We start from the raw sequence: 60,834 nt of genomic DNA on the forward strand, positions 1-60,834 counted from the left end.
CAACTGATTTAAATGAACTCTACCCATGATGAATCTATGTAAACTTGTGACCACAACTGGATATAATTGAAATTTCCCCATTGTGGGACAAATAAAGGGATTTCTATTCTATTCTAATCTCTCCAGCAGGTTCTGCCAGGGCCTCCTCTCAGTTGGGAGACACCCAGGAAGCAGCCTAACTAGAAGCCTGAACCACCTCAACTAGCTCCTGCTGACATGCAGGAACAGCAGTTCTACTACTATATATCCATATCTCTCTATATATACACATACACATATATATACACACACAACAAGTTTATTTTGATATTAATAGTTACAAAAAAAGCAACATCATATTGATCCTTGGATGTTATTACTCTTTAGATTATTCAAGTGTTAAAATGATAAATGTTTATAAGATGTTGCCGGGTGTTTCTTGTTTTCTGGCTTGGCAACATGAAGTCAAAAGCAAAATTACAGTTAAATGACAAAGTTCCAACTGAATTTGTGGCACAAAAATGACAGCGAGAGGCAGCTTCAGTCCAAACCATACATTATATGTAACAATCTATGGTTACATCGTTTGAAACCTAAGCCGTGGCACACAGGCAGGTGAGGCGGTGGTCCGAACACATCAGCATCACACTGTGAAAATCATCAAAGCACCATCACTGAGCTTTCAGGGATCATTTCCCAGCAACTACAGACAGCTGGTCTCTAATGCGTCCAAGTCCATCCAGTATAGTGTCCAGAGACTCCCTGCTCAGCTCCACAGTCACAGAGGAGACAGACTCACTGCCTGCTGATGAACACAGATCCACCATCTGAAAATACATACGGTATATGAGATTATTAAACGATCAGATAAAGTTTTCACTTTCAAAGCAGTGATCTGCAGCCATCAGTTATTCAGTTATCTCATACTCTCAGGTTCAAAAACTGGGAATCAGCTGCCTACACCCCCTCTGAACACAGCATAACGAACCAATCTACACTGGTGTTTGGAGGCTTGTGAATGCTGAGAATTTTATGAACATACCATCTTTGACCTTTGACCCATATGAAACATTATGTGGAAACTATCATTGTTATTTACTCAAAAATCATCATTAAATTAATCAGTGTTCTCAGTTATACCAAAGCAAAACACTGGAATATTTATATTAGCCCTGGAAGACACTTTATTTTTATCCTTATTTAATGCCTCATATGTTCTAGGAGTGTTAACATAACATATGGTGATTTGAGCAAGAGTGACCAATATATTAAGGTTTGAGTATCTACCTAAGCTGAATATTACGTATGATGTACATTATCATCGAAGGTTTCCAAAAGGTTTTCTTGACCCCCACTGACAGAGCAGACGTAGGCCTTAAGCATTTATGAGCCAGAACTAAAACGGGAAAAACAAGTAAATTTTGCTAAATATCAATGAACACACATTCCAGTGAACTAGTCAGCCATAAGCACAAAATAAGCCACTAATAAAAGTTACTAGAAATTAGTCACAAATTAGACATTACTGAGCACGCTTTAAAGTGGACATTGTTAGACACTGGTGCTTGTAATGGTAGATAAAACGGGAGGTTTAACTATTGTTGCTGCATTTTTTTAAAGATTGAGACAGGGGGCCATAGAGGCCTGATTACTGAATCAGTAATCAAAGGATAGTAAATAGTAATCAGAAAAATAACAGTTGGAAGCTCCAAGTATTTAAAGATGTAGTATAAGATAAAATTGATAAACAAATTTATGAATAACAAACAAATAATAAAAATAATTCAAATACAACTGAATAGAGTGATAAAGCAAGTGAAATAAAAGAGAACTGAATGAATAAAGTATAAACGTTAGCACTCAGGTGAAATAAATAAAATAGAATATAAATCAAATAGAATAATAAAGTAGTAAGTAGTAAGGGAGAAACAAAATTAAATTAACTAGGTGTTAAGATAAATTAAAGTAAGGTTACGAGATGATAATAATTGAAGGTTGAAATAACAACTCGTAATATAAAACAGACAAACTAAACAACACAACTTAACGGTAAAACTGATCAGACGATATCTATGAGGGAGAAAGGAAGACCAGTGAAGATGAAATAATCCCACCTGAACGCTACAGTGAAGAAGGTAGAAGTATTTTTGGTTAGAAAGAACATATAAGAACAAACAGGGCACTGAAAAGCAGCAGGACTCTGCCTTCTCTGACATTAATATGGCTCATAATGATGTTGGCCCATTGGTTTTGTCCTTTATCAGTGTGACTATTTTAAAACGTACCCATCCAGAGCTGACGTCACAGCTCCGGTTTTAAATGTTCAGCATTGCAGTGATGCTGCCGTGGAAGGAAAGCTCTGCTCTGCACAGTCTGCATTCAGCTTTATTTTTGTTCTCTGTCAAATGCTCCCACACCTTTGACAGTCCGTCTCCATTTTCTTTCATTTTCTCCACCCTCCTCTCTGTTCCACCATCGTTATATTGTTCACATTACTTTCTTCTTCATTGTTATTGTTGTTATTGGCAGACAATGGAGGCAATACTGCTCCCATATCTTCCTGTAGTGTATTGCAGTTTCAAAATCAAGTACGTGGTTTTAGAATATGATGCATCGATATTAAAATTCCATTCCATATTCCAGATACGCTGTATCCATACACTAAGGTCACTAAGGTCTGGATCCAAATCACTTTTTACCACCCCATGGTTGAAGCTTATTTCAAAAACTCTTGAAGACATACCAGGGTAACTTCTAATCTGCTACAGACCTCTCTCACTTTGGCTCATGTTCATGTGTCCACAATCTGGAGAATATTGAACTACAATGGTCTGCATGGGAGGGCTGTGAGGACGAGCACTGCTTCCCCTTTGCATTTTGTTAAAGACAAAACATTGAAAGGTTTTTTTTGCAGATAGGTAAGACCAAAATAGAACTTTCTGATTTAAATAAGAAATGTTATCTTTGGACAAAGGAAACCATTTCAGCAAGAGAACCTTGTCCTAACCGAGAAACATGTTTTGACATGACCAGGTGAAAGCCCTAAACCTAATCCAGCAGAAATGTTGAAGAGAGCCCATCAACGTTCTAATGTTGAAACTGAATAAATGGCCAGAAATTCCTCTAAGCATATGTGCAAGACTGATCAACAATCGCCAAAAATGTTCAGCAGTTCCTGCTGCACACGGAGGTCATTCCAGATATTGAAAGCAAAGGACTGCACATTTTTGCCCCTCATAGATGGTTAATATTGTATCATTTTCTTCAGTAAATAAACATTACTGGGTCCACTAGGGTCAATTCATCTACTTTTAGAACTTTTGTAAAAAGCTGTTGATGCTTCGGCTCACATGTGTCAAACTCAAGCATATAATTATATTTGGCCTGCAAGATAATTTAATATGGTTATTCAATTCAATTCAATTCAATTTTATTTATATAGCGCCAAATCACAACAAACTGTCGCCTCAAGGCGCTTTGTATTGTGGGTAAAGACCCTACAATAATACAGAGAAAACCCAACAGTCAAAACGACCCCCTATGAGCAAGCACTTGGCGACAGTGGGAAGGAAAAACTCCCTTTTAACAGGAAGAAACCTCCAGCAGAACCAGGCTCAGGGAGGGGCAGTCATCTGCCGCGACCGGTTGGGCTGAGGGGAGAGAAAGACATGCTGTGGAAGAGAGCCAGAGATTAATATCAATTAATGATTAAATGCAGAGTGGAGTATAAACAAAGTAAATAAGGTGAATGAGAAGAAACAGTGCATTATGTGAACCCCCCAGCAGACTAGGCCTATAGCAGCATACCTAAGGGATGGTTCAGGGTCACCTGATCCAGCCCTAACTATAAGCTTTATCATAAAGGAAAGTTTTAAGCCTATTCTTAAAAATAGAGAGGGTGTCTGTCTCCCGAATCCAAGCTGGAAGCTGGTTCCACAGAAGAGGGGCCTGAAAGCTGAAGGCTCTGCCTCCCATTCTACTCTTAAGTATCCTAGGAACCACAAGTAAGCCAGCAGTCTGAGAACGAAGTGCTCTATTGGGGTGATATGGTACTATGAGGTCTTTGAGATAAGATGGTGCCTGATTATTCAAGACCTTGTATGTGAGGAGAAGAATTTTAAATTCTATTCTAGATTTAACAGGGAGCCAATGAAGAGAAGCCAATATGGGAGAAATCTGCTCTCTCTTTCTAGTCCCTGTCAGTACTCTAGCTGCAGCATTTTGGATCAGCTGAAGGCTTTTCAGGGAGCTTTTAGGACAGCCTGATAATAATGAATTACAATAGTCCACCCTATTATTAATGCAACTTATTATTAATGGTCTGCCAATAAATAGCGCTCCCACCACTTATATTACAAATCCCACTACGCACTGCAACAGCTGCCACGCAGCTTTTTACAGCAACATTTAAGCCTGACCCTCAAAAATGGCCAAACAAAAAGTGGGCTTTGAAGACAGGAGTCAAAGGACCTGTTCGCTGACATCAGAGGTAAACACCGTCCCCGCCTGCGATCTGCAGGGAAACGAGTTAATTTATGGGACGGATGCAGGAGAATATGCAGAGGAAGACCTGCACAGGTGAGCTGACAGTGCATCACACACCAGGATACGCTGCTCAGCAAAGTCCTGAACACAGAATGCATCATAAGCATCATAAACACAGACGGTGAACTTTATGGTAAATGGACTAGTTCTTTTATAGCACTTTTCTACTCTAATTGAGCACTCAAAGTGCTTATACAACACATTTGCATTCAAACACACAAACACTTCCATATGAATCTAAGCTAAGTGTTTATTGTCTAACATTCACACACATTCATACTCCAACGCTTCCGTCGGAGAGCAACTTGTGGTTCAGTATCTTGCCCAAGGATACTTTGGCATGCAGCCAGGAATCAAACCGCCAACCTTCTGATTGGTAGGTGACCTGTTCTACCTCCTGAGCCACAGCCACCCCTATATAAGAGGCAAAGGTTTCAATCACTGGCAGTTTCGGTCTTTTCTAGAGGAACTAGCTTCTGAATTTAGTGATGTGACTTATCACAGAGCTGCCTGAGGAAACATGTCAGTTCATGGAAAGAAAGAGAGAAATGGAATAAGAGAGAAACTAAATAACTTGTTGCTTCGTGTTTATGGACTTTTTGCTGATATCACATGACAGTTTTTATCTGAAAAATTTGCTAATTTTTATCAGTTTGAAACATTCTCATTTTCCCTGATGTTATTTTTGAAGAAAAATATAATTTTAGATTTTATTTAATGTGTTGAGGAAAAAGTGGCTGTATAATGGCCATTCAAATTCATATTGCAAAGATTAAAATATTTCCAGTTTTAGACTCTTCAACTGGTCAATCTTTAGACTTTAGACCAGGGCTCTTCAACTCCAGGCCTCGAGAGCCCCTGTCCTGCAGGTTTTAGACGTATACCTGATCCAACACACCTGAATCAAATGGCTGAATTACCTCCTCAGTATGCAGTCAAGTTCTCCAGAGTCCTGCTAATGACTTCTATATTTGACTCAGGTGTGTTGAAGCAGAGACACATCTAAAACCTGCAGGACAGGGGCTCTTGAGGCCTGGAGCCCTGCTTTAGACTCTTTAGACTGGTGGCACAGTGGCATGGTGGTTAGCACTACTGCCTCACAGCTAGAATGACATCTAGAAGGTCTGGGTTAGATTCTGCCTTGGCCCGGATCTCTCTCTGTGTGGAGTTTGCATGTTCTCCCCATGTCTGCGTGGGTTTCCTCCGGGTACTCCGGTTTCCTCCCACAGTCCAAAGACATTCAGTTACTGGGATTAGGTTAATTAGTCACTCTAAATTGCTCATAGGTGTGACTGGTTGTCTGTCTCTCTGTGTTGCCCTTGCGACAGACTGGCGACTTGTTCAGGGTGTACCTTGCCTCTCATCCTATGACAGCTGGGATAGGCTCCAGCCCCCCCGCGACCCTGAGCAGGGTAAGTGGAAGAGAATGGATGGATGGATGGACGAATAAAGGTTTGTCCTGTTTGGCCCCCACCTAGACTGTGTTTGCAATTTTGGCTTGTTCTGTGATTGAGTTTGAAACGCCTGCTTTAGCTTATATTTTTACAAAAACATTTTCTAGCAGACATCACATGGTCTCATACTGACCTGGAGTTGAACCAGGCAGGATGGCACTGACATCCGACTGACAGAGTCTGAGCTGGTCACCATGTGAACTCTCCAATCCAAGTCCTTCAGTTGAGGGAGAGAGACTGCGCACACACACACACACACACACACACACACACACACACACACACACACACACACACACACACACACAGAGGACATTATATTGACACAAAGTGCTCAAAAAAATTAACAGAACACTTTGACAACACATCAGCTCTCAATAGGAAAAAAAACACGCTGGATATCAATAGTGATTATGTTCTGGGCAATGTGTTCAGAGAGCTGAGTTCAAAGACAACCCAAAAATCAAAGTAAAAAAATTGATGAGGCAGGTTAGTCCATTTTGCCAACATTTCATTGCAGCAACTCAAAAATGGTACTGAGAAGTTTGTATGGCCCCCACATGCACGTAGGCATGCCTGACAACACTGAGGCATGATCCTAATGAGATGACAGATGATGGGTGATCTCCTAGATCTGGACCAGGGAATCACTGAGCTCCTGGAGAGTCTGAGGTCCAACCTGACAGTATGGGATGGATGAAACATAATGTCCCAGAGGTGTTCTATTCTATTCTATTTAGGTCAAGTGAGTGTAAGGGCAAGTCACTGGTATCAATTTCTTCATCTTCAAGAAACTGCCTACATACTCTGGCCACACGAGGCCAGACATCGTTGTGCACCAGGAGGAACCCAGAACTCACTGCACCAGCATAGGCTCTGACAAAGGATTTCATTCCAATACCTAATGGCAGTCAGGGTGCTGTTGCCTAGCCTGTAGAGAACTGTGCATAATAAACGATGTTACAGGCAGCATAACAATCTCTGCAACTTCTACAGACCCTTTCAGATGTGTCACATGTGCTCAGGTTGAACCTGCTCTCATCTGTGAAAAGCACAGGGCACCAGTGGTGGACCTGCCATTTGGCTATCATGGACCAAGCAGCCAAGAACATATAGTCACAGGTATAATTTCCAAACTGTGGGTTTTATTGTACCCAAAAAAGGACAAAAACAATATAAACAAATACAAACTCGTGAAAATAAGCTATTTTAAGAAATCAGTGGGCCCATAAAAGACTAAACAAAACTTTACACAAAAGATATGTTTAACAAAATAACAGAACTCAACCAACTGACCTGCCCAAATGAGAGACAGCTCAACCTATATAGCGAGTAAACCATTTTAAACCCCACAGGGGAAGCCAGAGCAACAATAACTATATTTAAAACACAAAAGCACCATGTGACATAATCAGGTCAAGGCTGTAACCATCAATATGTGTTGGGCCAGTCTCATGTTGAATAAAATTAAGAAAGTCGGTAGCAAAAGTGCAAGAACTGTCATCAAGATGAAAATTAAAATCACCCAGCAGCAGGAACCTAATGAAGAAACTCTCAGCTGATTCCAGTGATCAGCAGATTAAAACGGAGTAGAAAGGACTGATCTGACCAATCTTCATCTTGGAGTATAAAAACAAAAAAAGTGTATTCACCAACTGACAGGAGAAAGTATTTTTAAAAATGACAAAAGTCGACCTCCACATCCTGAAGGCCTTAAGGCCTTAAACACACACATATGTGCATAACTATAAATAATGAGTACAGAATCTACTCACTCTGATTACTGAGGGCTTCTGTTTTCCATGTTGCACTGCAAAACAGCAGAGACATTAATTACATTAATGAAATAGCTTCCAGTTACATCATCCTGCTTCAGCAAATAGTAAGGTGGTAAGAATACTAAGAAAGAACAACATAATGTTGCTCTCTACCTGTCAAACACATTCACCATCCTTTACCATGCCCCCTAGAGGCCACGTTACCTTCTTTTCGTGATTAAATGTTTTTTTTCCAGTTTATTTATTTATTTTTTTTGGTGATCAATATTTTTATTGAGTCCTGTAGGCCCACCAAAAGGAGGAGTTTAAGTATCCTGGGGTCTTGTTCACGAGTGAGGGGAGAGGGGAGCAGGACATTGACAGATGGATCGGGGCTGCGGCTGCAGTGATGCGGATGCTGCACCGGTCCATCGTGGTGAAGAGAGAGATGAGCATAAATGTGAATCGATTTACCGGTTGATCTACGTCCCTACCCTAACCTATGGTCATATGCTTTTGGTAGTGACCAAAAGAATGAGGTTACGGATGGAAATGAGCTTCCTCCAAAGGGTGGCTGGCCTCTCCCCTAGGATAGGATAGTGCAGCCAATATTCTTCCACACTGAAAGGAACCAATTGAGGTGGTTCAGGCATCTGACTAGGATTCCTCCTGGGGGTCTCTTGGGGGACATGTTTTGGGCATGTCCCCGGGGTAGAACTAGGACACCCTGGAGAGATTATATCTCTCAGCTGGCCTGTGAATGTCTGTGGTCTCCCAGATAAGCTGGGGAGAAGGAGGTCTAGGTTTCTCTGTTTAAGCTGCTTCCCCCACGACCTGGCCCCAGATAAGCAGAGATGGCTAGCTGGCATTTTTTTGAAGGGAATAACAAAAATACTTTGTTCCTGTAAAAGGAATGAAAGGTGTGTAATGGTCAAGGTGTTTCTGGACTGACCTGTTCTCCAGCAGAATTTTGGTGATCAGGTTCTTCAGACTGGAGTGGAAGGACTCAGGGAATACAGCGAGGATCTGCTCTGGAGAGGTGAGGTTGTAGAAGAGGATATGATGGGAGAGGACATGGAGGGACTGAACCAGCTAAAGGACAGAAAAATAGATTCACACTTTTTTTATAGCCATCTGGAACCAATGCCAGCAATAAGTGAATATTTTGATGTTTACAACCTGGTACAAAAAAAAAAATAAAACTTTTGGCCTCTATGGACAGTTTCCCCCTTCATAACAACTATAAGAAGACTGCTGATTTGTCACACCGATAAGCTTATAGAGAGATAAAATTAATGCTGAGCAGAATTGGGTTAGCTCAGTTCTGCTCATTTTAAGTCCACATCAGGACTCACACAGAAGCATAGGCGTAGGAACTGGGGGGGATGGAGGGGACGTGTCCCCCCCCCAATATTGGAGACAGGCGCATTTGTCCCAACCAAAAATTACACAGTGGAGGAGAAAAATACTTGATTTTGAAATCTTTAACTCGTATGCTTTTATTTTGAAACTTTATGCTAGTGCACTGGTAACATTTATCTGTGCACTGGTAACAGTTATCTGTGCCCTGGTAACATTTATCTGTGCACTGGTAACAATTATCTGTGCCCTGGTAACATTTATCTGTGCACTGGTAACTATGCATTGATAACATTTATGTGTGCACTGGTAACAATTATCTATACATTTGTAACAATTATCTATGCACTGGTAGTATTTGTTTATGCACTGATAACATTTATCTGTGCATTGGTAACATTTATCTGTGCACTGGTAACATTTATCTGTGCACTGGTAACATTTATCTGTGCATTGGTAACATTTATTTGTGCACTGGTAACATTTATTTGTGCACTGGTAACATTTATCTGTGAATTGGTAACATTTATCTGTGCACTGGTAACATTTATCTGTGCACTGGTAACATTTATCTGTGAATTGGTAACATTTATCTGTGCACTGGTAACATTTCGTCCCCTTAGAATTATAAGGTTCTATCTACGTTCTGACCAGTTTTGAGATATTGAGCTTTAAAGTTTTTGCACTCTGTATAGCAAAAATTACACATGGAATAAGTCTTGTTCACACATGATTATGAAACACACCCTATATGTATTCTAAATCAGTAATATCAAAATGCTATTAAATGTGCAAATGAGTTTTTTGGGGGTTTTTTTTTTTTTTGAACAAGTAAAATGCAGATAGAACCTTCTAATTCTAAAAACTCATTTTTTGTTTGGAATTATAAGGTTCTATCTGCAAAATGTGATAACTACTACTGATTTTCAAGGAATGAAAAATAGTTAACTTACAGTAAGTTTTAAACCATAAAATTATAGATATAATAGAGTGTCCACAAGTATGGTTAACTCAAATTTAATGAATTCTGTGACATTTTTTAAGTTTCTTCTTTCATGGCAAACTGTTTTTACGGACACCTATGGGCAATTTAGAGTGACCAATTAACCTAACCCCAGTAACTGCATGTCTTTGGACTGTGGGAGGAAACCCACACAGACACGGGGAAAACATGCAAACTCCACACAGAGAGAGACCCGGGCCAAGGTGGAATCGAACCCAGACCTAGATGTCAATCTAGCTGTGAGGCAGTAGTGTTAACCACCATGCCGCCTTGCTGCACAACATCTATTACACAATTTTAAAATTGTACAATTAAAAAAAAAAAAAAAAAATCCAACTTTTCATTAAACTCATGTTGGCAGACTGAGCCCTCTTTTTTCCCATCCTTTATTTTTCCAAAGTTTTCTTAAGATAACATATAATTATGTATATAATTATGTGAAAACCAACAAGTAAAAATAAAATTTATAATAAATAAATAGAACAAAATAAACATTTGATATAAATTTAAGAGGCGTATACTTTGACATATAAATAAACTCAAATTTCAATAAAATTTGTACAGAGTCAAACAAATTCTGGATAATTTACCACAGTGTTTTTTTCCCCATTTAGCCTAGATCTTTTAAAATTTTACAAGCTGCAGTCTACCTGAAAAAGCATTCTTTAAAATTCTGAATAAACATTTAGATTCTGAGTCCATGTCCACTGAGTACAAAAATCCAAATAAAAACTCATCCCACTTAAAAGGTGGATTTTTTAAACTTGGATCTTTAATTAAAATCATTCTGCTATAAAAATGTCACTGACAATGACCCGTTTTCTTTCGGTTGTATTTATTCAGGAACAATGTAACAATTTCTTTGCCGTCCCTTTTCTGGTGTTTTTTCTTTTATTTGCTCTTCTGGAGTTTGATGACAGAAATAAAAATAGACAGAGCTCATTAGCATGGTATTATTTTGAAACTTTATGCTAGTGCACTGGTAACATTTATCTGTGCATTGGTAACAATTATCTGTGCCCTGGTAACATTTATCTGTGCACTGGTAACATTTATCTGTGCACTGGTAACATTTATCTGTGCACTGGTAACGTTTATCTGTGCATTGGTAACAATTATCTGTGCACTGGTAACGTTTATCTGTGCACTGGTAACGTTTATCTGTGTACCGGTAACGTTTAACTGTGCATTGGTAACATTTATCTGTGCACTGGTAACATTTATCTGTGCACTGGTAACATTTATCTGTGCACTGGTATCATTTATCTGTGCACTGGTATCATTTATCTGTGCACTGGTATCATTTATCTGTGCACTGGTAACATTTATCTGTGCACTGGTAACGTTTATCTGTGCACTGGTAACGTTTATCTGTGCATTGGTAACAATTATCTGTGCACTGGTAACGTTTATCTGTGCACTGGTAACGTTTATCTGTGTACCGGTAACGTTTAACTGTGCATTGGTAACATTTATCTGTGCACTGGTAACATTTATCTGTGCATTGGTAACATTTATCTGTGTACTGGTAACGTTTATCTGTGCACTGGTAACATTTATCTGTGCACTGGTAACATATATCTGTGCACTGGTAACATATATCTGTGCACTGTTAACGTTTATCTGTGCACTGTTAACGTTTATCTGTGCACTGGTAACATATATCTGTGCACTGTTAACGTTTATCTGTGCACTGTTAACGTTTATCTGTGCACTGTGCACTGGTAACATTTCTCTGTGCACTGGTAACATTTCTCTGTGCACTGGTAACATTTCTCTGTGCACTGGTAACAATTATCTGTGCACTGGTAACATTTGGGCATTGGTAAGTATGCACTGGTAACATTTATCTGTGCATTCGTAACAATTATCTGTGCACAGGTAACATTTATCTGTGTACTGGTAACATTTATCTGTGTACTGGTAACATTTATCTGTGCACTGGTAACATTTATCTGTGCACTGGTAACATTTATCTGTGCTCAAGCCAGTTTGCCCACGTCCTATGATTATAAAACATATACATATGTAAATTATACATGCAATCATATAAGTGTACACAACACTATTTTTCCAAGAAACATTTGAAAAATAATAAAGTAAAGGATCAAACAGCATTTTTTTAATGCTTTTCTCAGAGTATTTATGGATCTGTCAGGTTTCCGATATGTCCCCCCCCAATAGGAAACTCATTACTACGCCCCTGCACAGAAGTAAAGGCAGTTGAGGCAGAAAGCAAAACAATTTGTTTGTTTGTTTTTTTCCAAAACTACTGGACACATAAAAGTAGGATGCAGCTAAGGATGCCATAATGCACTCTCAAAATCACTGTGTTCTATTTATGAAAGAAACAATAATAAAACAGTTGGGTGCATGTGTACTGCATGTAGTATAGTAGTTTAAAGTAGTGAACTGGTAGATGTGCTATCAGCATGAGTCTGCACACACAGGACACACTTAAGCAGGCTTGTATGTTACCTGTGCAGCCTGGGCTGCAGAGATGCCGAGTGTTGCTGCAGTGCTCTCAGTCAGCTGGTGACTCAGACCTTTCTGACTCTGCACACAGACCTCTCTCACTGCATCTTTCGAAGGAGCCTCCAGAGACAAAAATCAACTCACAGTGAACACTTACAAACAGCGTGAGTACACAAAGAGTTTCTGAATAAGAAACTCAAAGGAGCTAGCAGACTAATTATAGCTTTCAGATATAGTCTGAAAACTGACTGTTTTACAAAATATTCAATAGAAGTACCTTCAGAAGAAGCTGTAAGTTGACGAAATCTTCGTTGGATATAGTGGCAGCCATGTTGGCATGTGACTGTGACTAGTCACGTGACAGAAGAATGCCGCATGGGAAATGAAGTACAAACATTTAAGAAAAATTGTGGTCTGCTGTTTTGCTAAACACGTTTGCTTTGCCAAGAAGAGCTCTATATTGCCTCCTCTTGCTAGTGTTTTCTTTCTTTCTTTAATAAATTAATGACACTAATGTATGATATAGCTCTACTATGCCAGAGCTGACAGACAGGGAGGGGAAGATCAGTAAAAGGAAAGACGACAAAGAAGAAGAAGAGGGAAAAAGAGAACAAGTTAACGGGTCACCAACTGCTGCATCTGTAACAAAGCATATTAAAAATGCACGTGAAAAAGCACTTGGAATATAATGTTTTTGTTGTGTGTGCTTATGTGATTTCTGCAAACCTATTAGTGGAAGAAAACAGTGCTCTGGGACACATGAATGCATGTAAGTGTAATTCTTCTGGCTCACTATCTATCTATCTATCTATCTATCTATCTATCTATCTATCTCTCTATCTCTCTATCTATCTATCTATCTATCTATCTATCTATCTATCTATCTATCTATCTATCTATCTATCTATCTATCTATCTATCTATCTATCTATCTATCACCAAAATTAGCTAGCAGGTGTGGTGTGACATTTATTTCTGCCTAGAACCCTGATATTAGACTTCTCTGTAAAAAAACAAACAAACAATTTTTCCAGATTGAGTATCCAAAACTAGCTGCATCCCACCAGTGAGTTAGTCAGATCCAGGGGTATCAGTTTGGTACAGTTTCATTATTGAAGAGCTGATGATTAACACAGACATGCAGGTAGCTATCCTTCCTCACTCATATGACTGGAGCATCATAGGGTGACTGAGACTTAACTATCCATCCTAACAACACTTCTTTTACCTCCCTGTAGAGCAGTTTCGGGATACATGCATAGGCCTTATGCACTGACCCATCATCCTTTGCCTCTTTTCCACTAGTACTTTACTTGACTCAACTGATTTTTTTAGGGTTTTCTATTAGGTGGTAGTACCTGGTACCAAGTACTTTTAGTACCTACTCAGACTACCCAGACTACAGTTGACCACCCCCACCAAGTAATGGAATTGATCAGTAGGGCCAGAGAGAATCAAATTCATCCAATTGGTTTGTAGAGAAGGCAGACTAATGTAATCTAGAAGTAAATTCCTATACTGAATTACACAGAAACCATGTTTTGCGTTCCAAATTATGAGGATAGTTTTCTCAGCGATGTATAAGGAGGTAAGAACTACGTGTGATGTATTTACTTCCAAAAGTAATTCACTTAACTCACCTAAAATCCACAGTGTGGGTGAGGCTGGGATGCAACAACTAAATCATGTGGATAGTTCTTCACATAACCTTTGCCAGAACTTCTGAACAGAAATAGAAGACCATATAGCATGCATGTACAGGGTTCTAGCTAGTGCCTGTGCCCTGTTACTGTTTTGTTTTGGTTATTTTGTTTCATGTATGTATTCTTAGTTAGTTCTAATTGCTTTACACCTTAGTTCTCCCTGTGTTCCATCCCGAAGTGTTTCCCCGTTGTGTGGAGTTGCTTTTGTTTATTTTCACAGTGTCTGTCTCCCGGTGTTGTATCTAGTCTGTCCTCTTTATGTGGTCTCATGTTTGCATTTGTGTATCAGTTTTCTCACTTCCTGTTTTATTTTGACATCTCCTGTCTCTTGTGCTTTGTGTTTTGTTTTACTTCCCTGAGTCTCCTTAGTGTCATTCTCTTCACCTGTTGCTCCAGCTGTTTCCACTCACCCCTCGTTCCCTCTGTGTATTTATTGTCTCAGTTTTCCCCTTGTCAGACGTCAGAGTCTTGTTGTCTTCATGGCAGTGTGTTTGGGCCTGCCTTCACCCAGTGTCTTGTGGTCCCTAGTTTCCTTCCAGTTTAGGTTTTTCTTTAGTTTTATCTTTTTTTGGGTCTTGTATTTACTTGCGTTTAGCCACAATAAAGGCTCATATTGGTTCACCTACTCCTGCGTCCTGCTTTTGGGTCCTCTCCACCTTCACACGGCCTGCGCCCACGCACCGTGACGGTGCTGTGCCTTGCTGAGGTACAGATCTCCTCCATTACAGTTAGCTAGTTGCGTGGCCATTAGTGTGTTCTATGAAGACTTTTGTATTGTGTGAGTTGTAAGTTTTAGTCATTTTGGTGTTTAACATACTTGTGTTGATTTAACAACTTTTAACAATAGCTTATACATTTTTGATAATTTAGGGGTTCATAGCTTTACAAAATTGTTACCCATATGGGCATTTCTAAGTTCAGTTGATTGGGATTAAATCTCTCTTTTATAAAGGACTTCAATTGCAATATTCAAGATTATTGCTGATTCTATATTTTAATGTAAGTCCTTGGAATTAAATGAAGGTTCTCTCTTGAACATGTTCTAGATTTTTATCCCTCTCTCATGCCATGGTGAAAAATTCTGTATTTTCTTTTTCTGACAGGTATTTGTATTATTCCAAATGGGTCTTCATTTACATGTGATAAGTGAAGACTATTTTTTTTTTATTTCTACCAGACTCAGACATTGTATTGTCAGATGCAGGCACTTTTGATTATTTGGATGTAGCAAGACGACATCCTTTTGGTCTCTTGGCTTTGCTTTATATATAACCTTATTGGATCTGCCCTGTCTTTGAGCGCATCTTCTATTACTTTATAATTCACCTGTACTAGATGCCTCCTTTTTCTGTGTTATACTATTTGCCTTCGTGTATCATACTCCCTCTCACAATCTCTTCCCACTTACTCTCTCTTCTCATAAAATCCAGTAGTGCAGCTGTCATTTCTCCTTTGTCAGAATAAATTTCCATACTAATGAAAACTATTAATCCCACGAGTCCAAGTAGGTAAACCAAGAACAAAAAGTGGTGTAGCAAGATACAACTCAAATCTTATTTCATGACAATGCCAACTCTCACAGACCATTTGGGTCACAGAGCAAAAATACATGTTGGTGCCATATTTACTGAATGCATCTTCAGCAGTATCAGTTTGTATATCCATTCTTCATTTACACACTTCCTGAGCTGGAATCTTGGTCTCTTCCACCTGGAGAAAAGAGCTGAGGGCACCTCCTTGCTTAATAACTGTTGCAATAAACAGTTTTCAACAGTTTTATACTTCTAATTTAATTCATAAGGTGACAACACAGAAGAATTCCACAAGGGATGCAGCCGTATGTTCATCTTCAATCCTCAGGATCCTTTGTAGAAACGGAGACATCCTTCGAGATGGCATATATTCAGACACATTTCTGACTCACGAGCAGCAGGACGAAAGAGCGAGTAGAGGAGACAGTAACACAAAAGGAAAATGGTTTGAGGTAGCGTGCATGTTCGGGGTTGTTGTTTAGCTTAAGGTCGGAGGGGGTCGCTGTAGGGACAGCTCGTTTCTGTTCTGTACTTCCGCCTGCTGGTTTAAACTTCCACCGGAAGTCTGCTTGTCCTCTTCTACCAGGCCGATCCAACATGGTGGGTGATTCATATATGACTACCTGGGCGATCTATCCTAATCCTGTCGATTTAACGTTTTATATTCAATTTTAACCATATAAACGGGTAGCGGGTCCTTAACCTTGCCTTGTGGCTGTAGTATTGACGTTAGATAACAAAGTTTTAGCGGCGTTTTTACAGCGCTGCTGCTAACGGAGCAGCCGACGGAGTGAGCTTGTACAGGTTTGAAACGGATCATGTGGACATGAATGAAAGAATAACACCAGTGTTATTCGTGTTTGTACACGAACGATTAAAAGCGGTTACATTACCCTTAAGTATCGCTCCCCTTTTCCTGAAAGCTAGCCCGGTGCGCAAGCAAAGAACGCCCCTCCCCGTTTCATATGAAATATAAAGCCAGACTGATGTAAAAAGACGCATTATTAAAAGTTACCAAGACAAAAACCTAAAGACTAAATTAGCACAGGCTCACAGAAAAGAGTGTAAGAAAGAAATGGGGGGGCGGGGGGCTGCTAACTCAAATTAGCTTAGATTAAATGAGCAGGATTACTGGCGCTCTTTAATCTGAGTTAAATGTTTGAAGTAGATCATACCTCTTATCTATTTTTTGGTAGACTCCTTTTTTGAATCTGAATTATTCTTTCACATTTGTGATTACATGATTAGTGCTGCATGTCTGGATACAAAAATTGTGATGCCAGTTTAAAGCTTAACCAAACTCACATCTTTGAGATCTGTTTGAGCTCTGCCCTGGGAAGTGATTCACAAACCTCTGCCAGTTTGACACTTCTTTATGATGGGGGAATGTTTGCCTGTGATTCTCCATCCTGTTTACAAATGATGTTGTTAGTATCTTGGGTGTGCTGGTCCCAAAAGCCATTCAGCTGCCTTTTCACTCAGCCTGTCATCTCCAAGTCAGATGGACTTTAACTCTGCCGTGTTGGACTGCAGCTCATGGCTTTAGTCCTTGTTCTGCTCTGCAGGTGATCTACTGTGAACTGGAGGAAAACTGGTTATTGTGCTTCTACACTGAGCTCACTGGCTTTGCAGAGCAGAACAAGGACTAGCATTGCCTGGTACAGTCCAAGATGATGTGCTGGAGGCTCTGTGAAAAATCAGCCTAATGACATCAAGGACAGCTACAGCTTTGACCTGGTCAGACAGCAGGTAGGGAGATGCCTGCAAATTGGCCAGGCCTAAAATAGGATTTATGGTCAGCTTGCGGTGGCAAACTGATAGTGATGTTTTTCAGAACAACAGTGTCAGAACATGACTGTTCCCAACGATTTACCCAAATGCTGTTAAAACTAACAAGTACACACTTCTGGCATTTTTTGCAGGGACGAGTCAGGACCAAGACAGTGAAGAAGGCTGCCAGGGTCATCATCGAGAAGTACTACACCCGGCTGGGAAATGACTTCCACACCAACAAGAGAGTATGTGAGGAGATAGCCATCATCCCCAGCAAGAAGCTCCGCAACAAGATTGCTGGGTGAGTAGAGCAGAGTAGAGCCCACCAACATTTGTCTTGGTTATCTGGCACCCTGTATCGAAAGGTGATCATGGCGTCTCGGTTGCCTGGTCATTAAAATTACAGGAAGATGAACCTGTGAGCCTTTCCCGTGTTTGAAGGACTGCCAGTTCCTATCAGACCCTGGTGCTCTCAGACACTCATAGTTCCTGCGATGGTAAACATTAATGAAGTGTGGAGAACGGATCTCAGCATGGGAGGTCTGTGTAGTATGGAAGCTGTGGAATTTGTAGTTCTCTGCATGGTTATCCTTTATTAAATATAAATCTATAGATCTTGTACTCTGTGTTAACTCAGAACAACCTGTGCACAGCAGCAAGTAAATGAAGTGCATTTTCCATCCTTCTTCTCCAGTGAGCAGCTGTCATTTATGACACTTCCTAATTTGAAGTGTGAATCGACTGAAACAAGATGGCAGCAGCAGCATTACAGTGCAATAGTAGTGATACAGCATCATATCCAGTGACATATCATCAGTCAAATATGAGCACAAAAGTAGCCTAGGTAGTGTCAGCCCAGCTGCTAGCGCCTACTCCTTTGTAGCTTGGTTGTACTCAATGGTGTGTTTTTTGCCTCAAGTGGTGAAAAGCTGTTTGTTTCCACTTTAGTGCAGATGGTTTTTTGCATATTTTGCAGAGTACTGTGCTTTCCTGGAGGTTGTTGAAGTAGCTCCCTGTTTAAGTACCAAGTCGTCATCAGAGACTGGCAGGTGGTGCTTGCTCTCAGCCAAACCCTGGCTTGTCTCCTTGTTGCATGTACTAGGGAATGTTAATGCATGGCGTTGCTATAGCAATGACATCGCAACATTTTTAAAGCAAGTAAAAATTCATACCGGTATTACTGTGATCGATTAATGCACAGCCCTACTGCAGCTTTCTGTGTAATGACAGCTTTGTGTGTGTGTTGCTGCACTTGCAGGTATGTAACACATCTGATGAAGAGGATCCAGAGGGGTCCAGTCAGAGGAATCTCCATCAAGCTGCAGGAGGAGGAGAGAGAGAGGAGGGACAACTATGTACCAGAGGTCAGTGAAGGCATCACTAAGCTAGTTATTACAAACTGCCATCACCTTTTCAGGATAAAAGCATTCAGAAATCCTAAGATGATTCTGCTCGTGTAAAACTGGTTTATTCTGGTAGCATGTTGAACCTGCAGATGATGAGTCCAGTGGTATCGTTTCCTTTGGCGGTGTAATGCATTGAGCTGTTGTTGCTGTAGATGCGTTTGTAAATGTTGACATTGGGGTGGGAAGCGCTGAACGACCTGGTTACGGTTCACTGTAGCTTGTGGCTGCTGCAGAGCTGGTCAGATAAATAAACTCATATGGCACAGCAGAGTAGCAGTGTTCATGTGCCTCACGAGTCCTTGACAACCATACAGTGTTACTGCAGTAAACAACTGCACAAAAATTGATGAGTGGCTAATTTGCTGTAGCAATAGTTTTCATTTTTCATATTGAGGCAAAATCTATAGCTCCTTAGCACATTATACTCCTATGACTATCAGCAGAGTTGATCACTGAGTGGCTCAAATATTTTTTTCACTCCTAATGCATTGAAATGCTGCAGTGTGCAGCCTTTTGGGCACCATTCAGACAGACAGCGATTCAAGGAGAACATGCGGCTAAACGTGTCGCTCCTGATCTGATTGGGGAGGGGCCCAGAGAAAACTACAGAGTCCGACATTGTTTTTTTTTTGTTGTTGTTGTTGGTTGTTTGTTTTGTTTTTTTGTTTTTTTTAACATAGACACGGATTCATTATTAACTTTAGTGACCTCTGATTGGGGAGTAAAGACTGTGGGGGCAGATCTGGTCTTTGCTTTCTGAGTACAGTTGCGACAGATAAATGGTGGCCAGAGTGTTTGAGGTGTTCAAATATGTTAAAATGTAGTATGCACAAATTTAATTTTTTATTTACACAAACAGTAGTAGACACACACACACAGCAGCTGATTGCTCGGTGCTATGAAGGGCTGACATCCTCTTAGGCTGGGCTGAGACCTGTTCAGTGCCTGTCCAATCAACTTGTCTAGTGTACTTTTTCATTCACCCTGGGAGGTTTGGCCAGTGGACACATCAAGTCAGTTCATGCCTGTGGTGTGTTTTGTGTCATGGTAGTCTGCCTGAACTGAACAGCTTCCTTTCTCACTGGCGTGTCCTGTATTGAAGTGATTATGCTGCGTCTGTTTCCAGGTCATTGATAATGCAGAAAAATCAACATGAATTTTTTCTTGTATTGGGAGGACTTTGTGTTCTTTTCAAACGCCGGTGCTCTGAGACAAAACTTTTCAACACATCAGATGGACGAGAGCAAACGAAGTTCTATGTTGATACTTTGTAGCTGCTGAAATAACAGAGGTGTAAAGTAGTGGCTGATGTGATTCTTGTTTACCTGTCCAGGTGTCCGCTTTGGATCAGGAGCTGATTGAAGTTGATCCCGACACCAAGGAGATGCTGAAGCTGCTGGTAAGTCTCTCTGTAACAGGACAAGTACAGTTTTTGTTTTTTACTGTCCACTCTTACTCTGCCGGGGTAAGAGTGGAAATTTCTTTCCTTGTCCTGCATCTCATTGATCTTATAGTTGCTAAATTTTTATTAACCAGTTAAAAAAAACAAAAAAAAACAAGGTTCAGTTATATAGTGAACTAATCCTCCCAAACACCCCCAAAACTAAATCCTCTATCTGCTGAGTTTAAGACAAAAGCAAACTGCAGTGAAAATTGTGAACAGACATAAATCAAAGAATTAAAGGGGTCTTCCAACTACAAATGAAAGTGAAAATATCTGAAGGAAACAGGCTCACAAAGGTGATGACAGCAATAAGAAGCTCATTTGTTAGATGTTTGATGGAAAAGTGACTCTTTGAGATCAGAGCTCGTTAATGATATCGAGCTGAGCTGAGGACTAAAAACAGTTGAAGGGAGGTGGGCGCTCTGCTGTGAGGAACCCTGGAGGGGGAGTGTTGAACATTATCCAGACAGTGCAGCTCTTCAGAAAACTTGTGTAATTCTAGAGAGCAGTTATAGGAAGGCAACAACACAGGTAAGTCACTGAGGTCCGTGTACTTTTTGGTACAAAATGGATATTCAAAAACTGATTGTTTTTATTTTCATTTTATACCCCAAATCCATACAGTGTAAAACAAATTATATATCTTTTTTTCCCTTTGAAATCAAAACATAAATTTGCAAAGAATAGAAACAGAAAAACAGTCCGTCTGTAAGTTTTATCATAAAGGAAAGTTTTAAGCCTAATCTTAAAAATAGAGGGGGGGGGGGGGCCTGATGAAGCCAACAGGACTGCGTCATATGCAAAAGGCAGAGATGAGATTGAAATCTTCCATCAGTCGGCGATGCTTAGAAATTCTGTCTATAAAACACTCACTGCTTTTGCATTTCTGCAGACTGTGTTAAATATGTCGTGTTCTTCTTCTGAGGTTGTATTTACCTGATTCTAAGACCTGCTAATGATCGGCCTTTTTGATTCTTTTTATTATGACTATAGTTAAAGTGGTCGCAGCAACCTTAAAATCACCTGTTAGTTTCTGGACTCTGCATTTTGAAATGTCAACATTAGTGTTTTGGCTGCTGCAGCAACAATTCCTTCTAATGAGTTCTAATTAATAGAAATTAATTCACCAAAGCTGAAGTACAAACTTCTTGGATGCTCTTTACTAAAGAGCAGGTCGAATTATTTGTAAGGTAATTCCATTAAAAGACACAAGCAGGTGAGCAGTGTGACTGTGCGGTTAGTTTTGTGTTTGTATTTCCCTTCAGCCTGTATCGAAAGGTGATCATGGTGCCCTGGTTGCCAGGTCATTTAAAAATTACAGGTATATGAATATGTGAGCCTTCCCTGTGTTTGCAGGACTGTCTGTGCCTGTCAGACCCTGGCGCTCTCAGACATACTGTTGACTGGCAGTTATTCGTTTCACATCTGTTCTTACACCGGTCTTTGTTTTTGTCCCTCAGGACTTTGGCAGTCTGTCCAACCTGCAGGTCACCCAGCCCACCGTCGGCATGAACTTCAAGCAGCCTCGAGGAGTCTAAGCGTCTGTACAGCATCTTGCCAATAAAAAGCCTTCGGGACAAAAACTCTGGACTGTTGATTTGTGGACACCTCTGTTTTAGGTGTTTTACCTTTAAATTATGTGTTTCTCATAAATGTAGGGTAAAAGTTGGCTGTGAGCCATGTTTGAAATAGACAAATAAAAAATGAACCACCCCATCAGTTATTGGCTGAAGACGCATGTTTGCAGTTTTGGTGTTTTCATCTCAGTGGAGGGACAAGAGTCCACACAAGGCTGCTGCTTTAATGTGGGACGAGCTCCTCTTTCCTGCCACATTTGTCATTACCGTTTTTATCATTTTATTTCATATTTTTTTGACAAAATTTAAAGTAAGTTTTAAGAAACAACACCTTTTACATTTCCTGACAAAGAATGGTTTTAGGTGATCAGTGCTGCTTTCTAACAAATTTTGGTGGATCAGCCACTTTTTTTAAAAGTATAACTGATTTGATGATGTTTCACATCATTTAATGTGCCCTTTTTAAGTTGTGATATCTTTGAATTTTTTGATAGTTTTAAAGGTAGGTTTCCATACTTTTAGTTTGATTGTAAGTGCTTTTGAAAACAAGTGCTCTTTGTGCACATTTCATTTAGGGCTGCGGTGCTGCCACATTCTGGGGGGGGGGTGCGGGCACCTATCCACATCTGTTGGGTCACAAACATGGTCTACTGGCAGAAGAGCAGCTTTAAATTTTAAATACAGAAATAGAAACTTCAGGCTGAGAACACGGCTTTATAAAATGCATAAGTGTGGCTGGTTGTCTCATACCTTAACTGTGACGTAACCACAGCCCCTCACTGTTGGAAGCTGAATCTCAGAGGACCTGTACAAGTCAAAATTTATATCACAAATACACGGTGAAAAGAGAAACTGATCAAGTGGAAAATTAATAGATGGAAATTACATAACCTGAAGGTGAAGAATTTCAGGAAGAGGTTTACCAGCAGACAGACTGGGTGCTCACAGCTCCCGAAAGGCTCCATTGATTCTACATTAAGAAGTAAAGGAATGCCTTTATCTTGGTGTCTGTAATGCTACATTTTGATTGTGCAGTCCTGCGTGTGTATATATTATATATGTTTCCTTGATCACTCAGGATTTTTGTGAGAATGATACATATCCTACAATGTATGTAAATTTATGCAAACTGTATTTTGCAGAGTGGTCGCTGTTTGGACAAAGAGTCGTTAAAAGCGAGCTTAAAACACTTTTAATGGTGCAAATGACAAAAAGGTCGTCTTCACACAAAGGTTCACAAAGGATTTATTCCATTCCATTCTAAAGGTTATTTCACGTAGTTCAGATTTATTTTGAAAATATACAATTTAAAATAGACTCTTGTGGCGGGATCTGATTTGCTCATAAGCACTTGAGCAGGAAGAAGTTGCACAAAGCTCCTCGGGGGCAGTCGCACATCTTCCCAATGCGAGATCCTTTTCTGATGGCGCAGTATTCCCCGAGATCACACTGTGAACACACAATCATTAGCACTCAGTCAAAATCAGCTACAGGTTTGTTGGAAATTAATGAAGTAACTACAAGTGCATATAAAAATGATGTACGCTATTATTGACATTTTAAAATACTACAAACATTTAACTTAAATTTTAAGTTTTATTCGTTTTATTCATTTGTTGTAGGAAGATAACTAAAGTACATCTTAATAATTTAGACCATAATGATAGGAGAATATGGCCCAAGTTTTCTTAATAAGATGTGAACTCAACATTAAAGTATTGGAAGTTGTGCTCAACTGTGCATATTACTAAGCTTGTATAAGAACTATAAAGTATACAGAAGTTTCAGATATAGATATTGGATATAATACAGTATATATTTGCATGTTTTATTGCAGTACAAAGTGCATAAAAAGTACTGTGTGGGGGGGGGGGGTCACAAAAGCAGGGGTGCAAATAAAGTTCTGCACAAATAAAAGCACTGTACAATCACATTCATGTATGTAAAAAACAAAAAAACAAAAAGGATATGCCCAAAATATAGAATTAGGCAAAATATGTCTCCTACAAATAGAAACTGTACAGTGCAGTGTAACCTATCTAACTATGTACATACATACAATAATAGGCAATGCTAAAATTAATTGAGTGATAGATTCAATTAAATAGAATGTGCTTTAAAATGTCAAAAAGGAGGAAAAGTTACGGCTAATTTTGTGGTCAATGTTAAAGTTTTAGTTGAATTTCCAGGTCAAAAAAGAAGGATAAATAAGTAAAACTGCATGACAGAGTTATGGCCCTTGGTCAGCATGTGTCCCTTATGATAGTGAACAATTATATAAAGTTTGAGTGAAGTAATAGCCAACTTTAAATTTAATGTGGAACAGACACCAAGGCTTTGACAACAGCTCGACTTGTTCTTTGAAACAGCAGAGCTAAAAGTGGATCATGACTGTGGGTACCTGGAAATGTTTAAGGCTGTGAAATTGTCTGATAATTATTAAACAAAAGCAAAGACAGGCCAGAGTAAAAATTCAAATAATTTGTGTCAAATAACTTGTTTACTTTTCCTCTCCCAACAAACACGACTCCCGAGGAGCCCTCGTAGTTATCTGATGAGCACTAGAAAGGCCCTGACCCCTAGGCTGGACAAATGTAGGTATATTCACTATTTAAGTATCAGTCAATATTCTATCATTTGGCTTTGACTATTGTCATTATTGCAGTTTATTTTTTCAGTTGATCAGCTGATAAATAAATAGTCCAGGAGTTTCAGCTCTGCAGGTATTGATGTAAATGTTTTAGGGCTGCAGTTAGCTGGTGTCCATAAAATGCCTAAACACTAACGTATAGATTGCAGAAGTTATTTTCGATATTTTCTTTCCTCTTCAATAATCATTTATCAGCTGTTACCCCAGACATTTATCCTATGAATGAAATATATATATATATATATATATATATATATATATATATATATATATATATATATATATATATATATATATATATATATATATATATATATATATATATATATATATATATATATATATATATTTCATTCATAGGATAAATGAATACATGGATGTGCACAAACATAATCACATTCACTCCCTGATGATCTCTGATGTTTTTCCCCACAGAGAATGATACATGAACTTAAATAGAAAATAGAAAAATGCTGCTTGAGCTTTGGTGCAGTTACTGTTTCTGATATGTTCACTACATTTAGCATTTTTGCTATATTTCTATGCTCAAATATTTCTTTGAATACAGGACTTTATGATTTTCTGCATTTTTGGAGAAGTGTTAAATCAGTGTGTGACACTGTCAATGACTCACAGAGGGGACCTGTCCATACTTTTTCTCCCAGGGATTAATCCTCTTGGTCTGCAGTCTCTCTAGCACTTCATGCAGTGCGCCGAGCTGAGAAAAACAAAAATACAACAGATGTGAATGTGACACGTGAGTGCTCAAAATTACACCTGTAAAAATGTGAGTAGACTTTGATCCAGCCATTCAGTCACCTTCTGTCCAACAGCATCACTGCAGCTATCACAGACTAAAGCTGTGACAATCGATTTGCCAACAATAATAATAATGATAATACTAATAATATACAATTGTATTTAATTTTTTAACCGAGCAAATAATCACCTGATTAAAAAAAAAATGGTAAATGGACTAGTTCTTATAGAGGACCTTTCAACTCTACTTGAGCACTCAAAGAGCTTTATAAAATAAAAATAAGTACATGTAACAGTGACTATTTTATAAAAAAAAGAACCGGGTAAGAGTCATCTGTTATCAGTATTTCTTTAAAAAAAAAAAATTCCATCTATTTCCCATTATTGACTTATGTTTGTATAATTGTGCTCTGTACTGACCTTCAGACTGCAGTTAGAATCATCACAAGGAACTAAATGAGTGTTTTAGTATATTCAGAGGACTAAAAATGACAGCTGAATATATAGGATTGTATTTTTCTGTTTGATATGACATCAGAAAATGGTTGCTTGTATTTAAACTGTTGTAAATGACTTGCTGACCTATAACCCGTGAAACATACGTTAAAATGTCTCATCAATTATATCAAGTCGGTTTGAGCAAGAAACAACATTTCTGCTACAAGGTAGACACTGCGATCACTTTTTGGCAAAGTGACTTTTATATATTCCTTATTTATCAGGGTAAAAATGTCTTTTTTTTAAAAAGAAAAAAAGAGCAGCAGAAATCACACCAAAATAATATCACAGTTCTATAAAGATATTCTATAAAGATATTATAATGTAGGTACAATAACACACAGTCATAAAGATACTTGAAAAACAGGTAATTTCTTCATTTTATATAGAAGTCCTTCATAAATCCTGTTTTTACTAATATGGCAAAAACATTACATATAAACGCGCAAAGAAACATCGGAAATCACTTTATGGAAGACGATCACTGTTTGGCACAGCACCGGCTCAGAGAGGCGCGCAGACTCCACAGAGATGTGAACCGGAGCCAGAGCACCGCGCTGCGTCTCTGGACCACAGCCAGACAACTTCCATCAGTTCGGCGCCAAATTGCTAAACGAGATGTTTCGGGCTTATTTTCGTTATCGACTAATCTGACGTTTATTTATTGTTTAATTAATTGCATGTGTAATAGCAAAAAAAAACCCAAACAAATAAACAAATAAAAACAATCATTGTCCCTCGCAATGAAAATTTTCTCTTTCATCTGAGCTATCAAATCAGTCAAACATGAAACTTTAGCGAGAAAACATTATTTATTAATTAATATTCATGCTTTATTCATTTAATATATGTACAAAATGCTCATGAATTAGACACAGAAGAGATTCAGACGATATACAAACTCATAAAAAGGCAAAACGGTATTTTTACTTTTATTAAATTAAAGCATGTGAACCCCTTTTCAACACATATATACTATTATTTTTTTGCCTTAAAATATTGTATATTCTAATCAAATTATTATTATTATTAATATTATTATAGTCTTGTTTGCTCACGCAGACTCGGATTTACCAGTCTGTTGGAGTTGTGGTAGTCCTGCACTTCTCTCTCGTCCCTCTCGTCTTCCGTCTTCTCCGCCGGACACAGCCCAGACAGCAGAACCGCGCACAGCACAGCTCGTGCCCACATTTTGAAGATACAACAACAAACCGGTGTGTTAATGTTTTCCAGCGTCGCGTTTGCCTCCCCCAGGCGTTTCTCATGCACTCTCTGAATGTTCGGCACAGCGTGGGATCTTTGGAAAAACAGTCCTGCCCCCTCCTATAGCTTGTGAAGGCGTCACAGGTATGACGTGAACATCTCCTAAGGCTAAATGCCATGACTGGTTACCTTCTGTTACTTTCAGCAATGTTGCGTGTGTGTGTGTGTGTGTGTGTGTGTGTGTGTGTGTGTGTGTGTGTGTGTTTAGAATATTAACACAGCAGCACTGAAATAGGTAGGTATAAGTTCTACACATAACTGATGACATAAACACTTTTGTTGTTTTCTTTTAGATTCCCAGAAAATATGAACCCACCCATCCAAGTCATTTAATTAACGCGTTCCAATCACTTCCACAGCCACAGGCGTATTAACTTGCACCTGGGCATGCACACTGCTTCCAAAAACATTTGTGAAAGAATGGGTCGCTCTCGGGAGCTCAGTGAATGTGAGCATGGTACCGTGATAGGATGCCACCGGTGCAACAAGTCCAGTTGTGAAATTTCCTCACTGTTAAATATTCCACAGTCAACTGTTGAACAAAAGCAACTCCGCCACAAAGTGGTAGGCCACATAAAATCCTCAGCAGATGCTGGGGCGCACAGTGTGCAGAGCAACTTTTTGCAGAGTCACTCGCTACAGACCTCCAAACTTCATGTGGTCTTCAGATTAGCTCAAGAATCTGCTTCATGGAATGGGTTTCCATGGCTGAGCAGCTACATCCAAGCATTACATCACCAAGCGCAATACAAAGCATCAATGCAGCACACCAGCATTGGACTTGAGTGTCACCCTTCTCGTCTATCGGATTGCCACATCCGATAGACGAGTCTGGGTTTGACAGTTGTCAGGAGAAAGTTATTTGTCTGACTGCACTGTGCTAAGTGTAAAGTTTGGTGGAGGGAGGATTATGTTGTGGGCTTCAGAAGGTGGGTTCAGTCCCTTTGTTGCAGTGAACAGAACTCTTAATGCTTCAGCATACCAATTTCATGCTCCCAACTTTGTGGGAACAGTCTGGGGATGGCCCCTTCCTGTTTCAACATGACTGCACATTCTATTCCATTCAATTCAATTCAATTGCCAAATCACAACAGCAGTATGAGCAAGCACTTGGTGACAGTGGGAAGGAAAAACATCCTTTTAACAGGAAGAAACCCCCGGGAGATCCAGGCTCAGAGAGGGGCAGTCATCTGCCACGACCGGCTGGGTGAGGGGAGGGAGACAGGACAAAAGACACACTGTGGAAGAGAGCCAGAGATTAATAACTAATGATTAAATGCAGAGAGGTGAGTGAATAAGGAGTACTTACTGCATCATGGGAAGCCACCAGCAGCCTAGGTCCATAACTAAGGGAGGGTTCAGGGTCACCTGATCCAGCACTAACTAAAAGCTTGATCATAAAGGAAAGTTTTAAGCCTAATCTTAAAAATAGAGAGGGTGTCTGTCTCCCAAATCCAAGCTGGGAGCTGGTTCCACAGAAGAGGGGCCTGAAAGCTGAAGGCTCTGCCTCCCATTTTACATTTAAGTATCCTAGGAACCACAAGTAAGCCAGCAGTCTGAGAGTGAAGTGCTCTACTGGGGTAATGTTGTGCTATAAGGTCTTTAAAATAAGATGGGGCCTGATTATTAATGACCTTGTATGCAAAGGAGGATTTTAAATTCTGTTCTGGATTTAACAGGGAGCCAATAAAGAGAAGCCAATATGGGAGAAATATGCTCTCTCTTTCTAGTCCCTGTCAGTACTCTAGCTGCAGCATTTTGGATCAGCTGAAGGCTTTTCAGGGAGTTTTTGGGACAGCCTGATAATAATGAATTACAACCTAGAAGTAATAAATGCATGAACTAGCTTTTCCGCATCACTCTGAGAAAGGATGTTTCTATTTTTAAAGATATCGTGCAAATGCAAAAAAGCAGTCCTACATATTTGTTTAATATGTGCAGTAAGACCTATAATAGAACAAGTCCACCAGTCCATATCTTTACAGTTATACATGCTGTAGTACCATCTTGTGGAATATTTCAACTCACTATACATCAATAGAATCTTCTTAATTATAATAATATGTATGAATATAATCCATAGTAACTACATATGGCAGCTAAGAGTGCACTAACCCACAAAGAAATTGAAAAATGTTTTCTGTATCTACATATTATGCTAGATACAGAAATGCCATAGCTGTACATGCTAATGCACACGATAAAGCGCATGGAATACGTTTTGTTGTTAGTGCTTTCTACGCGATGTTTGTGAACCTGTTAGAGGAAGGATACAGACATGTTGCAACACATTGAATGAATTATATGTAAGTGTTAATCCTCTGGTTTTATATGCAAAATGACTTATTGGTTGCGTATGTGGTTGCAGTTCTACCAGCATTTAAAAGTGATCAGTAGTTGGGAGTGCCGGCGCTCCGGTTGGTTACAAGGGTTTTTAAAGGACATATCCTGGTCAAAAGACATGAATGAGTGAGTTTGGTGTGGAAGAACTTGACTGTCCTACACAAAAGTGCCTTTAAACCTGTATTCTTTTTAATAACTAGCTAGCTTGTGTAGTTAAAAAAAGATTTATTTATTATTATGCAATAAAGACTTATTGAATGCAACACAACGTTCCTTTTGTCCCTGGTAGAGTCAAAAAGAAGGATAAAGCAGGATGGCTCTGTGACTGACTGGTCACTAGCCAGTGACATGCACCATTATGCACCATTCCCCACACTGGAGATGTCTGTTTTGTAAAAGCTAATGCCATGGCTTAGGGATAGAGAGGACCCAAGCTGCAGACTTGTCTGGATCACTTATAGTGAGTTTATTTACAGAGCAGAAAGTAAACAAAGGGTAATAGGAGGGACTGGTTGGGGACTCTCTGTGACTGCTCCATAAAGGGCTCCTGGGACCAATATCCAAAGGGGTACAACAAGCCTTCCTCCTTAGTTCCTCCTTTTTCTCCCTTGCTGTCAGGTGCTCACTCAGAAGACTCGGGTTCTGGGAAGTAAGTAACAATCCAGCGTCGAGTGCACGTCGTCCTCCAACTTACCCAGACGTCCTCACCCAGACCACCACCAGCTGCGAAACTTGGCCCAGGTGCTAAGTGGCTGGAAAGCTGGAGGAAGACCACCTCTACAACACAGATTGGTTGATTGAACAGGAACAACAGAGTGAGAGAGGCCAGCCCAGGCCATGACAGCTAAGATGGCAACAGTGAAAACACTCAACTACCACTGGGTGAAGTCATGGTGGCTACAGTGGGGGAAATAATTATTTTATCCTCTGCTCAATTTATAAGTTTGCTCACAACAAAATGAATAGTCTCTCATTTTTATGGTAGTTACATTTTAATAGAGACAGACAGAATATCACCCAGAAATCAAGAAGAAAACATATCACATAAATTATAAATTGATTTGCATGTCAATCAATTAATCAATCAATTATAGATATTTCTGATCTCAACTCGTTATGTTCATAAAGCACACCTGTACACAGAATCAATTTCCTCCAGTCCAACCTCCCCACCATCATGGGCAAGACCAACGACCCATCAAAAGATGTCAGGGACAAGATTGACCTGCATCTGCTGGAATGGGCTACAAGAACATCAGCAAGGCACTTGCTGAGAAGGTGACAACTGTCTGTGCGATTATTCAGAAATGGAAAAAATATAAAATGAACATCAGTCGCCCTCAGTCTGGAGCTCTATGCAAGGTCTTGCCTCATGGGGTGAGGATGATTATAAGACAGGCGGTGGATCATCCCAAGACTACACGGGTCGAGCCTGTTAATGATCTGAAGGCAGTTGGGACCACTGTCACCAAGAGCACCATAATGGATTAAAATCTTGGAAGCGTGCAAGTTTCCCCTGTTCAAGAAGGCACATGTACAGGCTCATCTTAAGTTTGCCATTGAACATCTAAATGATTCAGAGAAGGCTTGGGAGAACATGCTGTGGTCAGATGAAACCAAAATTGAGCTCTTTGGCATTAACTTAACCTGCTGTGTTTGGAGGAAGAGAAATGCTGAGTATGACCCAAAGAATACCATCCCCACACTGAAGCATGGAGGTGGAAACATTATGGTTTGGGGCTGTTTTTCTTCCAAGGGTACAGGACCACTTCACCACACTGAGGGGCCAATGGACAGGGCCATCTACCGTAAAATCTCGGACAAGAACTTTCTTCCTTCAGCCAGAACACTGAAGATGGGTCGTGGATGGGTCTTCCAGTATGAGAGGGACCTAAAACATCTGATTCAATTCAGTTTTTTTATATAGCTCCAAATCACAACAATAGATGTTGTCAAGATGCTTTTTACTGTAAGGCAGGGGTGTCAAAACTTTTTCCAGGAGAGCCAGATTTGATAACGTGAAAGTGCCCGAGGGCCAACAGTGACATTATTTTAAACAATAAAAGATGCATATAAATATTCTGTTATTTAATATTTTAATTTACATGCAGCAAGCAAACATTAAGTAACCAAATGTAAGCATTCAGAGGAACGCATCAGAGCATAAAAGTTATCTGAATTTCCAGCATAAATTTAAAACATACAAAAACTCTGTATAACTGTAATTCTGATAACAGCGCAACAGGAAAGTTAGTGACACTTTTGTGAAGAGTGAAACTGAGATCTGATCTCAGTACACAGGGGAGGTCAGGGTTGAGAGCAGGGATAGACATGCGAAAAATGTCACGTAGGTGGGAATCAATTAGTCTTGATCACAAGCAGTTCGAGGGATGCGATGACTGCTGCATATCGCTTTGTTTGCACTCCCGCGAAGCCTTCTGTGTTAAAAAAAAAAAAGCTTGCCATGTTAGCTATCACCATAGTCACTTTATAGCTTGCTTTGGCGATGTTTTCATTTGAGTCATGGGCCTGTTAAGTGTCAAATCTGCAGCTCGGGCCATGTTTGGCCCGCGGGCCAGACTTCGGAAATGCCTGCTGTGAGGTAAAGAACCTACAATAATACAGAGAAACACACCGCCAAGGTGACAAAGGAGTGGCTAAAGAAGAAGCACATTCAGGTCATGGAGTGGCCTAGTCAGTCTCCAGACCTCAATCCAACAGAAAATCTGTGAAGGGAGCTGAAGCGTCCAAGCAGCAGCCAAGAATCTTAAAGGATTTAGAGAATTTCTGTAGAGGAGAGGGCCAAAATCCCTCTGAAGATGTGTACAAACCTGGTGTCCAACTACAAGAAACATCCTACTGCTGTGCTTGCCAACAAGGGTTTCTCCATGCTAAGTCATATTTTGGACTTATTTGATGCAATGGCATGCAAATCCATTTATAACTTTTATGTAATTTTTTTTTCTTAATTTTTGGTTGCTATTCTGTATCTCTCCATTAAAAGAAAACCACCATATAAATTAGAGACTGTTCATTTCTTTGGAAGTGAGCAAACTTAAAAATTCAGCAGGGAATCAAGTAATTGTTTGCCACACTGTATCTGCACCTTTTATATAAAGCCTATGAGCTGAGCACGCAGTGTGGTTACATTTGGGCTGGGAAAAGGTGTGAAACTGATACCATTTTACTACCTGCAGTCATAACTGCACAGAGGAACGTGCAGAGCCCATGGCACAAAAATGTCACGTCACGATAACAATATGAACAATAAGTGATTCAGGGATATCGTCCACCTTGTTTTAAAAATTACCAAAATGCCTCCCACTTAAAGCTCATTTGGCTTCTCCATTCTTAGTCTTGTAAATGCTTGCATCCATCAAATTCCCAGGCTTCATGCATGTAAGGCCCTTTGTTATTTTCAGTTATTTCCTCAGATTTCTCTTTCAGAACCAAAGAAAACATGAATTGACTGTTTTCAGCAGTGGAATGTTCTAAAGCAGGAGCTCCACTTTAAACTACTGTAAACAACAAACCCACTTCAGCAAGGTAAGGGAAAGATTATAGTATGATTAAATAAGCCAGTGCTGAAGGCATTCTGTGACAGCCACTGGACAGTTTTCCCTGCTCATGAACAAAATAACTGCTAAGTCCCACTTGTTTTGATTTTCCTTCATTCACCAGAGCTTTCTTAAGACTGATAGCTTGATAGCAAGTGTTGTTTAAACCCAGATTCCCAGACTTTTGATTCCCATCCACAAAGTGATTGGATTGTTGTCTGCTGAGTCCAAGCAGCAGCGTCAAATCCTTCTGTTGTCAGCAAGGCTTTAGTGTCAGACTAAGAGCATTGGGAGTCAGTGCTGGGCATGCACAAAATAGACAGTTAAAAAGTAAATAGTTGTGGCATTAAAGTGGCGTGTTATGTCAGCTGCTTCAGAGTGGTTTTGGATGCTTGAGGAGGCAGATGACTATAAATAAACCTGCAGAGAGGAATGAGGTAAGAGGTTTAAAACCTGCCGTGTTGTCCCAATCACTCCGGGCTATGATTTGGTCTGTGATTGTCTCCTTATGAGATCATCATAAAGACATAAACACCATGTCAGCAGCACAGAAATCCTGCTGACTGGTAGTGAAAGTGAGGATGAAAGCTGCTGGGTTTACTGCAGACAGAAGAGAAACTGTAGCAGGAGGCAGATCTTCTGTGGGTGTTTGATCCCTTTTAGGGCTCATTGCCATTCTTCCTTCTGGCTCTTCTTCTACAACTTTGTTCTGTGTATCATCCACCCAGTCCTGCTTCCACTTTATCCTTCAGGATCATGGGGTTGGAGCCTAAAAAATAAATCAATTCAAACAGTTGGTCTCCTCAGTTGCCAAATGCTTACACAGTCCATCCCTCCCTTCTCTTCCACTTTTCAGAGACAGACAACCATTCACACTCACACTCGCCCAAGATGGAATCGAACCCAGGATCTCCTTACTATGAGGCAACAGTGCTAACCGCGACACCACTGTGCTGAAAGAAAAGGTGATGCAACACAGTGTCCTTGTGGGGTAACACTGCTGATATCAAATTAAAAATAAGCACATTTCTCAGTTTCAGCATTTGATTTGTTGTACGTGTACTACTTCAATTAAATATAGTGTTTATGTAGTTCCAAGTAAATGGTAAATGGACAAGTTCTTACATAGTGCTTTTCTACTCTAGCCAAGCATTCAAAGTGCTTTATAGAAGTCACTGGTGTATTTATTTATTAAGAAACCTGGTTGTATTAGAACCACATCAAGCCTCCAACTTTAAATTCTTTTGTATAAAGAATCACATCCATTTTATTTTTCAGGTAGATATTACTGTTTGGACAGTTTGACTGTAATAAGGGAAACAACAGAATTTTATTGTCAACCCAAGTTGCCAGAAATAGATTTATTAATCATGGAAAGGAGGTAAAAGCTATGTCAGTAGAGACCTACCACTGAATGTTGTCCAAATGGGCAGATTATAACTGGCCCCTCATTTACACCCACCTACCTATTTGAACCACGGTGCTTTTAAGGTTTCATTAAGTAGTAAGTACATTGTCTGAGTCCATTGTGTAAATTACTCACTTGTAATGAAGCTCAGGCTGCAAGAGCTATCTGGAACAAAATGAAGAGTAACACATGAGGCTGAGCTGAACAAAACCATGTTGAACTGCTTAATCTCCAAAATCCCACAGACTACGTCTGAGCTCGGCACCATTTCATCCCTCCATCTTCTCAGTTTTCCTTTAATCTTCTCGAGAAACAGCAGTCCAGCTCTATCATCCCTAGTCAAGCCAAATAACCCTCATCTTTGTCTGTGCAGAGCGCTATCTTTTAATTGCTGTTCATGACTGACCAGCAGCCACAATTAAGGCTTTGATGATGAGATTGTCATTCACTAAAACTTGGAGGGACATTTACAGTTACTGAACAGCTTCAATTATTAGATCCAGAAATTAAAAAGAAAGTACAAGATTTTATATATCAGGACAGAAGGAGTGTGTGAAAAACCTGCACCCTGTACAACCACCTTTAGCAGCAATAACCTGAAGTACAGGGAAGGCTGGTGGTTCAATTCCTGGCTGCTCCAGTCTGTGTGCCAAAGTATCCATGGGCAAGATACTGAACCCCAGGTTGCTCTCTGATACAACTGTCAGGGTGTGAATGTGAGACAGTAAGTACTTAGCTGTTGAAGGAAGTGCTTGTGTGAATGGGTAAATGCAAAAACATGTTTAAAGTGCTTTGAGTGCTCAGCTAGAGCAGAAAAGTGGTAAATAGAACCAGTCCATTTACAGCAACTAAATATGGTTTTCTGTATGACTTTTTCAGTCTCTCATATTGTTGTGGAGTAATTTTGGCCCACTCTTGTTAAAAATGTTGCTTCAGTTCATTTAGGTTTGCAGGTTTTAGATTATGCACAGTTCTCTTAACAGCATTTCAGTGGAGTTGAGGTTTGCACTTTGAGCACCTTGTTACTTTTCCTTTTAGGCCTGGGCTCCTTACACTGAGTCGACCATGACCTGCTCTGTACACCAAAGTATTCAAGTGTGCAGCCACTTGTCTGACTTTGCAACAGGACAATGACCGCAAGCACAGTAACAACTTTACAACAGACTGGCTGCAAAACAAGCCGAATTCATCATCCATCCACTAATGTGTTGTATGAGGTGTTTTTATGTGATAGGCTGTGTTTGTTTGTATGACAAACATTGCAGGGTCTGACCTTGAGGGGAAGTTGCTGGGACATCCACTTCTGGGAAGACTGGCAACCCTTGGTTACCGATAAGCGGACAGGAGGCGGGATCCAGACTCAGATGCTGTTCTTTACACATCCAGACCTATTATTAGATTTTGACTGATCCTTTCTATTTTACTCTGCAGAACTTTATTCACAGTATGGTTATTTTAGTCTGTGCAGCCTTTTTGATTGTCTTTACAGTAGTCAATATTTGTACACAAGAAACACACAGACTCCCTTGTAACTCATCCCACATGATGCTACTCAGCCAATCAAATCATTTACTCATGGGAAAACAGAAAACTCCAGGAGGAGAGCAGGGGTGCATTCCAATAGTCTATTTTGCTCAGGAAGGTTCCTAACTGAGTGACCCAGATGTATCTGCATGGTGGCCATAACAAGAGCTGCTCCAATTTATAAATACTAAGAAAAGGAGCTGCAGTACTTCCTTTATTGCCTCCTTTAGCATAGGATACATGAGGACCATACTTTAAAGTGAAAGGAGATGAGAGTTGTTTGGTTCCCTGTTTAGTTTAGTGTCAGGTTAATATTGTCTCCCCATTCAGGCGTCTCTCCTCCTGTTCCTGTGCCTTTAGTTTCCTGCAAGCTCCAGTTGTTTAGTTGTTGTTCCCTTGGTATTCCCATTTTGTCCTCCCAACTGTACTGTGCATCTTCTATATGTGTCAAGTTTGTGTGTCTTAGTCCAGGCCTCAGTATTAGTATTTCTTGTCTTATTTTGATAGCCTCTTGTCTCTTGTGTTTGTATTTAGTTTTCTTTCCATTTTGTGATTCCTGATTTGTTCCCACTGTGTTTCCCACCTGTATGGTTGGTGGTTTGATTCCTGGCTGCTCTGGTCTGCGTGCCAAAGTATCCTTGAGCAAGCTACTGGACCCCATGTTGCTCTCCGATGCAGCCTTTGGCATATAAATGTGTGTGAATGTAAGATAGTGCTTGTATGAATGAATGAATGTCCAAATCCAAATTTATTTATAAAGCACATTTAAAATAACAGAGTTAACCAAAGTGCTGTACATAGGAAAAAATAAAATAGATACACCAAGCACACACACACACACACAAGTGTGTTTTGCTATCTTTGTGGGGAATTTCCATTGACTTCCATTCATTTCTACAGCCTAAACCTTACCTTTACCCTTTTCCTAACCCTAACCATCACATACCTAACCCTAACCCTAACCTAAACTCAATTCATACCTTAGCCCTAACTCTGACCCCTGACCCAAAAACAGGGTTTCCCCTTGTGGGGACAAGGTTCCAGTCCCCACAAGGAGCAATTGGTCCCCACAACGTAGTATATGTCAGGAAAATTGTCCCCACAAGGTATTATAAACATACGCACACACACACACACACACACACACACACACACACACACACACACACACACACACACACACACACACACACACACACACACACACACACACACACATCTATAAAATATATATATATAAAAATAAAAAAACCAACAGCTCAGAGAGATAGCTCTCACTCCGATTTAAAGGCCAAGGAATAAAAATAAGTTTTAAGATGCACTTTAAAAGCATGCAGAGTAGAAGCTGACCTAACATAAAGGGGCAACTCGTTCCATAGTTTAGGGGCTATGGCTGAGAAAGCTCAGTCCCCCCTGCTCTTAAGCCTAGTTTTAGGAACACTGAGAAGTAGCTGGTCTGCAGATCTCAGTGACCTAGAGGGAACATAAGGGGTTAGGAGTTTGGTGAGGTATGATGGAGCCAGCCCATTTAGAGATTTAAAAACAAACAATAAGATCTTAAAATCAATCCTAAAATGTACCAGAAGCCAGTGAATGGAGGCCAGCACAAGGGAGTTTTAGGAGTTCTAGTAAGAAGGCGAGCGGCTGCATTCTGGACCAACTGAAGGCGTGAAAGAGAGGAAAGAGAGGCGTTACAGTAGTCAAGCCGAGTAGAAACAAAAGCTTGTATAACTCTAAAAGATAAGAAGGGCTTGACCTTAGAAAGGAGCCTGAGTTGGTAAAAGCCTGATCTCACCACAGAGTTTATCTGTTTCTCCAGCTTTAGATCACAGTCTATTTTCACACCAAGGTTATTTACCACAGGCCTTACATAAAGATCAAGTGGGCCCAGGTCCAATTTCGCAGTACTACTCGAACTACTGGGTCTAAGGATCGTGACATCAGTCTTACTTTTGTTAAAATGTAAAAAATTTAAAGCCATCCAGGCTTTAATGTCATTAAGACATTCGGTTAATATTTTCAGAGAGCAGTGTTAGTAAATCTGGTCCTATGTGTTCGTTTTTCTTTAAAATTCCAACCTTATTTTTCATGTGCTGTCGTCATAGAACAAGTCCGCCAGACCATATCTTTACAGTTATACATGCTGTAGTACCATCATGTGTAATATTTCAACTCACTATACATTAATAGAACCTTCAGAACACTAATTATAATATGTATGAAGGAAATCCATAGTAACTACATAAGGTAGCTAAAAAGTGCACTAACCCACAAAATTAAAAAAATATTTTCTGTATCTAGTATAATATACTAGATACTAGAAACGCCATAGCTGTACATGCTAATGCACACGATAAAGCGCATGGACTACTTTTTGTTGTTAGCGCTTTTTGCTAACTCTGGGACATGTTGAATGCATTATATGTAAGTGTAAACCCTCTTAAAGACTTATTGCTCTATCGTATGTGGTTGCAATTTTACCGGCATTTAAAAGCAGTTGGCAGTCGAAAGCGCCGGCGCTCTGAAAGGTCACAACGGTTTTTAAATGACCTGCATAAAACAACAAGGTTAGAAAATTAAGATTAACATTTTGTAGTCCATCTCCACACAAAGAAGGGAAAACTCAAATTACAACTTTTCTTTTCTTTTTTAATTAAGTACTTCATTTGAAGACAACTTTTTCTTTTTTTTAATGTAAACCTTATTTTACTCAAAATGAGAAAATAACATTTTATTATTAGAGTAGCCTCCAATTCATTGTGAAAATTAATAGTAAAGGTTGAAATACAACTGAATTGTACTTTCATTCGAGAGCCTATGCTGACTATGTACAGACACTGTTACAAATGTTAGGCTACTTCAAAATATATTGCACTGAATTATAATGCATCTGGAACTTTGTTTGTGGAAATCTTAATTGAATACCTCTGTTCTGGAGTCTGTTGTGATCAGCGGTATTGAATGCTGTACTGAGGTCTAGCCGGATAAGCACAGGGACGAGTCCACTGTCAGAGGCTGTAGAAACATTAAGAGCAACCTTCACTAGGGCCATTTTTGTGCTACAATGGACTCCAAATCCTGACTGAAACTCTTCAAATAAACCATTCCTCTGAAAATGATCACATGGCTGTGATCTCTTTTGAGAATTTTTGAAACCAAAGGAAGTTTGGACATCGGTCTATAGTTAGCTAAGAAAGCTAAATTAAGCAAAAGATTTTTAAGTAATGGTTCAATTACTGCTAACACAGCCTGTGTTACATAACCTGTTAATAAACATAAAGTTACAATATTTAAAACTGAAGCATGAATTAAACAGTCTTGTAGGGATGGGCTCTAATAGACATGTTGATGGTTTGGAGGAAGTAATTATTAAAGCTTACTCAGAGAGAATAGTAGGAGAAAAGCAGTCTAAATAAGTGGTTACTGAAGGTGCAGTACTTAACAGTACATCCAGAACTTTGAGTGATATTCTGAGGACTGTGTGTTTGCCTACATTAATTTGATTTGATTTTACAGAATGCAACCTGTAACTGAGTTTAAACTGACAGTCTGTAATCTTCACAAATTGACCACAGAGATTTTCCAGCGCCCAGTGTGAAGGAAAGGAGGAATTAAGTTTATGAATCTCTTAAATTTAGGAAGGAAAATGTCCCCCCAGTCAGCAGAGGCTTAATGCAGTGTCTGAAACCTCCATCAGGCTGACATGAGCTTCAGTGGTACTCATCAGCAGACATAAAGCTGCTGATCCAGGCTCAGCAGAGGAGACACACCATGCAAAATTACTTCAGTTAGCAAAAAACAGCATGAAACTGAAGTGTGATTTGGTCCAGCTTTTAGCCCTGCCCAAGGTATTACATAATGCTCTCAGTGCCTGTGTAGAAAAACTTGACTCTTAATAGTCCTCAGGAAGCAGAAACTTTGCTTGCGGAGCTGGCATATTAAATAAGTCGGCTGTTTGAGGATGAAGCTTCATAAGAGCTGTGATGTTTGATACAAAATCGTTATCTTGCCATGCTTTGATGTCAGCTCAGATCTAGCAGTGGTGCTATCCCTTTGAAGCATTTTAACTGTAAGAAAGCAAGGCTCATTACCGCACTGCTAATTCACTGTACTGCTCTGATTCTGTGTCTGACAGCTGATGCTAATGAGAATTTTTTTTTCTTGTTTCTGCAGAGACTTTAGACACGTGGACGTGCAAGAGGGACTGTTCCCACTCTGAAAACATGGTGGCTCACATGGGGCAATAGGACAGCCTAAAAGGAGAAAAAAAAAAGAAAACTTTTTAAAAGAGAGTATAGAGTATAGCATCAAGTCAATTAAACTTCTGGGATATTGATCTAGTCAATTAAGTAGCAGAGGGGGTTGTTCCAGTTCCAGCTGCTTTGGTTTTTAATTAAATTAACAAGAGCACTAAAGGGGCAACAATGACACAACCCAAAAACAGGAATGGTTTTACAGGTGGAGGCCAGACATTTATTTTACCCTCCCCATCTTTTCTGTTAGGGTCAGTGTCACTACTGGTAGCATGAGGCCATACCTGGACCTTACAGAGGTTGCACAGGTAGTCCAACGCCTCCAGGATGGCACATCTATACATGTCACTTCCAGAAGTGTTGCTGTGTCTCCCAGCACAGTTTCACGAGCTTGAAGGAGATTCCAGGAGACAGGCAGTTACTCTAGGACAGCTAGACAGGGCCGTAGAAGGTCCTTAACCGATCAGCAAGAGTGGCATCTGCTCCTTTGTGCAAGAAAGAAAAGGAAAAGGTGCCCTGTGCTTTCACACAAGTTAACCCTGAGTAAGTGACAGATGTGAAAAGGTCTTGAGAAGCTGTGGAGTCAGTGATGGTCTGGGGAGGCCTAATCATGGAGGGATGCACAGACCTCTACAGGCTAGGCAACAGCACCCTGTCTGCCATTAGGTATCAGGATGAAATCTTTGGACCCATTGTCAGACCCACTGCACCCTGGGCACCCTCCTGGTGCATGACAATGCGTGGTCTCATGTAGTGAGAGTATGCAGGCAGTTCCTGGAGGATGAAGGAATTAATACCATTGACTGGCCCCCCATGCTCGCCTGAACTAAATCCAGTAGAACACCACTGGGACATTATATTTCCATCCATCTGACACCACCAGGTTGCACCTCAGACTGTTCAGGAGCTCAGTTCCACATCCTCCCTGTTCCACATCTAGGAAAATATACCCCAAGACACAATCTGTTGTCAGGCATGCAGGCACGTGGGGGTTATACAAACTCTCCATCCATCCAGTTCAGGGTCACCAGGGGGGTGGAGCCTATCCCAGATGTCATAGGGCGCTGTCACTTGGTGTTGGCTCTCACTGCGGTATTGTATCACTTCCTGTTCCTGTTTCGGAGCACAGTGTTTTGCTGTCTGTTAGCTGTTATATCTGTATAACTCGATTTATCTGGATAATAACATATTTTAGTGTAATCTTCACCTACTTTAAATAGCATACTCTTTGCTGAATCACCTGTATTCACATTACTCACTTTATTTGTTTTTAGAAATTCGCTAGCTTAGCTTAGCTAGTAGCTTAGCCCTTAGCCGACTCACTACCAGCATGACTTCTTCTCCTGTCTCTCCTGCACTTTCCTGCTCTGGGTGTCACATGTTTAGTTACTCCTCGGCCTCCTTTAGCAGTAACGGTACTTGTAATAAATGTAGTCTGTTTGTAGCTCTGGAGGCCAGGCTTTCTGAACTGGAGACTCGGCTCCGCACCCTGGAAAATCCTACATCTAGCCAGGCCCCTGTAGCGGGTGCGGACCATGGTAGCTTAGCCGCCGTTAGCTCCCCCCCAGCAGATCCCGAGCAGCAGGGAAAACAGGCCAGCTGGGTGACGGTGAGGAGGAAGCGTAGTCCTAAGCAGAAGCCCCGGGTACACCACCAACCTATTCACGTCTCTAACCGTTTTTCTCCACTCGGCGACACACCCGCCGAGGAACAAACTCTGGTTATTGGTGACTCTGTTTTGAGAAACGTGAAGCTAGAGACACCGGCGACCATAGTCAAATGTCTTCCAGGGGCCAGAGCAGGCGACATTCATGGAAACTTGAAACTGCTGGCTAAGGCTAATCATAGATTTGGTAAGATCGTTATTCACGTCGGCAGTAATGACACCCGGTTACGCCAATCGGAGGTCACTAAAATTAATATTGACTCGGTGTGTAACTTTGCAAAAACGATGTCGGACTCTGTAGTTTTCTCTGGGCCCCTCCCCAATCAGACCAGGAGCGACATGTTTAGCTGCATGTTCTCCTTGAATCGCTGGCTGTCTGAGTGGTGTCCAAAAAATGACGTGGGCTTCATAGATAACTGGCAAAGTTTCTGGGGAAAACCTGGTCTTGTTAAGAGAGACGGCATCCATCCCACTTTGGATGGAGCAGCTCTCATTTCTAGAAATCTGGCCAAATTTATTAACCCTCCTAAAAACTGACTACCCAGGGTTGAGACCAGGAAGCAGAGTTGCAGTCTTACATGCCTCTCTGCAGCTTCTCTCCTCCTGCCATCCCCCCAAAACCCCATCCCCATAGAGTCGGTGCCTGCTCCCAGACCACCAAAAACCAAAGCTAAAATCAGCAAAAAACTATTTAAGCATAAAAATTCAAAAACAATAAATAATACAGCTTCATCAACTGCACCAAAAAATAAAACAATTAAATGTGGATTGTTAAACATTAGGTCTCTCTCTTCCAAGTCCCTATTAGTAAATGATTTAATAATTGATCAACGTATTGATTTATTCTGCCTTACAGAAACCTGGTTACAGCAGGATGAATATGTTAGTTTAAATGAATCAACACCCCCGAGTCACAGTAACTGTCAGAATGCTCGAAGCACAGGTCGAGGAGGAGGATTAGCTGCAATCTTCAATTCCAGCTTATTAATTAATCAGAGACCCAGACAAAGTTTTCATTCTTTTGAAAGCCTGACTCTTAGTCTTGTCCATCCTAATTGGGAAAATCAAAAACCTGTTTTATTTGTTATTATCTATCGTCCACCTGGTCCCTACTCAGAGTTTCTGTCTGATTTCTCAGACTTTTTATCTGATTTAGTGCTCAGTTCAGATAAAATAATTATAGTGGGTGATTTCAACATCCATGTAGATGCTGAGAATGACAGCCTCAACACTGCATTTAATCTATTGTTAGATTCAATTGGCTTCTCTCAAAATGTAAAGGAGCCCACCCACCACTTTAATCATACTCTGGATCTTGTCCTAACATATGGCATAGAAACTGAAGACTTAACAGTATTTCCTGAAAGCCCCCTCCTGTCTGATCATTTCTTAGTAACATTTACATTTACTTTAATGGATTACACAGCAGTGGGGAATAAGTTTAATTACAGTAGAAGTCTTTCTGAAAGTGCTGTAACTAAGTTTAAGGATCTAATTCCTTCATTGTTATGCTCTTCAGTGCCATGTGCCAACACAGTGCAGAGCAGCTACCTAAACTCTGCTCCCAGTGAGGTTGATTATCTCGTCAATAGTTTTACATCCTCACTGCGTATAACTTTGGATACTGTGGCTCCTCTGAAAAGGAAAGCTTCAAATCAGAAGTGCCTGACTCCGTGGTATAATTCACAAACGCACAGCTTAAAGCAGATAACCCGAAAGCTGGAGAGGGAATGGCGTCTCACTAAATTAGAAGATGCTCATTTAGCCTGGAAAAAGAGTTTGTTGCTCTATAAAAAAGCCCTCCGTAAAGCTCGGACATCTTACTATTCATCATTAATTGAAGAAAATAAGAACAACCCCAGGTTTCTTTTCAGCACTGTAGCCAGGCTGACAAAGAGTCAGAGCTCTGTAGAGCCGAGTATTCCTTTCACGTTAACTAGTAGTGACTTCATGGATTTCTTTACAAATAAAATTTTAGACATTCGAGAAAAAATTATTCATAACCATCTCAAAGATTATTCTTCATGTTCGGCTGCTTTCAGCACTGCTGGTATTTGTTTAGACTCTTTTGCTCCAGTTGATCTTTCAGAGTTAACTTCAATAGTTACTTCCTCCAAACCAGCAACATGTTTATTAGATCCCATTCCTACTAGACTGTTCAAAGAAGTCTTTCCAATTATTGATGCTTCAATCTTAAAAATGATCAATCAGTCTTTATTAGTTGGCTATGTACCACAGACCTTCAAGGTGGCTGTAATTAAACCTCTGCTTAAAAAGCCATCACTTGACCCAGCTGTCTTAGCTAATTATAGGCCAATCTCCAACCTTCCTTTTCTCTCAAAGATTCTTGAAAGAGTAGTTGTAAAACAGCTAACTGATCATCTGCAGAGGAACGGTTTATTTGAAGAGTTTCAGTCAGGTTTCAGAATTCATCACAGTACAGAAACAGCATTAGTGAAGGTTACAAATGATCTTCTTAGAGCCTCTGACAGTGGACTCATCTCTGTTCTTGTCCTGTTGGACCTCAGTGCAGCTTTTGATACTGTTGACCATAATATTTTATTACAGAGATTAGAGCTTGCTATAGGTATTAAAGGTACTGCACTGCAGTGGTTTGAATCATATTTATCTCATAGACTCCAATTTGTTCATGTAAATGGGGAGTCTTCTTCAGACAGTAAGGTTAATTATGGAGTTCCACAGGGTTCTGTGCTAGGACCAATTTTATTTACATTATACATGCTTCCCTTAGGCAGTATTATTAGAAAGCACTGCATCAATTTTCATTGTTATGCAGATGATACTCAGCTTTACCTATCAATGAAGCCAGATGACACACATCAATTAGTTAAACTGCAGGAATGTCTTAAAGATATTAAGGCCTGGATGACCTCTAATTTCCTGCTTCTAAATTCAGATAAAACTGAAATTCTTGTTCTCGGCCCCACAAATCTTAGAAACATGGTGTCTAACCAGATACTTACTCTGGATGGCATTACTTTGGCCTCCAGTAACACTGTGAGAAATCTTGGAGTCATTTTTGACCAGGATATGTCCTTCAATGCACATATTAAACAAATATGTAGGACCGCTTTTTTGCATTTGCGCAATATTTCTAAAATTAGAAACATCCTTTCTCAGAGTGATGCTGAAAAGCTCATTCATGCATTTATTACTTCTAGGCTGGATTATTGTAATTCATTATTATCAGGCTGTCCTAAAAGCTTTCTGAAAAGCCTTCAGCTGATCCAAAATGCTGCAGGTAGAGTACTGACAGGGACTAGAAAGAGAGAGCATATTTCTCCCATATTGGCTTCTCTTCATTGGCTCCCTGTTAAATCTAGAATAGAATTTAAAATTCTTCTCCTCACATACAAGGTCTTGAATAATCAGGCACCATCTTATCTCAAAGACCTCATAGTACCATATCACCCCAACAGAGCACTTCGCTCTCAGACTGCTGGCTTACTTGTGGTTCCTCGGATACTTAAGAGTAGAATGGGAGGCAGAGCCTTCAGCTTTCAGGCCCCTCTTCTGTGGAACCAGCTTCCAGCTTGGATTCGGGAGACAGACACCCTCTCTATTTTTAAGATTAGGCTTAAAACTTTCCTTTATGATAAAGCTTATAGTTAGGGCTGGATCAGGTGACCCTGAACCATCCCTTAGTTATGCTGCTATAGGCCTAGTCTGCTGGGGGGTTCACATAATGCACTGTTTCTCATTCACCTTATTTACTTTGTTTATACTCCACTCTGCATTTAATCATTAATTGATATTAATCTCTGGCTCTCTTCCACAGCATGTCTTTTCTCTCCCCTCAGCCCAACCGGTCGCGGCAGATGACTGCCCCTCCCTGAGCCTGGTTCTGCTGGAGGTTTCTTCCTGTTAAAAGGGAGTTTTTCCTTTCCACTGTCGCCAAGTGCTGCTCATAGGGGGTCGTTTTGACTGTTGGGTTTTCTCTGTATTATTGTAGGGTCTTTACCCACAATACAAAGCGCCTTGAGGCGACAGTTTGTTGTGATTTGGCGCTATATAAATAAAATTGAATTGAAATTGAATAGGGCGAAAGGTGAGGGCGGGAGAGTATTCAGAGGAAATCTGCCAACTCAACTTTTTAAAATCACATCTCACTGTCATCTAAATGAATAGATGGATCCACACTGGGATGAACATCCTGTATCACAGCTGTTAGATGACCAGAAAAATATAAAACATCTGAGTTAAATGGAAATAACGTATGCAACAAAAATAAATAATGATGTTGTCATGTTGACATTTATTTTTCTAAAATTCAATTCATATCCTTTTACTATTCCTCGCTTATAAGAAAAACTGTTCATTGAGGAAATTTATTTCAGTTTATGAAACATGTCTGAAGACATTTGACAACCACTGGTTTCAGGATTGGTACAGTTTCTTATTTGTTTCCATATGTTACACTTACATATTTCAGATTATTAAACAAATTGTTATATTAGACAAAGGTAACCCAAGTAAATACAAAATACAGTTTTTAAATGATTTTATTTATCCAAACCCACCTGGTGTCATATAGAAAAAGTAATTTCCCCCTCATTAAATCATGAATTAACTGTGAGTGAGTGAATGAATGAATGAATGAATAATCACATTTTTTTGAAATCTAAGTTGAGTTTCACCAGTCACAGCCAGGCCGGATTACTGCCAGACCTGTTGAATCAAGAAATCCCTTAAACTGAATCGGACAAAGTGAAGTAGGCCAAAAAAGCAACACATCACGCCACGATCTATAGATGAGATGTCATTGACATCTATCAGTCTGGAGTTACAAAGTCTTTTCTAATGCTTGGGGACTTCAGTAAACCACAGTGAGAGCCATTATCCAGATAGAGAAAACTTGGAACAGTGGTGAACCTTCCCAGGAGTGGCTGGCCTACCAAAATTACTCCAAGAGTGCACTGACGACTTATCCGGGAGGTCTAAAAAGAAGAGGACAATGTCTAAAGAACTGCAGGCGTCACTAGCCTCAGTTAAGGTCAGAGTTCACGATTCAACAATAAGAAAGAGACTGCGCAAAAATGGGAGAGTTCCAAGAAGAAAACCACTGCTGACCAAAAAACCCACATTTCTCACATTTGCCTAAAGACAACTTCATGATCCTGACTGACATGACCTTAAACAGGCCATTCATGCTGGACTAATCCACAGCCATGTGAAAGACTCATTGCAGGTTATCACAAAAAACTGGATTGTTCCTGCTGCCAAGGGTGGCACCACCAGTTTTCAGGTTTTAGGGGGTAGTTACTTTTTTCTTTTTTTTTTAAAAACATAGATCCAGGTAAATTTGGATTGCTTCCTTCTGTTTTTAAATAATATCTTAATTTAATTAAATTAAATTTTCACAGCAGTGTTACAGATGTTTGGTGATTGGTGATGGACAAATGTCCATTATACTGGTCATAATCAGGTCATTAATGGGTAACGATTTCATTATTCACATGTCAAAAATAAAAAACAGTCAGTCTAGATTTAAACAGACATGTTCTTTGCATGTTCTCTGGAAACACAGCTCACTGGAAGGTGGGTGGTAGATGATTCTTTTAAGTTATTCTTATGATTCATACTGATCCAGGTCAGAAACATCATTTGTGCTCAAAATAAATATTATTTTACTTAAAATATATATATTTAATCACCAAAAGAAGGTCAAAGTTCCTTGGGTCGTTTAGTAAATGACTGCTGAAAAGTGATATTAGTCAAATAAACAGGACAGGAACCACTATTCCCGATCCTCCTGCTGTCGTGTAGCCTGTTTCCTTCTCCTCCATCCCTTCTGTCAGCCTGCAGCCTCTCTGAGCCTCTTCAACACCTCCTCTGGACTGAGAGAGGCGTGCACTCTGATGAGTTTGTCTCTGGACCTGGAGCCCTAAAGGAGATGGGAAAAAGGACTTAAAGGATATAGGATGCAAAATAAGGGTTAGTGCTAAAAAAAGAACCTTCTTGCTGTGACCGTGCATCACCATGAAACACTAGCATGAAAATGCAGCTGACAATTGTGCACAAATGTGCTGAATTGTGTCAACATGGAGCAGATTTCCAACCTCTCATCAGCAACTTGGACTGTTTAAAGGCAAAAGAAGAACAGCCCAGTGTTATGCTGTTCCAAATAAAGCTCAGTGAGTACAGACATGTATGCTGCAGATGAATGGTTTAGGAGTTCAAAAAAACAGAAGTCAGTTTAATTCATATATGGTCACTGCTGCATAATTAAAATCCATAGTATGTCATTATTAAAAGATAATCAAAGCAAATATTATGTAATGCATTTGAATTTTCAATTTATATATGTGTGTACTTCAGCGAACACAAGTTACTTCATACCAGTGGAGCTGAGGTCATACATAATGATTTAAAATCATCAGTACACAAGACGAACCAACTATTACTGCAGAAATGGCTGTTTAGTGTTACCACCACTGATAAAAGCTCCCTGAAAAGCCTTCAGCTGATCCAAAATGCTGCAGCTAGAGTACTGACAGGGACTAGAAAGAGAGAGCAGATTTCTCCCATATTGGCTTCTCTTCATTGGCTCCCTGTTAAATCTAGAATAGCATTTTAAATCCTTCTCCTCACCTACAAGGTCTTGAATAGTCAGGCCCCATCTTATCTTGAAGTTAAGGCTGGATCAGGTGACCCTGAACAATCCCTGAGTTATGCTGCTATAGGCTTAGGCTGCTGGGGGGTTTCCATGATGCACTGAGTGTTTCTTTTCATTCACCTCTTTTAACTCTGTTTATACTCAACTAATGATTAAATGCAGAGTGATTATTAATCTCTGACTCTCAGCCCCAACTGGTCACAGCAGATGACTGCCCCTCCCTCAGCCTGGTTCTGCCAGAGGCTTCTTCCTGTTAAAAGAGGGTTTTCCCTTCCTAACGTTGCCAAGTGCTTACTCATAGGGGGTCGTTTTGATTGTTGGGTTTTCTCTGTAATTATTGTAGGGTCTTTACCTTGCAAAATAAAGCACACTGAGGTGGCTGTTTGTTGTGATTTGGTGCTATATAAATAAAAATGAACTGAATTGATGTAAACTTCAGAGTTAAGCCATCAACAGACAGTAGCAGTGACACAGTGCCATCTACTGCTGCCAGCTTACAGTTGCTTATACGTTCTGAATGCAGAAATGAAGGTAAATACATTATACTGCCTGAAGTGTTCACTCGTCTGCCTTCACATGGATACGAATTTGAGTGGCATCCTATTCTTAATCCATATTAAATCCATAGGGTTTAATATGATGTCGGCCCACCCTTTGAGGCTGTAACAGCTTCAACTGTCCTGGGAAGGCTTTCCACAACATTTGGGAGTTTGTTTATGGAAGTTCTGAGCATTCTTTCATAAGCTCATTTGTGAGGTCAGACACTGATGTTGGATAAGAAGGCCTGGCTCGCAGTCACTGCTCTAATTCAATTCAATTTTATTTATACAACACCAAATCACAACAGTCACCTCCAGATGTTTTACACTGTAAGGTAAAGACCCTGCAATAATACAGAAAACAACAACAATCAAAATGACCCCCTATGAGCAAGCACTTAGTAACAGTGGGAAGAACAACTTCCTTTAAACAGGATGAAACATCCAGCAGAACCAGGCTCAGGAAGAGGCAGTCATCTGCCGTGACAGGCTGGAGGTAAGGGAGGGAGACAGGACAAAAGACATGCTGTGGAAGAGAGTCAGAGATTAATAATAACTAATGATTAAATGCAGAGTGAAGTATAAACAGAGTAAAAAGATGTGAATGAAAAAGAAACACTCAGTGCATCATAGGAACCCCACAGCAGCCTAGGCCTGTTGCAGTGAAACTAAGGGGTGGTTCAGGGTCACCTGATCCATAATTTGAATGTGTCCTGAGAAACTTAAATATGCACTTCACTAAGATCCTATTTTAATAAAATAATAATCCTAAATTTCAGCAACCTTGTCAAGAGACACATGACTTTTCTTCATGTCCAGAACTTCAGCCAGGTAGCGAATAAGCTCAGCGTTGGCCTCTCCATCTGTAGGTGGTGCTGAGATTGCCACACTCACTGACTCTGCAGAAACTTCTGAAAGTGCAGTAAAGAGACAGCAGTGTTATTTGTTTTCAAGGTTCATAGAAGCAGTTCTATTATACACACTCGGCTGCGAACCCTGCGAAGGGTTAAGGTCACCTGTGATGCCACTGTGTTTGGAGCCAGGCTTTGCATGAACTTTTATGGTTACAGCACCATTTTTGTCTCGAGTAACCGGACCACAGGCTTCTATGGCTGCTCCACCGCCATCGGACTTCTGTCCTTTCACCTGGTTTAACAGCAAACGAGAGCTTAAGTCAAAATTACTGAGGGTTTGATCAGATAGTTTTCAGTCTCTTCCCATATCTGTACTTTGTTTACACCATAATATTTATCACTATCTATATTCATCCTGTGACTCCAGTTACTAATACATTTCAATATAACCTTTTAGAAACACAACATTTTATTCATTATAATCACAGTCAGCTGGACCTGTGTGTGTGTATATATATATATATATATATATATATATATATATATATATATATATATATATATATATATATATATATATATATAAATAAAATTATGACAGTTTTTTTTCCTTTTCCTGAAAACAGTTTTTGGCAGAACACCGGCAGCTGCTCAAGTTTCCAGAGATCTGAACATTGGCAAAGAAAATGTTCAGCTTGTTTGGCTCCACATATTTGTGTGCGCAGATTTTCTCTGTTCTGAACTTCAACAAGAACTGCTTGAGATCAAGACTATGTGACTCCCGCCTAAGTGACATTTCTACTACTGCTCTGGAGCCAGACCTGCCCTGTGTACCTGTGTGCTCTTCACATTAGTATCAGTGGCTTACCAGTTGATCTGTTATCAAAATTACACAGTAATATTTTACAGTTTCTGTACGTTATATACTTCAGTTAGAAATTCAAAGATCTTTTATGCTCTTCATTTTGTGACTTCATTTTTATTTGCTGCATGGAAATGAAATATTTACAGTATTTATATGTATCTTTTATTCTTTAAAATAATGTCATCAGTGACTGATGGCCCTCGGGAACTTTCACATTGTCAAATCTGACCCTCCTCGGCTTAAAACCACACTTACTCATTCAGTAGCACACTTAAACATGTACACGCTCGCATCAAATCTACCTAATCTACAAATACAATGCTATCAGAAATCTTGTTTTGTCCCATACTAGTGCAAGAAAACCTTCCAAGAAGACAGAGTAAAAGCTATTTTATTTTATGCTTTATTTTAGGGTTGTATGCATACATTATTTATTTTTAAGCAAACATTTTCTGAAAAAAAATCTGATTGAATATGGCACGTAAATACAACGAAAGGGTTTAGTTTTGGGGTTTTTTTTGTGGCAGATATCGTATGCAGCTAAACTATTAAAACATTGGTTTCCATTTTAGAAATTGCAATGAGCAGTTTATTTTAAAGGAATTTTTTTTCTCTCTTTTTTTTTTGGCGAATTTCGTAAAACCCGTAGAAACCCAAATGTCACAGTATTCTCCATCGAGGTTTTCTTAAAACTGTGAGACAAGTTTACGCTTCAAAATTTTAGGCAGAAGGAGAACAAATCTCACAAATAACAGCGTGCATTAATGCTATTGCATCTACACACTAAATAATAAAGGTCGCAAAAAAAAACAAAACATACCCATCACTCAATCTTGAATAACAATAATAAAAAATCTAAGCAAATTCATTCATTCTGGGAAACAGCGTCCATCATAAAGGGGACTGAAAGAAGTACTTTAGCACCGAAACATATTTACTTACGACATACGTTAGACCTAATAGCAGCAGCAGAAAAAATTTAAATAAGAAAAAAAAAAAGTAACAACAGCTCTTACCTTTTGGGGCATTTGTCTGTTTCTGGATCCAGAGTAGAGTCTTCTGTGCAGGGCGACACCGGACAGAGGGGGCAGCCTGTAGCGGCAGCTTAGCACTGGTAACGTTACAGCCTTTGAAGTGACAGATCCAGCCTGCTGCAAAGATGCTAAAAACTTAATACAAAGAAGAGCTTCGGGTACCCCTAACCGGGAAAACATCTACCAGCTAGCTCCCTAGCTGTTGAAAGCACTTCTACCCTTATTTGCGTCGCCTCCTTCTTCTTTTGGGTTTATTGGCAGTTGGCAAACCAGCTTGAAGGTGCATTACTGCCACCTACTGGAATGGCATGTGGCTCAGGCGCTTGAAAGAATCGCCCACAGGAGAGAGGTGGAGAAGGAGAGAGGTGGAGAAGGAGGACGAGGAGAGAGAAATAATTATGTTAAACCTGTTCTTCTCACAAACCTCATCAGTTAACCTTGTGACAACACCTTTCCAAGAAGGTCTTCAAAAGTAAAATTAATCTTCAGCTCCTTTAAAGTTCCTATTAATTCCTTTCCTTCTTGGTCATATGCCTGGGACTTTAACTGTACATGCTGAACAGATTCAGGTTGATTGCAGTGAGTACATTGTCCAGTTGGGTGCTTGTCTATCAACTGCAGTAATTTATTAAGACCTTTGTGTCCTATCCTGAGATTGGTGATTATTTTTTCTATTTGGTTCCTGCCCACTCTCTCCCCATGACCAGCAAATTTTTTGAATGTTGTATAGATGCCTTTGTGTGTTACTGGTGTCCCAGTGCTTCTGCCATAGTCTTTGGATTTGATTATTTTAACCTCAGCTTTGCTTAATGGTATCTGTAAATAAAATTACTGTAATTTCAGTGACTCTTTTTCCAATATGTCCACATCCTCATTTCCCTCCACACCTACATGTGCTGGAGCCCAAACAAATCCAACATTTACACCCCTACTGCACAATCTTTGCAAACACTAATATACATGATCAAGCATAAGATTATGACCACCTGCCTAATATGGCGTTGGTCCCTTGACCCGTTGAGGCATGGACTCCAATGGATTCCTGAAGTTGTCCTGTGGTATCTGGCACCAAGATATTCACAATAGATCCTTGAAATCCTGTAAGTTGGGTGCATTATCCTGCTGAAAGAGGCTACTGTTCTGTTTCCCTGAAAGAGTGCACATGGTCTGCAGCAATGCTTAGATGCACTATATTGACAACAATATGAGGTCTTAGGGTGAGACCCCACAAGCAACTACAAGAAAAAAGTCTTCTGTTGCCTACAACAACTCAAAAAAGAAAAAGCCACTGACCATCCCAATTATTACCGTCTTTACCCTGGAGAAACTACTCCACAATGAAGGAGTCCCACTCAGACCCATTATCAGCAGTATAAACTCAGTCCCCTACAAAATCTCCAAGCACCTCACCACCGTCTTATCTCCGCTTGTAGGCAACACACCTCATCAAATTGAAAATGCCACAGACTTTACCAGCAAGGTCTGTACTCTTGCACTGGACCCAGATGAAACCATTGTGTCCTTTGATGTGGTTTCACTTTTCACTTGAGTTTCACTTTTCACTTCCACAACTGAGGCAGTGCAGACCATAAGGAACTGACTACACGAAGACAACTCCTTACAAAACAGAACCAGCTTTACCCCAGATTTACCAGGGAGGATACCAGGAACTGTGTGGTGCTTATTAAGGAAGATGGTGGCCTCATCATTTAAGTTTACCGGAAGCCCACACACACGAGCCAGTACTCTACTCTTTAACTCCCACCACCCACTGGAACACAAACTTGGGGTGACCTGCAAGACCGGGCAGAAAGCGTTCCCTCTAAGGCCGAAGGGAAACAAAAGGAACACACACATAAAGAAAACCCTTAAAATATGTGGTCATCCCAACTGGGCATTCATCAATCAGTGAAGATGCACTGGAGAGAAGGTCAGACACAAACTAGGGAGAGTAAAAATAACAAGCGGAACAACATTGTCATCCCTTATGTGGCAGGCTTGTCAGAGAATTTTCTCCATGCATGATATCCCAGTATACTTCAAACCTAGTTACACTCTAAGGCAAAAACTGGTCCATCCCAAGGACAAAACCCCCAAACACAAGATAAGCAATGTAGTGTATGCTGTCCAGTGCAGAGAAGAGTGCTCGGACCTCTAAACTGGAGAAACCACACAGACTCTTCACAAACAAATGGCACAACATAGAACAGCCACCTCAACAGGACAAAAGACACATTCTGGAGGAGAGTGAAAGATTAATAATAAGTGGTATGTAAACGGAGTGAAAAGAGGTGGGTGAAAAAGAAACACTCAATGCATCATGGGAACCCCCACCAGCAGCCTAGGCATACTGCATTGAAACTAAGAGAGGTTCTAGGATCACCTGATCCAGCCCTAACTTTAAGCTTGATAAAAAAGGACATTTTTAAGCCTAATCTTAAAAACAGAGAGGGTATCTGTCTCCTGAATCCAAACTGGGAGCTGGTTCTAAGAACTAATTCATTTCAAAGGTGCTCTGTGAGGTTGAGGTCAGGACTCTGCGCAGGCCAGTCGAGTTTTTCCACACCAAACTTGCTCATCCATATCTTTATGGACCTGCTTTGAGCACTGGTGTGCAATCATGGTGGAACAGGAAGGGGTCATTCCCAAACTGTTCCCACAATATTGAGAGCATGAAATTGTCCAAAATGTCTTGGTATGCTGAAGCATTAAGAGTTCCTCTCACTTGAACTAAGCGGTTAAGCCCAACTCCTGACGTACAGCCCCACACAATAATTCTCCCCCTCCGGTGACGTATGCTGGCCGTTTGCCTAAAAGTTATTGGTCTGTGATCAGGTTTTCAGGGAATGACACTTTATGCAGACTGAGAGGGGTCAAAGGGCAAGTGGACAGAGTTAAGATCCTCAGTTTGTTTAATGAGGCGTCTGCTCTTCTTCTTTTCCTTTCCTCTGTCGCTGTCTCTTTGTCTCCCTTTCCTTGTTTCCTTGTGTTTGATTCCTTGTTTAATGTGTGCCATGGCATATGCTCTGAGATTTTTGCTGTCTGTGTTTAGTGTAACCAGTATGTCTAATAAACAGCCTTCATTGTATCCTGTTCATCCCTATGAATTTGTTTGGAAACTTTAGATTTAATGGAGTTTTATACAGGATTGAATCCACTTCATTTTGGACACTCGGGAACCCCCCAAATTACGACCCCAACAGGGCTAGGGAACATACAAACATACACACACTACGATCATTATAGTATGATGATTACCTTTATAAAAGTGGTCTAACTGCATTATGCTAGCTTGAGAAAACAAGTCAAAAAAGTAAATGTATGAATTCAAAATCTTTCTTTAAACAACAAAATATACTTCCTTGCATATTCATGCAAATGCACATATTTCTATTAATAAAGTTATTTTTATTTAAAGGTGAATCGCCACCTTATCGTGGTGGAGGGGTTTGTGTGTCCCAGTGATCCCAGGAGCTATGTTGCCCAGGGGCTGGTCCCCCTGGTAGGGTCTCCCAAGGCAAACTGGTTCTGGGTGAGGGTCCAGACAAAGATCGGTTCAGAAGACCCCTATGTTTGTAACAGCAAGGGAACGTTTACCCTGCCCGGGTTAGGGTTACCGGGGCCCCACCCTGGAGCCAGGCCTGGGGAGGGAGCTCGAGGGAGAGCGTCTGGTGGCCGGGCATTACCCTGTGGTGCTCGGCCGGGCGCAGCCCGAAGAGGTTACATGGGCCCGCCCTCCTGTAGGCCCACCACCCACAGGAGGCGTTGTAGGGGTCGGGTGCAATGTGTGTCAGGCAGTGGCCAAGGGCGGAGGCCCTGGCGGACTGATCCCCGGCTATGAAGACTGGCTATTGGGACATGGAATGCCACCTCTCTGGTGGGGAAGGAGCCTGAGCTAGTGCGTGAGGTTGAGAGATACCAGCTAGATATAGTTGGGCTCACCTCAACGCATGGCCGGGGCCCTGGAACCAGTCTCCTGGAGAAGGGGTAGACTCTGTTCCAGTCTGGAGTTGCCCTTGGTGAGAGGCGGCGAGCTGGGGTGGGTATTCTTGTATCCCCCGGCTTGCTGCCTGTACGTCGGAGTTTTCACCGGTGGACGAGAGGGTAGTTCCCTGCGCCTTCGGGCTGGGGAACGGGTCCTGACTGTTGTTTGCGCTTATGCGCTGAATGAGAGTGCTCCATCTGGTGACTCCATAGTCTTGCTGGGAGACTTCAACGCTCATGTGGGCAATGACAGTGAGACCTGGAGGGGCGTGATTGGGAGGAACGGCCTGCCCGATTTGAACCCGAATGGTGTTTTGTTGTTGGACTTCTGTGTAAACCACAGTTTGTCCATAACGAATACCATGTTCGAACATAAGGATGTCCATAAGTGCACATGGCACCAGGACACCCTAGGTCGCAGGTCGATGATCGATTTTGTAATTGTATCATCAGATCTGCGGCCGTATGTTCTGGACACTCGGGTGAAGAGAGGAGCTGAGCTGTCAACTGATCACCACCTGGTGGTGAGTTGGATCAGGTGGCGGGGGAAGATGCTGGACAGACCTGGCACACCTAAACGTATTGTGAGGGTGTGCTGGGAACGCCCGGCAGAAGCCCCAGTCCGGGAGATCTTCTACTCCCACCTCCGGCAGAACTTCAACAGCATTCCGAGGGAGGCTGAGGACATTGAGTCCGAATGGACAATGTTCCGCACCTCCATTGTTGAGGCTGCTGCTCAGAGCTGTGGCTGCAAGGTGGTTGGTGCCTGTCGTGGTGGTAACCCCCGAACCAGATGGTGGTCACCGGAGGTGAAGGGAGCCATCAAGCTGAAGAAAGAGTCCTCTCGGGCTTGGTTAGCCTGTGGGATGCCAGAGGCAGCTGACAGGTATCGGCAGGCCAAGCGGAATGCAGCTCGGGCAGTGGCCGAAACAAAAACTCGGGTGTGGGAGGAGTTCGGTGAGGCTATGGAAAAAGACTTTCGGACGGCATCGAAGCAATTCTGGCAAACCGTCAGGCAACTCAGGAGGGGAAAACAGTGCTCCACTCACACGGTTTATAGTACGGGTGGGGTGCTGCTGACTTCAACTGAGGCTATAGTCGGACGGTGGAAGGAATACTTCGAGGACCTCCTGAATCCCACTGACACACCTTCTGTAGTGGAAGCAGAGTCTGGGGACGAGGGAGATGACTTGAACATCACTGGGGGTGAGGTCACTGAGGTAGTTAAACAACTCCTTGGTGGCAAGGCCCCTGGGTGGACGAGATTCGCCCTGAGTTCTTGAAGGCTCTGGATGTTGTAGGGCTGTCTTGGTTGACACGCCTCTGCAACATCACGTGGAGATCTGGGGCAGTGCCATTTGATTGGCAGACCGGGGTGGTGGTCCCCATCTTTAAGAAGGGAGACCGGAGGGTGTGCTCCAACTTTCGTGGGATCACACTCCTCAGCCTCCCCGGAAAGGTCTATGCCAGCGTGCTGGAAAGGAGGATTCAGGAGGAACAATGCGGTTTTCGTCCTGGTCGCGGAACGCTGGACCAGCTCTTTATCCTCTCAAGGATATTCGAGTGTGCGTGGGAGTTTGCCCAACCAGTCTACATGTGCTTGTGGACTTGGAGAAGGTATTCGACCGTGTCCCTCAGGGTATCCTTTGGGAGGTCCTGCGGGAGTATGGGGTGTCTGGCCTGTTGTTGCGGGCCATTCAATCTCTGTACAACCGCAGTGAGAGCTTGGTCCGTAATAAGTCGGATTCGTTTCCTGTGGGTGTTGGACTCCGTCAGGGCTGCCCTTTGTCACGGATTCCGTACATAATTTTTATGGACAGAATTTCTAGGCATAGCCAGGTGGCAGAAGGCTTCTTCCTTGGTGGCCTCAGAGTCTCATCTCTGCTCTTTGCAGATGATGCGGTCCTGTTGGCTTCATCAGGTGGTGGCCTCCAGCTCGCAGTGGAACGGTTCGCAGCCGAGTGTGAAGCGGCCAGCATGAGAATCAGCACCTCTAAGTCTGAGGCCATGGTCCTCAGCCGGAAAAGGGTGGGGTGCCCTCTGCGGCTCAGGAACGAGTTCTTGCCCCAAGTGGAGGAGTTCAAGTATCTCGGGGTCTTGTTCACGAGTGATGGGAGAAGGGAGCAGGAGATCGACAGACGGATCGGGGCTGCTTCTGCAGTGATGCAGACACTGCACCGGTCTGTCGTGGTGAAGAGGGAGCTTAGTGTAAAAGCGAAGCTCTCGATTTACCGGTCGATCTACGTTCCTACCCTCACCTATGGTCACGAGCTTTGGGTAGTGACTGAAAGAATAAGATCGCGAATACAAGCGGCAGAAATGAGTTTCCTTCGAAGGGTGGCTGGCCTCTCCCTTAGAGATAAGGTGAGGAGTGCGGCCATCCGGGAGGGGCTCAGAGTAGAGCCGCTGCTCCTCCACATCGAAAGGAGCCAGTTGAGGTGGCTCAGGCATCTGGCCGCCTCTTGGGTGAGGTGTTCCGGGCATGTCCCACCGGGAGGAGGCCTCGTGGTAGACCCAGGACACGCTGGAGAGATTATATCTCTCGGCTGGCCTGGGAACGCCTTGGGGTCCCTCCAGATGAGCTGGAGGAGGTGGCTGGGGAGAGGGAAGCCTGGGCTTCTCTGCTTAGGCTCCTGCCCCGCGACCCGGCCCCGGATAAGCGGAAGAGAATGGATGGATGGATGGATGGACATGGACAAAAATGACATTAATCCTGCAAGTAGCTAGCACTCCATCCCATGCAAATTTGGCTGTTCAAAAGATTGCTCCACCCCAGGTCAAAGGTCAAACCCACTTGTATTCCTCAGTTTATCAGACCAGAAATGTCTTGTATTCTGGTTTCATTCACTTTTGACATCTTTGTACAGAATGTAACCCTTTGTTACTTCCGGCGCCGCGCGAGCAGGCAGCCAGTTTCAGCAGCTCCGCACTAATTCCGTGTTTTTTCTCATTTTGTTTAGTATTAGATGTGTTTTTTGTGTTTCTGTATCTTCTGCTCTTTTTCCTCATGATGGAGCAGACTTTTTTCTGGAAAACTTTGTTTTTATTTACCCTTTTTATGGTGTTTATGTTTGGAGACTGCGAGAGTGGCCACGCTCCTATTGTTTACTCTCGGGACCAGCTGATCTCCATCGGGCGCTCCGCTGTGCCTACTCCTGCAGAGCGACTCGATATTCCCCGCGAACTGAGAAGGAAGAGACGCGGGAGACGTGCGGGCATAGGTCGTCGTTGCCAGGGGAGAAGGTACAGGCCCGTCATCCCGTCCATCATCATGGGGAAACGTGAGATCTCTTCCCAACAAAGTGGACGAGCTGGCGGCGCTAACGCGACATCAAAGGAGCTACCGGGAGAGCAGCCTCATGTGCCTGACGGAGACGTGGCTAACCGAGCTAACCCCGGACTCACACATAAACATGGACGGCTTTCATTTGATCCGTGCCGACAGAACCAAGGAGAGTGGTAAGAAGAGGGGCGGGGGTCTGGCTGTGTTTGTAAACGATAGATGGTGCAACTCCAGACATCTAACCATCAAAGAGACGCTCTGCAGTAAGGACATTGAACTGCTCGCTGTTGGTATGAGACCGCACTATCTTCCTCGGGAGTTTTCACATGTTATTGTGATAACTGTGTATGTGCCGCCCTCTGCTAACGCTGCTGCAGCCTGCGATGTCCTCCATGCTACTAGCAGCAGACTCCAAACACAGCACCCACAGGCCCTCTTTCTGATCTCAGGGGACTTTAACCACGTCTCCCTGTCTCCACTCTCCCCACCTTCACCCAGTATGTCACCTGCCACACCAGGAATACCAACACACTGGATCTACTGTATGCCAACATCAAGGAGGCATACAGCTCATCACCTCTGCTTCCCCTGGGGGGCTCAGATCACAACCTGGTTCATCTCCAGCCTGTGTACAAACCCTTGGTACACAGAGAACCAGTTGTGACACACACAGTGAAGAAATGGTCTGAGGAGACTGAAGAAGCTCTGAGAGACTGCTTTAGCTCCACTGTGTGGGAAGAGCTTTGTGCCCCTCATGGGGAGGACATCGACAGCATCACGGACTGCATCACTGATTACATCAATTTCTGCGTGGAAAACACTGTGCCCACCAGGAGGGTACGGTGTTTTTCAAACAACAAACCCTGGATCAACTCCGAAATAAAGGCTCTTCCTGAAGGAGAAGAAGAGAGCCTTTAGATCAGGAAATAAGGAGGAGCTGAGAGCCGTGCAGAAGGATCTGAGAAGGAAAATCAGGGATGGAAAAAACATCTACAGGAAGAAGATGGAGGACCAGCTACAGCAGAGCAACATCAGTGGGGTTTGGAGGAGTTTGAACTCAATTTCAGGCCACAACCAAGCCCTAGGGTTGTGGGAGACTTAGAGTGGGTTAACAACCTGAACCAGTTCTTTAACAGGTTTGACCAGCCACCCACCCCTCCCCCAGCCCAGTCCCCCCTGCTGTCAGCTCCACCATCTTTAATGACTGCCAACCTTTCTTCTTCTTGGGACCTCACACCTCTCAGCTCTCAGCCATCACCCACCCCCTTCACTTCTGAGGACTCCATCTCACAACCCCCATCCCCCACCTCCATCTTGTCCCTCTCAACTCATCATGTGAGGAAGGAGCTACGTAAGATCAAGGTGCGAAAGGCTGCTGGTCCAGACGGCATCAGCTCCAGGCTCCTGAGGTGCTGCGCAGATCAGCTGTGTGGCATCATGGGATACATGTTCAACCTGAGCTTGAAGCTGGGGAAAGTACCACAACTGTGGAAGACCTCCTGTGTGGTACCGGTACCAAAGACCAAACATCCAAAGGATCTTAGCAGCTACAGGCCGGTAGCCCTGACATCGCATCTAATGAAGACCCTCGAGAGGCTGGTCCTCAACCATCTACGCCCATGGTGTCGTCTTCGTTGGACCCGCTGCAGTTCGCCTACCGGCCTGGCATCGGGGTGGATGACGCCATCATCTACCTCCTGCACCGAGCTC

General features: G+C 41.4%; 4 protein-coding genes and 2 non-coding genes across 7 annotated transcripts; 3 read left to right on the forward strand and 3 right to left on the reverse strand.

Annotated features, from left to right (window-relative positions):
* Positions 1-282: 282 nt before the first annotated feature.
* Positions 283-12,930, reverse strand: commd9 (COMM domain containing 9). The gene is made up of 6 exons (XM_030731887.1): positions 12,850-12,930; positions 12,576-12,692; positions 8,688-8,827; positions 7,754-7,788; positions 6,112-6,215; positions 283-806 (listed from the first exon to the last, which is right to left on the reverse strand). The coding sequence occupies exons 1-6, from the start codon at positions 12,901-12,903 to the stop codon at positions 669-671; spliced, it is 588 nt and encodes a 195-aa protein (XP_030587747.1). The 5' UTR covers positions 12,904-12,930; the 3' UTR covers positions 283-668.
* Positions 12,931-16,320: 3,390 nt separating this feature from the next.
* Positions 16,321-22,149, forward strand: LOC115781603 (40S ribosomal protein S17). The gene is made up of 5 exons (XM_030731353.1): positions 16,321-16,407; positions 17,730-17,881; positions 18,839-18,944; positions 20,320-20,385; positions 21,891-22,149. Exons 1-5 carry the CDS (start codon positions 16,405-16,407, stop codon positions 21,966-21,968), a joined length of 405 nt encoding a protein of 134 aa, XP_030587213.1. The 5' UTR covers positions 16,321-16,404; the 3' UTR covers positions 21,969-22,149.
* On the forward strand, positions 17,932-18,059 carry LOC115782401 (small nucleolar RNA SNORA71). The gene has a single exon (XR_004020139.1). It is a non-coding gene; the product is annotated as a small nucleolar RNA SNORA71 (small nucleolar RNA).
* Positions 21,695-21,824, forward strand: LOC115782402 (small nucleolar RNA SNORA71). Its single transcript, XR_004020140.1, has one exon. It is a non-coding gene; the product is annotated as a small nucleolar RNA SNORA71 (small nucleolar RNA).
* A 1,034-nt stretch (positions 22,150-23,183) lies between the features above and the next one.
* Positions 23,184-27,203, reverse strand: LOC115782139 (cocaine- and amphetamine-regulated transcript protein-like). Its single transcript, XM_030732177.1, has 3 exons — positions 26,989-27,203; positions 25,292-25,375; positions 23,184-23,456 (listed from the first exon to the last, which is right to left on the reverse strand). The coding sequence occupies exons 1-3, from the start codon at positions 27,103-27,105 to the stop codon at positions 23,349-23,351; spliced, it is 309 nt and encodes a 102-aa protein (XP_030588037.1). The 5' UTR covers positions 27,106-27,203; the 3' UTR covers positions 23,184-23,348.
* An 18,981-nt stretch (positions 27,204-46,184) lies between these two features.
* Positions 46,185-52,099, reverse strand: c6h15orf40 (chromosome 6 C15orf40 homolog). Of its 2 annotated transcripts, none has more exons than XM_030731459.1 (4): positions 51,840-52,099; positions 50,178-50,250; positions 49,888-50,015; positions 46,185-47,833 (listed from the first exon to the last, which is right to left on the reverse strand). In XM_030731459.1, the coding sequence occupies exons 1-4, from the start codon at positions 52,035-52,037 to the stop codon at positions 47,744-47,746; spliced, it is 489 nt and encodes a 162-aa protein (XP_030587319.1). In that variant the 5' UTR covers positions 52,038-52,099; the 3' UTR covers positions 46,185-47,743. The 2 variants fall into 2 exon arrangements, with proteins under 2 accessions (XP_030587319.1, XP_030587318.1); XM_030731458.1 differs by having other exon boundaries at positions 50,121-50,250.
* Positions 52,100-60,834: the final 8,735 nt, after the last annotated feature.

The sequence above is a fragment of the Archocentrus centrarchus genome, chromosome 6 (assembly GCF_007364275.1).
Source record: "Archocentrus centrarchus isolate MPI-CPG fArcCen1 chromosome 6, fArcCen1, whole genome shotgun sequence".
NCBI classification, from domain to species: Eukaryota; Metazoa; Chordata; class Actinopteri; order Cichliformes; family Cichlidae; genus Archocentrus; species Archocentrus centrarchus.

Excerpts from the sequence above, each read along its gene's own strand:
- commd9 (XM_030731887.1), bottom strand. The coding sequence starts at position 12,903 with ATGGCTGCCACTATATCCAACGAAGATTTCGTCAACTTACAGCTTCTT. Across the intron at positions 8,828-12,575 it reads CTGCAGCCCAGGCTGCACAG|CTGGTTCAGTCCCTCCATGT; the intron begins GTAACATACAAG and ends TCTGTCCTTTAG. Across the intron at positions 807-6,111 it reads CCTGCCTGGTTCAACTCCAG|ATGGTGGATCTGTGTTCATC; the intron begins GTCAGTATGAGA and ends ATGTATTTTCAG.
- LOC115781603 (XM_030731353.1), top strand. Across the intron at positions 17,882-18,838 it reads CTCCGCAACAAGATTGCTGG|GTATGTAACACATCTGATGA; the intron begins GTGAGTAGAGCA and ends CTGCACTTGCAG. Across the intron at positions 18,945-20,319 it reads GGGACAACTATGTACCAGAG|GTGTCCGCTTTGGATCAGGA; the intron begins GTCAGTGAAGGC and ends TTACCTGTCCAG.
- LOC115782139 (XM_030732177.1), bottom strand. The coding sequence starts at position 27,105 with ATGTGGGCACGAGCTGTGCTGTGCGCGGTTCTGCTGTCTGGGCTGTGT. Across the intron at positions 25,376-26,988 it reads ACCACAACTCCAACAGACTG|CTCGGCGCACTGCATGAAGT; the intron begins GTAAATCCGAGT and ends TGTTTTTCTCAG. Across the intron at positions 23,457-25,291 it reads AGTATGGACAGGTCCCCTCT|TGTGATCTCGGGGAATACTG; the intron begins GTGAGTCATTGA and ends GTGTGTTCACAG.
- c6h15orf40 (XM_030731458.1), bottom strand. The coding sequence starts at position 52,037 with ATGTTTTCCCGGTTAGGGGTACCCGAAGCTCTTCTTTGTATTAAGTTT. Across the intron at positions 50,251-51,839 it reads ACAGACAAATGCCCCAAAAG|GTGAAAGGACAGAAGTCCGA; the intron begins GTAAGAGCTGTT and ends CTGTTAAACCAG. Across the intron at positions 50,016-50,120 it reads CAAACACAGTGGCATCACAG|AAGTTTCTGCAGAGTCAGTG; the intron begins GTGACCTTAACC and ends CTGCACTTTCAG.